General features: G+C 33.0%; 2 protein-coding genes, 1 long non-coding RNA gene and 1 other non-coding gene across 6 annotated transcripts in view; 1 reads left to right on the forward strand and 3 right to left on the reverse strand.

Moving 5' to 3' along the window:
- Positions 1–31,401: 31,401 nt before the first annotated feature.
- TRNAY-GUA (transfer RNA tyrosine (anticodon GUA)) lies at positions 31,402–31,485 on the reverse strand. The gene has a single exon. It is a non-coding gene; the product is annotated as a tRNA-Tyr (tRNA).
- A 6,494-nt stretch (positions 31,486–37,979) lies between these two features.
- On the reverse strand, positions 37,980–41,031 carry LOC130951877 (uncharacterized). 2 transcript variants are annotated; one of them, XM_057880626.1, is made up of 2 exons: positions 40,475–41,031; positions 37,980–38,233 (listed from the first exon to the last, which is right to left on the reverse strand). In XM_057880626.1, the coding sequence occupies exon 1, from the start codon at positions 40,944–40,946 to the stop codon at positions 40,476–40,478; it is 471 nt and encodes a 156-aa protein (XP_057736609.1). In that variant the 5' UTR covers positions 40,947–41,031; the 3' UTR covers positions 37,980–38,233; position 40,475. The 2 variants fall into 2 exon arrangements, with proteins under 2 accessions (XP_057736609.1, XP_057736608.1); XM_057880625.1 differs by having other exon boundaries at positions 40,470–41,025.
- A 14,387-nt stretch (positions 41,032–55,418) lies between these two features.
- Positions 55,419–57,298, reverse strand: LOC130951773 (protein SODIUM POTASSIUM ROOT DEFECTIVE 2-like). Its single transcript, XM_057880496.1, has 3 exons — positions 56,914–57,298; positions 56,725–56,800; positions 55,419–55,794 (listed from the first exon to the last, which is right to left on the reverse strand). The coding sequence occupies exons 1-3, from the start codon at positions 57,130–57,132 to the stop codon at positions 55,664–55,666; spliced, it is 426 nt and encodes a 141-aa protein (XP_057736479.1). The 5' UTR covers positions 57,133–57,298; the 3' UTR covers positions 55,419–55,663.
- A 5,422-nt stretch (positions 57,299–62,720) lies between these two features.
- Positions 62,721–72,089, forward strand: part of LOC130947873 (uncharacterized) — a 16,005-nt gene continuing 6,636 nt past the window's right edge. The window contains exon 1 of one of the 2 annotated variants that reach the window (XR_009072839.1): positions 62,721–63,311. This is a non-coding gene — a long non-coding RNA (uncharacterized LOC130947873). The remainder of the gene's footprint in view (positions 63,312–72,089) is intronic. The other variant, XR_009072840.1, reaches the window with a different exon arrangement.

Below are 72,089 nucleotides of genomic sequence, written 5' to 3' on the forward strand. Positions count from 1 at the left end.
ACAATCTCCTTTATGTATAACCGTGCTAGCTCCTCAAGGGTGTAAGTCATCCGAATGGGCAAAAAGTGAGCTGACTTCGTCAGTCGGTCCACAATCACCCAAATAGCATCAAAACCAGTCCTAGTCCTTGGCAATCCTGACACAAAGTCCATTGCAATACTTTCCCACTTCCATTGTGGAATCTCTAAAGGTTGCAACATACCGGCGGGCTTTTGATGTTCAATCTTTACCTTTTGACAAGTTAAGCACTTTGAAACATACTCCGCCACATCATTCTTCATACCCGGCCACCAAAACATCGCCTTTAAATCATGGTACATCTTAGTACTTCCCGGGTGAATGGAGAATCCGCTTTTGTGTGCCTCCTTTAAGATATCTTGCCTCAAAGTACCAACATCCGGCACAATGATTCTACCCTTGAATCTCCATAACCCCTCTTTTTCTTCCGACACTCTCCACTGTTTTCCTTGCTCAATAGCCGGTAACACTTTCCATAACGCTTCATCATTTTGATGAGCCTTTAGGAGTTCGGACTTAAAGTCACTTGAGATTTCTAATCGGCTCAAACACAAGGTTCCGGATACTTCTTGAGTACCAATTTTCAGACTCTCGAATCCCTTGAGCAACTTCTCCTCTTGGAGCATCATCCAAGCTGCATATAACGACTTCCGACTTAACGCATCCGCCACTACATTCGCCTTTCCCGGATGGTAATGCAACTCAAAGTCGTAGTCCTTCAACAATTCCATCCACCTTCTCTGCCTCATATTAAGCTCTTTCTGATCAAAGAGGTACTTCAAGCTCTTATGATCAGAGAAAACTTGGAACTTAACCCCATAGAGATAATGCCTCCACACCTTCAAGGCAAACACAACCGCAGCGAGTTCCAAATCGTGCGTAGGGTAACTAACTTCATGAGGTCTCAACTGTCGTGAGGCATACGCCACCACATTATGATGCTGCATTAGCACGCACCCTAGACCCTTCAATGAGGCATCACAATACACCTCAAATGGCTCATTCGGCTCGGGTAACACTAACACAGGTGCAGTAGTCAACTTTTTCTTCAATGTTTGAAAGCTCTCCTCGCACTCAGGAGTCCAAACAAACGGAGTGTCTTTGCGGGTTAACTTTGTCATTGGCAAAGCTATCTGTGAAAAGCCCTTGATAAACCTTCTGTAATAGCCAGCTAAACCCAGAAAACTCCTTATCTCTGTTATGGTGGTTGGTTGCTTCCAATCCATCACAGCCTCCACCTTAGTTGGATCTACTGCTATTCCCTTCTTACTCACCACATGGCCCAAAAACCTCACCTCACTCTTCCAAAACTCACACTTAGACAGTTTTGCATAGAGTTTCTTCTCCTTTAGAATCTGCAATACGGTCCTCAAGTGTTCCGCATGCTCTTCTTCAGTCTTGGAATAAATTAGTATGTCATCAATGAAGACAACAACGAATTTATCCAAAAACGGACGGAAAACTCTATTCATGTAATCCATGAATACCGCAGGAGCGTTCGTCAATCCAAAAGACATTACAGTGTACTCGTAATGACCATAACGAGTCCTGAAAGCGGTCTTAGGGATATCCTCGCCCCTCACCCTTATCTGGTGATAACCGGATCGCAAGTCAATCTTGGAGAAAACTCCAGCTCCTTGTAACTGATCCATGAGATCATCAATTCTCGGCAATGGGTACTTATTCTTTATTGTAACCTTGTTCAGTTGCCTGTAATCCACACAGAGCCGCATACTCCCATCCTTCTTCTTCATCAGTAACACTGGAGCACCCCATGGAGAAACACTTGGTCGTATGAAATTCTTTCCCAACAAATCCTCTAACTGAGACTTTAGCTCGTTCATCTCTAACGGTGACATCCTATAAGGAGCACTTGAGATTGGTCCCGCCCCGGGCACCAACTCAATAGCAAACTCAACCTCTCGGTTAGGTGGAAACTCATCAATATCATCGGGAAACACTTCCGGAAACTCACACACAACCGGAATCTGCTCCAACCTTTGATCATCACCCGAAACGCCCGCAGTTAACAACATGATACCCTGACATTCGATTCCAGAACAGTTCACCATCATCGAATTCAAGTAATAATTATTCACTACGACCGGTCCTTCAGTATCCTCCGGCATAAAGTACACCGATTTTGTAGAACAATCAAGCAGAACATGGTTCTTAGATAACCAGTCCAATCCCAAGATAAGATCAAGACCAATCATCGGCAAGCAGATTAAATCATGAACAAAATCACGCTGCTTGAATCTAAGGGAAACTTCCGGACATCCTAGCCTAGTTACCATGGCTTCATGGGTAGCATTATATACCTTTAGGTCATAACCTAAGGTTACAATCTTCAATCCTAACTCATGAGCTTTCTCAAATGCAATGAATGAATGTGATGCTCCCGAATCAAATAAAGCATTTAAAGTTTGACCAGCTATTTCACAGTTACCTCGAATGAGTGTCTCAGATCCCTCAGCTCCTACAGCTGAAGTGGTGAACACCCGACCAGTCTGTTGTGCTTTTCCAGCACCTTGTTTCTGCTTCTCAGGACAATTTACGGCTTTATGCCCCGCCTTTCCACAAGTGTAGCACAAACCCCATCCGGCCTTGCATGGTGCTCCCGGATGGTGACTCCCACACCTAGTGCAAGCTTGATCATTCTGAGGCTGCTTCCCAAACTTCTTTCCTTGGGAGTTGTTGTTGTTGGGCCTCCTGAAGGAGCCTCCCCTCTTGAAAGGCGGACCTCTAGGTGCAAAGCTCTTCCCTCGGTTCTGTGGGAAAGATCCTTTGTGACTCCCCTTCTCAGCGGTTGCCCTTTTTACACACTCTTCAGCAACCCTACACTTGTTCACCAACTCGGAGAAAGTCCTAATCTCCATTGGTCCCACTGAACTGAAGATATCGCTCCGGAGTCCTCCTTCATACTTAACACACTTCCATTCCTCATATTCCACCGGGGTCCCTTGGCACATACGAGAGAACCTGAACAGCTCCTCAAACTTATCAGTATACTCTGATATGGACATAGTACCCTGCTTCAACTGTAACAATTCAAGTTCCTTAGCCGTCCTAGCAGAAGTCGGAAAGTACTTCTTATAGAACTCTTCTTGAAAGACATTCCAAGTGATATAGTCATCACCCTGCTGCAGAAGACGTCGGATACCTTGCCACCAATGCGACGCTTCACCGACAAGCATATAGGTAGCAAACTCGACACGCTGTCCTTCAGGCACCACTTGCGCTTGCAATGCTCGCTCTATAGCCTGAAACCATGTATCAGCCTCAGTCGGACTAGTAGTTCCCTTGAACTTAGGTGGATTAACCTTCAAAAAGTTTGCCAGTGTCATCGGGCCTTGAACTCCACCTCCATCATTACCATGGTTGTTCATCTGTTGACCAAGAGCCTCAGCAGTGGCTTGCATAGCAGCAGCCATGTTCTCCAACGCAGTCATGAAGTTCACCGGGTCATTAGGGTTATTCTCCGGTGCACGAGCATTCGTACGACCTCTCGCACTACCTCTACCGCGTCCACGAGGTGCCATCTGGTTCCTATACATACCAAACAATCGATATTAAGTTGATCAGTCTCAATATCGGAAGTCTAGTACTTCAAAGTCCCAAATGCATGCTCATGAACGTTTATGCCAATTATATCAAGTAGATATACTAATAGCACATAACACACACACAGAGAATGCACAGAAGCATAGTCAGTCCATCCCTCAGGCTCTACAGGAACGAACTGCTCTGATACCATAATGTAACACCCTACCATACAGAGTCTTATGCTTAAGTCATAATTCAGAGATGGCAAGGTATTACGACCTCTAAAATAAAAATTTAGTACGTATAGTAGCATGAATGATTGATTATAACTAGGAGCCTTTGTAGAAAAAGGGGGTAAACAAAAACCGCAACTCAAAAGCGCATCACTCCGATCGATAACGTAACGAACAAGGATAAACCAACGCGAGATTATATATATACAAAGGAGTGTCAAAAACAGGAATATCAGGACTCAAGATCCGGCTGCGAAGATAACCGGTCCGAGCATAACAATATATACATATGATAAAATAAGGAAAACCCCAAAGGAAACCCAAAGGGACACAAATACATAAAGCCTATTCTCCAAAATCTCCCATAAGAGGAGTCATCACAGTTCGTATTATTTAATGGAGAGAAAAGTATCTAAGCAAAACATATAAACCAAAAACATAGCCCCGAGAACAAAGGATCTTCGCAACATAGAAGTCTCCAGCATGCATCAGCGGGACACCTCACGTCCTGCATCTGAAAACCACAAAATCCGCATGGGTGAGAACCAGAGGTCCCCAGCATGGTAACAGCTTCCACATATATAATACATAATAATAGAGGAAAGCCAAAGGCAATCCTATAACTCCCTCCAGATAATATCAAAGCTTATAAACAAGCTAAACCATATAAGGGCATCTGACTAAAGATTCTTCAGTCTAACTAATACTTCCCTTTCCAATTCCTTCAAACCTCCCAACCACCAGCAGGAGTATATTATAGCAAACACAGATATATCGAACAAAGAATATACAAATAGTAGCAGTTAAGACATTTAGACAATTAGCAAGTAATATGCAGTCAAATAGGCAATCTCAAACAATTCACATAGTATGCATATGATGAATGCCTGTCCCTAGTGGCCGATGATATCATCTTGTCGGTTATAGAGCCAACCCGACAAGTCCTGGTCGCTAACCATTGGACTGTCCCTCTGTCGTGCATCCCCAAACTCGAGTTATACTCGTTATAAACTTGATCATAAACATGATCCATATTCATCACCCTCACTGGTGAATATTTACGGGGGTTCGAGCTCATCCGGGCCTTTCACAGTGCCCGGCCACACTTACGACATAGGGTTAACAGAGCTTCGAGTCTCGACCTGGAGCACGTGGTGGCTAGCCACTGCTACTACCCAAGGAAACTCGTACCTCAGATAGTGGAAGTGCAAATCACAATTATCAATAATTCAGCATCAACATGCATGAATTCTCATCCATGGATCAACATCCATATCAGCCATTCCGGCTCACGGTTAAATCCATAACCAGCCAATATTCATAGCATACACAGCTATTCCGGCTCACGGTTAAATCCATACCCAGCCAATATTCATAGCATACACAGCTATTCCGGCTCACGGCTAAATCCATAACCAGCCATTTCATAAACAATTACAGCCTTTCGGCCCATGGCATAACAAACACTTCCACCACCATCCTCCACATCTCACATAATCATCTTGATCCTCATTGATCATACATTTTTCCCTTGCTTCACTCGCAAGTTATCACATTCACTAGCCCCTTTCTAATAGCTAGGCATATTATGATGATTTAAGACATGAATGGTGAGATCGGAGGCTTAGAAGTATGAGATTTGGCTTTTAAAACTCAAAAATCAACTTTGGGATGAAAACAGGGCCACGCGTACGCGCACTCCACGCGCACGCGTGGATGGCCTCAAAAACTCATCGGCGCGCAAGCGTCGTGCACGCTAACGCGTGGATTCCAAACTTGCCCATCGACGCGCACGCGTCAACCACGCGTACGCGCGGGTGTTCTCGTGCCCCAGGCACAACACCGGCACAGTTCTGGCATAACTCTCGGGAAAATGGCTGGGCATTGGGTGCAGCACAATCGGCGCGCCCGCGCACATCACGCGTACGCGTGGATTGCACTTCACGGAAGATCGGCGCGTACGCGCCAGGTGCGCCCACGCGCAAGGGTCATTCTGCTAAAGATTTTCTAAGTTAAAAGTTGCAGAATTTCACAGATTTAAACCCCAATCTTCCAACGGACATAACTTCCTCATTTTAAATCGTTTTTCACCCGTTCTTCGAACGGCATGGACATCCCGGATCCAATTTCATTTCTAAACAGATTTGGTACAAAACGGAGATCCGTAGTCCAAGTTATGTCCCGTCAAAGTATGCCCAAAAACCATATTTTCATACAAAACCACAATATGCCATTTTCAAAACAAACCATTTTCAACTCCTTTCAAAGTCAATCAAAACATGCCAATTTCATCCCTTTTCTTTGAAAACAATCAAAATGTATCAAACTCAACATCAAGCCTCCTCAACCCACACATTGACACATTACCACAATATACACAATCACTATCTCATCATTTTACCCCACTTCACCCAAGTGGCTCAAACTCAAACACATTGACATATCATATACTATTCCTCATGCCAATTTTCAACAACACCAATTCCAATTAACCATCATTATACATAATCAATACCATATTCACCATCAACATGGTTCAACCCACAATTCAACCATAACCAATCATCAAGCATATATCACAACATGCATACTTCTCATACATCATACCATTAAGGCATCAAAAATCATCATCACATATATGACCACATCATATATCTCAATCATTCAACAACATCAACCATTCAATTCCTATCTTAGGGCCTCTAGCCTAAGTATTTCCTACCACATTACATATTAGATACGGGAAACCGAAACCATACCTTAGCCGATTTTCCCAAGCTCCACCGGAGCACTTCCAAACCACTTATCCACAAGCTCTCAAGGCCTCAACACCTCCAAGAACAGATTTTTCACCACCAAACCCTTTCCAAGCTTTTCAAAGTCACCAATCAAGCTCCAATATTCACATACACACAACCTAAGCCACAATCATCATACCCATACACAACATCTCAAAACCCAAGCATCATAAAACAACAAAATACACTAGGGTTGAGAATCTTACCACCTCCAAGGTCCAAGGAGACAAGATTAACCTTCTCCTTCAAGAGAGTTGGGTCCTATAACATCAAAGAACCCAAAATCTCAACATTTAACCCATGAAACTCGAAAATAGGGGCTGAGATTTCGAACAGCAAGGCGTGGCTTATCTCAAGATTGATTATATGGGTTTTGTAGAGCTCTCCGCGGTGAACGCGTGGCCGCAAACGGAGCGGCAATCGGAGCTCTAGATCAAAAGTTATGGTGGTTTGAAGATCAACCAAAGGAGAGAACTTGAGAGAGTGTTCTTCCTCCCTTTCTTTCTATTTTCAGCTTGTGTGTGTAACAAATGAGGAGAGAGAGTGCTGAAAACTAGGGTTTTGGTTAAGTTATGTTGGGCCAAGGGCCCACTTTGGATCCGGTTGGCCCGATTTGGCCCGTTCGGTCCAATCTTGGTCCGAATTCTACAAAATTGGTACCAAAATTCTCGTCTCAGTCTCCTCTATCACATTTAGCCATAAAAATCACATTTTAGGCTTTCTAGAATAAATTCTCATTTATGGGTTAATTAGCCGTTAATTAACCGGGTTTTACATTAAGAAACATTGTAAATACATTTCACATATCAACTTAAAAAGCAAATTTATACGAACAAGTAACAATGCGTAATGCGTACCATGGGCCTTCAATATAAACAAAATCAATAACAGCAAGCGAATATTCATATATTCATCTAATGGAATCAGAGGATTGGAGTTCCTTCACAGAAAGCTTGCCATCTCTATCTCTATAATAAAACCCTAAATTATTTTGAGAAGATAGAAACTGCAAAGAAAAATTGATAAACCTAAAATTGGCACAGAAAAATTAAGCCCTAAGTAATAGAATCATAAAATCAGAGTATACCTCTTTATAGGCGTGGAGTGTTGCCCGGGGGAGCCTGGTGGTTGCTCTGAGTAGAATCTCACGGATGACGATGTTAGACATGGTGGTGAAGAGGTGGAAGAAAAACGCCGATGGTGGCCAAAGGAGGAGGAGAAGCGCGTGGGGACGAGGGGGAGGCTCCGGGAGCAAAATTGGCGGAGGTGTATGAAGCGAAGGGGTAGGAAAAGGAGCACAAGGAGGACGGCGTCTGGTTTCTAGAGGAAGGTGAAGCCATGGCGGCCATTGTTGAATTGATTCGAATTGGATATGACTGAAACTCGTGCGATGAGGAGACGCGACGCAAGCGGCGGCAGCAGCGGCGGCAGCAGCGGCGGCAGCAGCGGCGGAAGAAGAAGCTCGTGGAAGGAGAGAAGAAGAAGCTCGTTTTAGTTGAATGGAGCTCGAGAGAGTGGGGTAGAATTAGGTTTAATCTAATATTTTTTGACGGAATATTTTAAATTACAGACGGATTTTTCATCTGTAATAATTTAATAAAATGCAGCGTTTTTGTTCATTTAATTACAGACGGATTTTCTGTCTGTAACCATTTCCCATGAAAAAAAATTAATTTTTCCGATAGAATTATCGACGGATTCTCTTTTCCGTCTATAATTTATGATAATTCATTTTTTTCGTTTCCAACAAAAATTCCCTCGTAAAATCTGTCTGTATTTCCGTGGGGTAAAATCTGTCAAAAATATCCGTCTGTAATAACTAGTTTTCTAGTAGTGTCAACTTCCATGTCTCCACCATCTAATAAAATAGAAAGAAAACTCAATAAGAAATCAATATTAATGACATGTATCTTTATGGAAGGAAACAAAGTTTGCTATGTCACTCACCATTAGGATACAAAGGCATAGCATTATCAGTGTATATTAAACTTTCAATGCCTTCAACATATCCATTAGTAAATTCAGGATCATCCTCATCTGCCATTACCCAAAAATCTACCGTGTCAATATTTTGAATGTCAATTGGAACATAATTCCTCTTCTTTCGATGCAACCTATATTGAAGGCGTAGGTTATAGGTGACATAAACAATGTCACTTAGCCTTTGATGCTCTAACCGATTCCTCTTCTTTGAATGGATTTGTTAAAAAAGGCTCCATTTCCTCTCACATCCAGATGAAGAAGAGGTTTGATGAAGAAGACGGACTCTCATTTTTTGCAAATTAGGAGCACTCCCACCATGTAGCCTCCACCATTCACCTACGTAGATATAAAAATAAATACTTTTTAATGTTTATCACCCAACATATTAAACTTTGAAACTAAACTGAAATTGGATATGAAATAAGTCAAATAACTTACCAGGTTCGAGTCTTGATGCTGCTCTCTTAGCACTTTCCCTCCCAAAACTTTTTTTACAATCTCGATACAGCTATATTTCTTGCATTGCAGCAACTGAGTCATCACAAAGTGTTTCAACATCAAGCAAATTAAGTAAAGATCTCAAAACATTTTCCTTCTCAACAAAACCCTCACTACAGAAAATGCCTGGATTTAAAAAGTACACTGCCGCATGGAGATCACGCTTCAAATGCTTATCCCACCGCATTTTCAAGATACTCGTGTATGGCGTATAAGTAGCTTTTCGATTTCTGAACATTGTCTTCATAGTATTTTTTGCTCTTTGCATGCCTTCATACACGATTCCCAAAGAAGGTTCATTTTTCATCCGCATCAACAAGCCTCAACAACTTAATAAGAGGACCAACAATTTTCACAGTGGTAACACAGTCTTGCCAAAACTTACTGTCCAAGACAATTGAACTAACAATCTTTCCATTAGCACTTTTGGCTAACTTATGAGAAGTGAAATATTTGTCTACCATCAATGACTACAAATCTTCCTTGTGATCATATATACTTTTCAAAGTAATGAAAATAGTTGCAAAACGTGTGACTCCTGGTCGAACAATTTCTGTCCAACTTTTTCTTTTTCTAAGCCAAGACAATAAGATCATATGATTGTAAACAAACACAGTCACTTTTGAAGCACGGAAAGCATGGTCAGCTATGCGAGGAATACTTGCAATATCTTTCAAAATAAGATTGATACAATGGGCAGCACAAGGAGACCAAAATATATTTGGGTATTTTACATGAATAAGTTTTCCAACAGATACATAATTAGCAGCATTATCAGTGACCACATGCACAATGTTACTAGGCCCAACACACTCAATAACATCAGCAAACAAATTAAACAATGCATTGGCAGTTTTTATCACATCAGAAGCATCAACAATCTTAACAAATGACATACCAGCAGGACAATAAACTAGAAAGTTAATTAAAGTTCGTTGCCTTTGATCAGTCCACCCATTTGCCATCAGCATACAACCGGTGCTTTTCCATGAGCTCCTATAACTTTCAACCAGCAACTAACACTCTATCTTAAGATTAGCCAGCAAATGAACTTTCATTTCATCATATGACGGTCCCTTGAAACCAGGTCCAATTGCAACAACAAATGCAGGTTGAAAGTAAGGTGATTGAATTGCACTGAAAGGAATACGTGCATCAACAATCCATTTGGCAAGTCCCAACTTAGCCTTGTGCATAATTTCTTTACTAGCCAAAACACTTTTCAAAGTCGGTTGAGATCCTAGAGTAGTCCTTTCTTGAAAGTAACTTCCAATTTGTGTAGCTACTACAACTCTTCTCTTTCCTTTGTCTCCCGTTGTTGTAGGAACAACAGCTTGTACAATTAGAATAAATTATCAGAACAAATTATGAAAGATTATAACGCTGAAAAATTTGATCATAAAAGAATAAAAATTAATTTGTACCCATGAAAGATACGATTTTATAGACAAAATGACCCAAACTCTAAAAATCTATCAAAAATTATAAAATTGCCCCTCTATTCTAATCTATTCACTCTCGAATTCTAATCCCACCTCATCTCCATTCTCCAATCTTCTTCACCACTGCCAATCTCCCAATTCTTCTTATATTTTCTCTTCACCATCCCAATCTCCCAATCCTCTTCTACACCTGCTTCGCAATCTATGCTAAGTGATGCTGCATATATGAAACACCCAAAACCCAATCGAAAACAACATCCAAAATTCACAATGCATTCAAATCACTTTTCACCAAAATGGAAAAAATAAAAAAGGAAACCAGGACGTTCCATGGACGTAATTACCATGTTAGTGGGCGTGATTTGGGGTGGCTAACGATGAGGTGGTCGAGTTTGTTGCGTGAACAGTGCGGGGAACGCCCCTACGTGAATGGCGGTGGAAGGTAATGCCACGACGAACTGCTTCACGAGTAACGACCACGAGGATTCAGAATGTTGCAGCGGCAGTGTGATGGGCTGTTTGATCTTATGCGAACAATTCTGTGTGATAGCAATGGAGGTCGCATAATGGCGAGGCAGAGAAGCGGGGCGGGTTAGTTTAAGGGAGAGGGAAGGGAAGGTGGTGGTGGAGAGGGAGCGGTTGAGGATGGGTTTTGGATGGGTGAGGAGAGATCTTGAGGTTTGGATTTAAGTGACGCCATTGTCATTGGAGAGGAGGTAGGATTAGAGTTTGAGAGTAATTAAGTTGGAGTAGAGGGATAATTTAGAAATTTTTGATAGATTTTTAGAGTTTAGTTAGTTTTGTCTATGAAACCCCATCTTTCATAGTTACAAGTTAGTTTTAATTCTTTTATTATCAGATTTGTCAACGTTGTAATCTTTCATGGTCGGTTTTAGTAATTTATTCAACTCATCACCTAAAATTTAAAAATAGGTAGAGACTTAAGGCAAAGATGTTTGATCTCGTCCATTGAATAGATTGTTATGTATTAGATTTTTAGCACATAGTATAAATTAAAAGTGTGATCTTTATTAAAATTTGTCTTTGATACCAATTTTTTAATTTGTTTAAAATTTAAATTTTTAACAAAAATTTTATTAGAGGATTATTTTATTTTTTATTATTTTTTATAAATTTTATAATATTATTTTTTATTTTTATTTTATTATCATTTAATACTTTTTGCTATTTTGTGAAATTAATATTTTTTTACGAGTTGAGTTTTTATTTATAATTTTTATAATTTTTTAATAAATTTTTCTTTTTTTAGTTTTTGAAGATCTATATTTTAATCTACTAATTCTTATTACTAATTGTTCTATTTTTAGTCTAGTAATTCTTATTTATTTTTGAATTCTTTGAATAAAGCTTGTAACACCTTCACCACCAGAATGTTACGTTTTTTGCTGCGCCACTCCAATAGCAAGGATATTACCACTTCTATATATGACTATAATAAGTAAGAGCCTTTACCTGAAAATCGTATTGACTTTTCTTTGAAAAACCAAAAATACTTTTTTTTATACATACATATATATATATATATATATATATATATATATATATATATATCACAGCACTTTTACATTCTCAAAAATAATATATACAAATATTTATTAATAATTCACAACTCGTATCCCTTTTTACAAAATGTAAATAACAATAACAAAGATGATGTAAAAATATCTATGATAATATAATAAATAAAGCACGACCAAAAGCTCAAAAAACTCTTCATAGGCTTTCTTGTCTATTTTCTAAAAAATATATGACTGTAGAGGACGAGAACCTAACCTAAAAATCTCGGTAGAGGGGTTTCAAAATTGTTATTGAAAGACATATAAAAAAAGTTTGTTTTACAGCAATAATCATTACTTGTCTTATGAATGTTATTCTCTAAACATTTCCTTTCTCATAAATAACTAATTTAATTCTACTGTCATTTACTTTTCTTAATTTCTATCATAGCTCCATCTAGTTCTTTATTTATTAATTCACCAAACATTAGTCTTTATCTCAAAGTCAAATAATTTTTCAGTCAAGACCCAAAAATCAACAATTCTCATCATTAAACATTTCACTCTCATCAAGTTTGGGCTATAACTCTTATCAGTGTCATTCTCAACAATAGGCAACATACAACATACAATTCAACATACAAAACTCCACTACAAATTCAAACAATAAATTATAATCACAAGTAACCAAACAGTCCAGCCAACAATCACACATAAAGAACAATTACAACAAGTAGCACAATTAGCAGTTAATAGAATATAAATTAGGCAAACTAAGTAATTATGCACACCTAAGCAATTGCAAACAAATGCACATAATGCATGTCTATCTTACTGGCCATGAGCTCACGTGTCGATTAAATTGCCAGAATCCAACACATACGGTAGCTAATTCAGATATCGTCTCTCTGTTGCACATCCCCAGGAGGAATTATCATCGAGAAATAATATGAAATAAAGGAGAGTGCCTTCTCATCTTCTCCTGGAGGTATATACCATGCCATATAAAACAACACAGAGTGTCATCCCACTTAAAGGAGAATGCCTTCTCATCTTGCAACCAGAAAAAGACTGTGATGCAACAATAAAGAATCCTCAACCTAACTCGTTGATACCACAATCAAAAATTGAATCCAAGAGAATCATCAACTTTCTATCCAATCTCCCGATGTACCAAGAGAAGGAATCCTCAATCCCACTTGTCCATCGTAACATAAGAGAGGGAATCTTCAACCTCAATTTGTCTATCCGTGAGCGGGACAAAGCCACTATCCTCACCGTGGGCGAGGTGAACCACCATGCCCACAACCTCAATAACGCAAGTAGGGCAAAATCCACGTCCTTTCCAATTAATAATCATCATCAATCAAAACCATTATCATCATCAAATTCATCATTATCATAATTCTATCTAATCATATTTATAACAAGAATAACTATCCTCGAGTCATGACACTACAAGAAATTACCAGAATAACGACCGAAAAAAAGTGGTTGTTAATAGTGACTGATTTAGCTACCGATATAGGATTTCTAGGACTAGAAAAGAATAAATCACTAAAATTATATTCAGCGATCGATTTTAGTGACCAAAGAAATCAGCGACCGATTTAATTATCGATAAGTTTGTTATACGAGTAACATAAAATTGGTCGCTAAAATAGTCGCTATCTTTGAACTTAGCAAATTCGAATTGAGGAAGTAATGCTTCGGATTGTTAGTCACAAAATTGGTTGCTATTTTTTTATTTAGCGACCGATTTTGCAACCAATAGAAAAAGAATCTAAAAATGGTTGGTCGCTAACTCGGTCACTAAACTAATGGTTGCTAATCGGTTGCTAATAGTTAAGGTAGCGACCGATTTAGCAACCAATTATAAATACTTATTTCAAGCTATTTTTATTTAGCGATCGATTTTGCAACTGATAGAATAAAGAGGGTGGAAAATTTTGGTTGCTAATTCGGTCACTAAGTCGTGGTCACTATATTGGTTGAAAATTTAATTCTTAGCGACCGAATTAGTGACTAGTAAAAAATACAGTCAAAACTAATCAGTCGCAAAATCGGTCGCTAATTTAAATAAAATAAAATAATTACTAAATTATTCTACCCTCAGCGTCCCTAATTCACCCACAACACTCTCATCCTCTCACATAGTTACTGATGTAACCACTGCTGGAAGCACCTCTCCTCGCAGGGTCTTCGTCGTCGACTGAGTTAGCTGCGCCGCCGCCTTCATCTTTGAGATCTTGGTGCCGTCTGATGAGCGGATAATTTATACGCTTTTTGGCATTGTTTTTAGTATGTTTTTAGTATGTTTTAGTTAGTTTTTAGTATATTTTTATTAGTTTTTAGTTAAAATTAAATTTTCTGGACTTTACTATGAGTTTGTGTACTTTTCTATGATTTCAGGTATTTTCTGGCTGAAATTGAGGGACCTGAGCAAAAATCTGATTCAGAGACTGAAAAGGACTGCAGATGCTGTTGGATTCTGACCTCCCTGAACTCGAAGTAGATTTTCTGGAGCTACAGAAGCCCAATTGGCGCGCTCTCAATAGCGTTGGAAAGTAGACATCCTGGGCTTTCCAGCAATGTATAATAGTCCATACTTTGCCCAAGATTTGATGAACCAAATCGGCGTTCCAAATCAGCTCAAGAATGTCCGGCGTTAAACGCCGGAACTGGCACAAGAATGGGAGTTAAACGCCCAAACTGGTACAAAAGCTGGCGTTTAACTCCAACAGAAGTCTCTACACGAAAATACTTTAATGCTCAGCCCAAGCACACACCAAGTGGGTCCGGAAGTGAATTTTTATGTCATTTACTCATTTCTGTAAACCCTAGGCTACTAGTTCTCTACATATAGGACCTTTTGCTATTGTATTTTCATCTTTGGGATCATTTTCGATCTTAGGATCATCTTTGGACATCTAGTTCTTAGATCATTGGGAGGCTGGCCATTCGGCCATGCCTAGACCTTATTCTTATGTATTTTCAACGGTGGAGTTTCTACACACCATAGATTAAGGTGTGGAGCTCTGCTGTACCTCGAGTATTAATGCAATTACTATTGTTCTTCTATTCAATTCAGCTTGTTCTTATTCCAAGATATTCATTCGCACTCAAGAACTTGATGAATGTGATGATTATGTGACGCTCATCATCATTCTCACTTATGAACGCGTGCCTGACAACCACTCCCGTTCTACAAGCAAACAAGGCTTGAATGTTTATCTCTTGGATTCTTTAATCAGAATCTTCGTGGTATAAGCTAGAACTGATGGCGGCATTCAAGAGAATCCAGAAGGTCTAAACCTTATCTGTGGTATTCTGAGTAGGATTCAATGATTGAATGACTGTGACGAGCTTCAAACTCCTGAAGGCTGGGCGTTAGTGACAGACGCAAAAGAATCAATGGATTCTACTCCAACCTGATTGAGAACTGACAGATGATTAGCTGTGCTGTGACAGGGTGCGTTGAACATTTTCACTGAGAGGATGGGAGGTAGCCACTGACAACGGTGAAACCCTACATACAGCTTGCCATGGAAAGGAGTAAGAATGATTGGATGAAGACAGTAGGAAAGCAGAGAGACGGAAGGGACAAAGCATCTCCATTCGCTTATCTGAAGTTCTCACCAATGAATTACATAAGTATCTCTATCTTTATGCTTTATTCATATATCATTCATAACCATTTGAATCTGCCTGACTAAGATTTACAAGGTGACCATAGCTTGCTTCATACCAACAATCTCCGTGGGATCGACCCTTACTCGCGTAAGGTTTATTACTTGGACGACCCACTGCACTTGCTGGTTAGTTGTGCGAAGTTGTGTTTATACCATGGTATTGAGCACCAAGTTTTTGGACTCATTACTGGGGATTATTTGAGTTGTGAAAAGTAGTGATCACAATTTCGTGCACCAAGTTTTTGGCGCCGTTGCCGGGGATTGTTTCGAGTATGGACAACTGACGGTTCATCTTGTTACTTAGATTAGGTTTTTATCTTCAGAGTTCTTAAGAATGAATTCTAGTGTTTCAAGGTGATGTTCTTATCATCACCAAAGCTGATTGATTCTCATCAATTTAGCTCTTGAATGCAATGTCCTGCTGAAGCTTGGCTAGCCATGTCTAATTCCTTTAGACTAAAGCTTTAGACTAACATTGCATGATTCCTGGAATTCTCATTAAGAATTTTGATATCTTTATTTTCTTTTCCACTTAATTTTCGAAAAAACCAAAAAAAAATTACAAAGTCATAAAAAAAAACCAAAAATAATTCTTGTTTGAGTCTAATGTCTCATTTTAAGTTTGGTGTCAATTGCATGTTTCTGTTCTTCTTGCATTTTTCGAATTCATGCATGTGTCTTCATTAATCTTCAAGTTGTTTTTGATGATTTCCTTGCTCTGATCTTTGAATTCTCTTGACTTGAGTGTTTTGTTATATGCATTCTCATTTTGTTAGTGTCAGTAGTATACAAACTGCTAAGTTTGGTGTCTTGCATGCATTGTCTATTTGATTTTAGTTGCATTTTGATTATTCCTCAGTATTAAAAATCCAAAAATATCTTTAATTTGTGTCTTTTCAAGTCAATAATACAGAGAATTGAAGATTCAGAACATACAGCAGAGGAATTACACAGAAAAAGATGGGCGTTCAAAACGCCCAGTGAGGAAGGAAAACTGGCGTTTAAACACCAGCCAGGGTGCCTGGCTGGGTGTTTAACGCCCAAAAGGGTAGAGTTTTGGGCGTTAAACGCCAGAATGTACACCATTCTAGCCAGGGTGCCTGGCTGGGTGTTTAACGCCCAAAAGGGTAGAGTTTTGGGCGTTAAACGCCAGAATGTACACCATTCTGGGCGTTTAACGCCAGGATGGCACAAGAGGGAAGATTTTGTTTTTAGTGCAGATTTTTTTCAAGTCTTCAAAATTTTTCAAAATCAAATCTTTTTCAAAACATATCTTTTCAATCAAATCTTTTTCAAAATCAATTTATTTCCATTTTCAAAAATACTTGCTATCAATTAATGATTTGATTCAACATTTCAAGTATGTTGCCTTTTCTGTTGAGAAATGTTTAATGTTTGAATCATATCTTTTCTTGTTAGCGAAGTCATTATTTTTTTTAAAAATCAAATCTTTTTAAATTGTTTTTCAAATCATATCTTTTCAATCACATCTTTTTAAAACCATAACTTTTCAATCATATCTTCTTAATCATATCTTTTTCAAAATAGTTTTCAATCATATCTTTTTGATTTCTAATTTCAAAATCTTTTTCAAAAATCACTTGATTTCTTTTCCACTCTTGGTTTTCGAAAATCAATTAGTGTTTTTTCAAAATGTTTTTAAAATCTTTTACTTAATTTTCGAAAATTTCTTCCCCTCTTCTCACATCCTTCTATTTATGGACTAACACTATTCCTTAATGCACAATTCGAACTCCATCTTTCTTGATAAGTTCGAATTCTCTACTTCTTCCTTCTATTTTTCTTTTCCTCTGACACCTCAAGAAATCTCTATACTGTGACATAGAGGATTCCATACTTTCTTGTTCTCTTCTCTTTCATATGAGCAGGAGCAAAGACAAAAGTATTCTTGTTGAGGCTGACCCTGAACCTGAAAGGACCTTGAAGCGAAAGCTAAGAAAAGCTAAGGCACAACTCTCTGTAGAGGACCTAACAAAAATCTTCAAAGAAGAAGAACCTATGGCAGCCAAAAACAACAACAATGCCAACAATGCAAGGAAGGTGCTGGGTGACTTTACTGCACCTACTCCCGACTTCTATGGGAGAAGCATCTCTATCCCTACCATTGGAGCAAACAACTTTGAGCTTAAGCCTCAATTAGTTTCTCTAATGCTACAGAATTGCAAGTTCCATGGACTTCCATTGGAAGATCCTCATCAGTTTTTAGCTAAATTCTTGCAAATCTGTGACACTGTCAAGACTAATGGGGTTGACCCTGAGGTCTACAGATTAATGCTATTTCCTTTTGCTGTAAGAGACAGAGCTAGGATTTGGTTGGACTCACAACCTAAAGAAAGCCTGAACTCTTGGGAAAAGCTAGTCAATGCCTTCTTGGCAAAGTTCTTTCCACCTCAAAAATTGAGTAAGCTTAGAGTGGAAGTCCAAACCTTCAGACAGAAGGAAGGAGAATCCCTCTATGAAGCTTAGGAAAGATACAAACAATTGATCAGAAAGTGTCCCTCTGACATGCTTTCTGAATGGAGCATCATAGGTATTTTCTATGATGGTCTCTTTGAACTATCCAAGATATCATTGGATAGCTCTGCTGGAGGATCTCTTCATCTGAAGAAGACGCCTGCAGAAGCTCAAGAGCTCATTGAAATGGTTGCAAATAACCAATTCATGTACACTTCTGAAAGGAATCCTGTGAACAATGGGAAAAATCAGAAGAAATGAGTTCTTGAGATTGATACTCTAAATGCCATATTGGCTCAGAACAAAATATTGACTCAGCAAGTTAATTTGATTTCTCAAAGTCTGTCTGGACTGTAAAATGCACCAGGCAGTACTAAGAATGCTTCATCTGAAGAAGAAGCTTATGATCCTGAGAACCCTTCAATGGAAGAGGTGAATTACATGGGAGACCCCTATGGAAACACCTATAATTCTTCATGGAGAAATCATCCAAATTTCTCATGGAAGGATCAACAGAGACCTCAACAAGGTTTCAACAACAATAATGGTGGAAGAAACAGGTTTAGCAATGGCAAGCCTTTTCCATCATCTTCTCAGCAACAGACAGAGAATTCTAAGCAGAATAACTCTGACTTAGCAACCATGGTCTCTGATCTAATCAAAACCACTCAAAGTTTCATGACTGAAACAAAGTCCTCCATTAGGAATTTGGAGGCACAAGTGGGACAGCTGAGCAAGAAAATTACTGAACTCCCTCCTAGTACTCTTCCAAGCAATACAGAAGAAAATCCAAAAGGAGAGTGCAAGGCCATCAACATGGCCGAATTTGGAGAGGAGGAAGAGGCAGTGAACGCCACTGAGGAAGACCTCAATGGGCGCCCACTGGCCTCCAATGAGTTCCCTAATGAGGAACCATAGGAATCTGAGGCTCACACTAAGACCATAGAGATTCTATTGGATTTACTTCTGCCATTCATGAACTCTGATGAGTATTCTTCCTCTGAAGAGGATGAGTATGTCACTGAAGAGCAAGTTGCCAAGTACCTTGGAGCAATCATGAAGCTAAATGACAAGTTATTTGGTAATGAGACTTGGGAGGATGAACCCCCTTTGCTCACCAAAGAACTGGATGACTTGACTAGGCAGAGATTACCTCAAAAGAGACAAGATCCTGGGAAGTTTTCAATACCTTGTACCATAGGCACCATGACCTTTAAGAAGGCTCTGTGTGACTTAGGGTCAAGTGTAAACCTCATGCCTCTCTCTGTAATAGCTAGGGATCTTAGAGGTACAAGCTGCAAGAATCTCACTAGAGATGGCAGATAACTCAAGAAAACAAGCTTATGGGCTAGTAGAGGATGTTCTGGTGAAGATTGAAGACCATTACATCCCTGCTGATTTCATAGTCCTAGAGACTGGGAAGTGCATGGATGAATCCATCATCCTTGGCAGACCCTTCCTAGCCACAGCAAAGGCTGTGATTGATGTGGACAGAGGAGAATTGGTCATTCAAGTGAATGAAGAATCCTTTGTGTTTAAGACTCAAGGATACCCCTCTGTCACCATGGAAAGGAAGCATGAAGAGCTTCTCTCAAAACAGAGTCAAACAGAGCCCCCACAGTCAAACTCTAACTTTGGTATTGGGAGGCCACAACCAACTTCTAAGTTTGGTGTTGAACCCCCACATTCAAACTCTAAGTTTGGTGTTGGGAGGTTCCAACATTGCTCTGAGTATCTGTGAGGCTCCATGAGAGCCCACTGTCAAGCTACTGACATTAAAGAAGCGCTTGTTGGGAGGCAACCCAATGTTATGTTTAATCCATTTTCCTTTGTTATTTTATGTTTTCTGTAGGTTGATGATCATGAGAAGTCACAAAATTAATTGAAAAATCAAAGACAGAATGAAAAACAGAAAGAAAAACAGCACACCCTGGAGGAAGGCCTTGCTGGCGTTTAAACGCCAGTAAGGGCAGCAAATGGGCGTTTAACGCCCAGTCTGGCACCATTATGGGCGTTTAACGCCAGGAAAGGGCAAGAAGTTGGCGTTAAACGCCAGAAATGGGCACCAGCCCGGCGTTTAACGCCAGAAATGGCACAGAGAGCAATTTTGCTCGCCACTTGGTGCAGGGATGACTTTTCCTTGACACCTCAGGATCTGTGGACCCCACAGAATCCCCATATACCCCACCACCCTCCCATAGCCGAACCCTATCCCTCTCTTCACCCCTATATAAACCCATCTTCACTCCTTCATTTTCACACAACCTAAACACTACTTCTCCCCCTTTGGCCGAACCACAAAGCCACCTCCATCTCCTCTATTTCTTCTTCTTCTACTCTCTTCTTTCTTCTTTTGCTCGAGGACGAGCAAACCTTTTAAGTTTGGTGTAGTAAAAGCATTGCTTTTTGTTTTTCCATAACTTTTTATGGCATCCAAGGCCGGAGAAACCTCTAGAAAGAGGAAAGGGAAGGCAAAAGCTTTCACCTCCGAGTCATGGGAGATGGAGAGATTCATCTCAAGGGTGCATCAAGACCACTTCTATGAAGTTGTGGCCTTGAAGAAGGTGATCCCCGAGGTCCCTTTCAAACTCAAAAAGAGTGAATATCCGGAGATCCGACATGAGATTCGAAGAAGAGGTTGGGAAGTTCTTACCAACCCTATTCAACAAGTCAGAATCTTAATGGTTCAAGAGTTCTATGCTAATGCATGGATCACCAAGAACCATGATCAAAGTGTGAACCCGGACCCAAAGAATTGGCTTACAATGGTTCGGGGGAAATACTTAGATTTTAGTCCGAAAAATGTAAGGTTGGCATTCAACTTGCCCATGATGCAAGGAGATGAACACCCTTACACTAGAAGGGTCAACTTTGATCAAAGGTTGGACCAAGTCCTCATAGACATCTGTGAAGAGGGCGCCCAATGGAAGAGAGATTCAAGAGGGAAGCCAGTTCAATTAAGAAGGCATGACCTCAAGCCCGTAGCTAGGGGATGGTTGGAGTTTATCCAACGCTCAATCATTCCCACTAGCAACCGGTCTGAAGTTACTCTAGACCGGGCCATCATGATTCATGGCATCATGATTGGAGAAGAAGTAGAAGTTCATGAGGTTATAGCCCAAGAACTTTATAAGGTGGCGGACAAGTCCTCTACCTTGGCAAGGTTAGCCTTTCCTCATCTCATTTGTCACCTTTGTTATTCAGTTGGAGTGACATAAAGGGAGACATCCCCATTGATGAGGACAAGCCCATCACTAAGAAAAGGATGGAGCAAACAAGAGATCCCACTTATCATGAAATCCCTGAGATGCCTCAAGGGATGCACTTTCCTCCACAAAACTATTGGGAGCAAATCAACACCTCCCTAGGAGAATTGAGTTCCAACATGGGACAACTAAGGGTGGAGCACCAAGAACATTCCATCCTCCTCCATGAAATTAGAGAAGATCAAAGAATCATGAGAGAGGAACAACAAAGGCAAGGAAGAGACATTGAGGAGCTCAAGCACTCCATAAGATCTTCAAGAGGAAGAACAAGCCGCCATCACTAAGGTGGACCCGTTCTTTAATCTCCTTGTTCTTTATTTTCCTGTTTTTCGAATTTCATGCTTATGTTTATCTATGTTTGTGTCTTGTGATCATTAGTGTCTTAGTGTCTATGCTTTAAAGTTATGAATGTCCTATGAATCCATCACCTTTCTTAAATGAAAAATGTTCTTAATTGGAAAAGAGAAGAATTGCATGAATTTTGAATTTTATAACAGATTAATTATTTTGATGTGGTGGCAATACTTTTGTTTTCTGAATGTATGCTTGAACAGTGCATATGTCTTTTGAATTTGTGGTTCATGAATGTTGGCTCTTGAAAGAATGATGGAAAAGGAGAAATGTTATTGAGGATTTGAAAAATCATAAAAATGATTCTTGAAGCAAGAAAAAGCAGTGAATACAAAAAAAAGAGAAAAAAAAGAAGCGAAAAAAAAAGGAGAAAAAGAAAAAGAAAGAAAAAGAAAGAAATAAAGTTGTGATCCAAGGCAAAAAGAGTGTGCTTAAGAACCCTGGACACCTCTAATTGGGGACTCTAGCAAAGCTGAGTCACAATCTGAAAAGGTTCACCCAATTATGTGTCTGTGGCATGTATGTATCCGGTGGTAATACTGGAAGACAGAGTGCTTTGGGCCACGGCCAAGACTCATAAAGTAGCTGTGTTCAAGAATCATCATACTTAACTAGGAGAATCAATAACACTATCTGGATTCTGAGTTCCTATAGAAGCCAATCATTCTGAATTTCAAAGGATAGAGTGAGATGCCAAAACTGTTCAGAGGCAAAAAGCTAAAAGCCCCGCTCATCTAATTAATCTGATCTTCATAGATGTTTTTGGAATTCATTGCATATTCTCTTCTTTTTTTATCTTATTTGGTTTTCAGTTGCTTGGGGACAAGCAACAATTTAAGTTTGGTGTTGTGATGAGCGGATAATTTATACGCTTTTTGGCATTATTTTTAGTATGTTTTAGTTAGTTTTTAGTATATTTTTATTAGTTTTTAGTTAAAATTCACTTTTCTGGACTTTACTATGAGTTTGTGTGTTTTTCTATGATTTCAGGTATTTTCTGGCTGAAATTAAGGGACCTGAGCAAAAATCTGATTCAGAGACTGAAAAGGACTGCAGATGTTGTTGGATTCTGACCTCCCTGCACTCGAAGTGGATTTTCTGGAGTTACAGAAGCCCAATTGGCGCGTTCTCAACGGCGTTGGAAAGTAGACATCCTGGGCTTTCCAACAATGTATAATAGTTCATACTTTGCTCAAGATTTGATGGCCCAAACCGGTGTTCCAAATCAGCTCAAGAATGCCCGGCGTTAAACGCCGGAACTGGCACAAGAATGGGAGTTAAACGTCCAAACTGGCACAAAAGCTGGCGTTTAACTCCAAGAGAAGTCTCTACACGAAAATACTTCAATGCTCAGTCCAAGCACACACCAAGTGGGCCCGGAAGTGGATTTTTATGTCATTTACTCATTTCTGTAAACCCTAGGCTACTAGTTCTCTACATATAGGACCTTTTGCTATTGTATTTTTATCTTTGGGATCATTTTCGATCTTAGGATCATCTTTGGACATCTAGTTCTTAGATCATTGGGAGGCTGGCCATTCGGCCATGCCTAGACCTTATTCTTATGTATTTTCAACGGTGGAGTTTCTACACACCATAGATTAAGGTGTGGAGCTCTGCTGTACCTCGAGTATTAATGCAATTACTATTGTTCTTCTATTCAATTCAGCTTGTTCTTATTCCAAGATATTCATTCGCACTCAAGAACTTGATGAATGTGATGATTATATGACGCTCATCATCATTCTCACTTATGAACGCGTGCCTGACAACCACTCCCGTTCTACAAGCAAACAAGGCTTGAATGTTTATCTCTTGGATTCTTTAATCGGAATCTTCGTGGTATAAGCTAGAACTGATGGTGGCATTCAAGAGAATCTGGAAGGTCTAAACCTTGTCTGTGGTATTCTGAGTAGGATTCAATGATTGAATGACTGTGACGAGCTTCAAACTCCTGAAGGCTGGGCGTTAGTGACAAACGCAAAAGAATCAATGGATTCTACTCCAACCTGATTGAGAACTGACAGATGATTAGCCGTGCCATGACAGGGTGCGTTGAACATTTTCACTGAGAGGATGGGAGGTAGCCACTGACAACGGTGAAACCCTACATACAGCTTGCCATGGAAATGAGTAAGAATGATTGGATGAAGACAGTAGGAAAGCAGAGAGACGGAAGGGACAAAGCATCTCCATTCGCTTATCTGAAGTTCTCACCAATGAATTACATAAGTATCTCTATCTTTATGCTTTATTCATATATCATTCATAACCATTTGAATCTGCTTGACTAAGATTTACAAGGTGACCATAGCTTGCTTCATACCAACAATCTCCGTGGGATCGACCCTTACTCACGTAAGGTTTATTACTTGGACGACCCAGTGCACTTGCTGGTTAGTTGTGCGAAGTTGTGTTTATACCATGGTATTGAGCACCAAGTTTTTGGACTCATTACTGGGGATTATTTGAGTTGTAAAAAGTAGTGATCACAATTTCGTGCACCACCGTCGTCATTGTCTTCTGCGCCATCGCCGTCGTCGTCGTCTTTAGCTCGCAGCACCATCGCCTTCGTGTTCTGGTTTCTCGACGCCGTCGCGGTCGTCTTCATCAATTTCTCAAGCAGGTACTCTTCCCTAATCCAGATTCCGATCAATTTCATCTATTCTAAACAAATTGAACAATTGGAGGTAATAGCTATAATATTATTTTACTCTCTTGTTCCTTGTGGCCGTTGCTTCTTTGCTCTGCTATCTCTTGTTTGTGGTTCTGCTTTCTCAGTCGTCATTGTGCCTCTTATCTGCTCTCTCTCTCTCTCTCCGCCATCGCTGTTCTAGGAAGGTACGTTCTAAAAATCTCCTTAAAATTTATATTTGTTAAAGGTTAATTGTTAATTTGATATATTTGTTAATTGATTATTCAGATGTTAAAAAACTTAATAATAAATGATACTTTAATATATCTATTTAAAGCTATTTAGAAAATTTGTCATTGAACGTGCACGTATTTTGCTCCAACCAAATAACCTTATTTTGTGCATATGAACATAAGCATTCATAATTATTTTGGTAGTTAGAGCTAACAAAATGTCCTTGGTTCTTTTGATTTTGAATCAAAAGAAAGATGTGTAATTTTAGTTGCATTAGTTAATCAGTTAGTTATTCTTCAATTATGCATTTCCATGCATTTTGGAGTTGTAACTTCTTTTCTTATGTTGGGGGAAAGAGTTGGTGTTATTCAAATCTTGGCTTAAAGAGCATGTATTTTTATTAAACACAGTAATGAGGTTGATGAGTCCTTCAAGGTCGAAGAAGCTGAAACGGTAAACATACCTCAGCCCCCAACAGACAAGATATTCATTCTATTCTATTACCGGCATTTATTTCACTCTATTTTACTTAATTTTGTGTGTGTAAGTGTAACCTAATGTGTACTCAATGCAATTCAAGTTGTTTGTGTTAGGAGGCAATGTATTTGTTGGCTCACATATTTGTAGAGAAGCCTTAGATCACGGTTTGTCCGTTGCCAGTCTTAGAAGGTTCCAAATCCCACTTTCATTCCCATTAGCATTGTTTGTTTGGTGCAATTTCAGGCCACTCACTTTGTGTTTTACTTGTTGCAGGTCTGGCAGGTCATCCTTGCAGGGACGACAGCGAGTTGTATCCAGAGATTACATAATTGGGCATGGAAAAGAAGAAAATTTAGGTACCTTGCTGTTGTTATTATCTTCTTCATGTATTCATACTTTGTTGTATTTTTGAGCATTCCAATCACCCCGTTCATTTAGAAAACTTGGGTTTATTGATTTTATACTTAAGTGCTCCCACAGATTATTAGAAACAAAGATATTTTCATATAATATATGATTTAAGCACAAATTGGAAAAATGAAAATGGGTACTTTAAAATGGATAATATTTACTATTCAGAAATTTCAGTAAACTATCTTCATGACATCATATTATGTCTATATATATGTACTCATGACATCCTTGATGGAACATTACTCCTTTTTTTTAGTATATATAGTGATGATTATTTATGTCTACATATGTCTATTTTTTGAGTATCATGTGTATAAAAATTGTGCTCGCATTTTGATGATTCATTCCATTTACAAGCTTGCAAATTTTTAATTTGAGACGGAAAGATTATTGTGCATATACATACAGTAATTAACATCTGAAGATATTATAATCATGGCTTATGTACTTAATAAAGTTAAAAGGTCAGAAAACAATTAGCTTCTATCTCATTTTCTTCATGTATTTTCCATTTGAAATTATTATAGCTCTTATGGAGAAATTGGCTTCTAATGATATCACTAACATAAAATGTTTTATTTCAAGCTTTAGTGCGTTTACCGAATGCAAAACCTTGGCGACGATCTTTGCGGCATGTTGTAGTGGCTTCTCTATCTTCATTCTTATATGGTTACCACATTGGGTATGCTCTTCTATATTGAAGCTTGAATAAACTTTATTTTTCTGATGTCTGAGAAATTATTTAATTACCTTGTTGCTATATTGGTTATGCAGAGTAGTCACTGAAACCTTAGAGAGCATTTCTAAAAAGCTTGATTTTAATGGGAATACAATAGCTGAAGGTACTTCCTTGTATTTGTCTGATTAATATCAATGCTCACTCTCATGTTCTGAATCTAAATATTTCTCTATTTTCTTTGCTTTTTATGTTGATGAAGGTCTTGTAGTAAATACCTATTTAGGAGGTGCTTTTTTAGGTCTCTGTTTAGTGGTTGGATTGCAGATGGGGTTGGGCGTAAACAGTCAGGTCGTTTCTGTGTGACGTTAAGATCACGGGTTCAAGTCCTAGAAACTAGTCACACTGCACTGATATAATTATCAGTTATTAGGATACCTATATTACAATTATGAAAATATGGAATGAGAGTTTCAAATGAGGGAGTGTTAATTTCCCATGTATGTTGGATTTCGTTGGAGTCTCCATTCTTTCTCCTTAAGGTACTCCAGCAGAATATGTGGCTCATTTCTCAGTTGTTCTGTCACAGCACCACAACAACCATAAGGGATTGGTCTTTAAAAATTGTTGAAAAGATTGATAGTACCGTATTCTGTTGCACCAAAAGTATGCAATGGTGGGGAACCTACTGCTGGTTCTTTGTATGTATAATGGTAAGGAATAGGATTACCCCATTGATCATGATGGAAACTGTTTTCATAGTTTGTTATTTCTATTTTAGTCTTAATTATAATCTATCTTCAATATGTGATTTGTTCTTATTCATTATTTGCTCTTATTATTTCAGAGGATTTATGGTGAGAAGCAGAAGAAGTACATCAACAAAATAGACCTGACATTGAAGCGGTCACCTTGTGATGATGAGAATGAAGAAAAGAGAAAGAGGAAGCTGAAGAAGTCATTATCATTGATAAAAGATGGCAACATCACATATATGTAGTATACATACATAAATATAAATTTATTGCATTAGTGTGAATTTGTTTCTGCCTTCATTTTTTTTCAATACATATATATAGTATATATAAATATAAATTTAGTTGTATTAGAATCCATTTTTTATTTCATCTTTAAACAATTTCGCTTTTGTTTTTATTTTGATTTTCAATAATTGTTGGCATTTGATCCTAATAAATAGTTATCTATCTTTGATTATTTATATATTTTGTTGAATAAGAATTATATATAAAAATTAAGTTTTAATAGTAATATATGCGAAATTTAGTTAAAATTGATAATTAGGAAGCAACAGTAGTGACTGATTTAGCGGCCGATTTTGAAATTTTGAAGTTAGCCATTAGCGACCAATTTAGTGACCAAAAAATTAGCAACCGATTTAACAACCAAAATATTGGTCGCCATTTAGTATGATTGATTTAGCGACCGAAATATTGTTTGCTATTTAGCGACCGATCATGTTAGCGACCGAAATTATTTAGTATGAGTTAGGTGGCCTTGGTTGAAAATCGGTCGGTAAATATTAGCGACCAACATCGGTCGCTATTTTGAATTTAGCGACCAAGGTTTTAACGGCCACCAAAATCGGTCGCTGAATTGGTCGCTATTCCGGTAATTTTGTTAGGATTTGGTTGAATTAGTCCCACATTGTTTAGGATAGCAAATGGAGTGGGTGGCCTAGGCTATAAATATGAGGCTAAGTTCTCCATTTGTTTTTGCACCAGTCAGAAACACTTTAAGCTTGTATCTGATTTTTCTTTTTCTCTGTACTCTTTTATTAGAGAGTGCTGTGAGGTGTAGTTAGATATTTGCTTTGAGAGAGTGTGGGTGTACTGGGGTGCCGGTGAGAGAAAGAAGTCTATGTGTTGTAACAATTTTCACATAGTGATATTCTCTGGTTGTCATTTGACAACGGCCGTGGTTTTTTCTCCGGTAATTGGAGTTTCCACGTTAAATTCTTGTGTTGTGATTGTGTCTATTTTATTTCTCTGTCAAAGGTGTTTTCTCAAGGGGGAATGGTGTCTTATTCCCAACAAGTGGTATCAGAGCTTCGGTTTGGTGGGATTTATTCTTAGTATGCTCTGTGGTTGCAGCCTAGTCTGACCTTCCACATCAGAAAAGAATTTTGTCCTGTGGCTTGAGGTTGATCTTTGGTTGCTGTTGTTGTTGCTGAAAGGCAGTGTGACTCTGTGAGAGTGCAGTTTGGAAAGGTTCTGGCTAAGGAAAGACCTGGTATTTAAGTGTGTCCATTGTGACCCACCTCTCTTTCCTGGGGACCCTTCCTAGTGCACGGTCTACAGTTGAGTTATACTATTCCAGTATACGGTTGCAACAATGTCAGGATATTCAAGTGCTGTGAAGCTTGAAATAGAGAAATTTGATGGAAGAATCAATTTTGGCTTGTGGCAAATACAAGTCATGGATGTGTTGATACAATCAGGTTTGCACAAGGCGTTGAAGGAGAAGATCTCTGGTTGCTCTCTCTATGAGAGAAGATGATGTTCTCTAGAAGACAAAAAGTATCCTCATGGTATTACCGCACTGCCATGGATAAGGATAAGTTGTGGCAATCGGGTCCACAATTGCACACGGGCATTGGTTGGCGTTGAGATGCAAGGTGTGTGGCGGAGTTAGGTCGATGGCTGAAGAACTTCCAGGAAAAGCCAATTTGGAAGTTGCACCATGAATTTTCAGCAAGGTTTCGATCTGTACCAAGGCGAAATGCTTGGAGTGGTCTAATTCCAAGTGAGTATACTTTCATGGTGGAGTATGATAGTTCTCTGAACTATGATTGTCGGTATAGACAATGGCAACAAAGAATAGTCGGTGTTGACTATGGAAGCTGAAGATGTGTGACTATTTCAATCAAGGTGGAGATTGTTAGGATTTGGTTGAATTAGTCCCACATTGTTTAGGATAGCAAATGGAGTGGGTGGCCTAGGCTATAAATATGAGGCTAAGTTCTCCATTTGTTTTTGCACCAGTCGGAAACACTTTAAGCTTGTATCTGATTTTTCTTTTTCTCTGTACTCTTTTATTAGAGAGTGTTGTTAGGTGTAGTTAGATATTTACTTTGAGAGAGTGTGGGTGTACTGGGGTGCCGGTGAGAGAAAGAAGTCTATGTGTTGTAACAATTTTCACATAGTGATATTCTCTGGTTGTCATTTGACAACGGCCGTGGTTTTTTCTCTGGTAATTGGAGTTTCCACGTTAAATTCTTGTGTTGTGATTGTGTCTATTTTATTTCTCTGTCAAAGGTGTTTTCTCAAGGGGGAATGGTGTCTTATTCCCAACAAATTTCTTGTAGTGTGAGCGGGATAAAACCACCATCCTCACCGTATGCGGAATGAACCACCATCCCCACAACATTTATATCTCAAAACCAATTTCCAAAACTAATTTCAACTTCATTTTTAAGTTTAAGACTTTCTCAAAAAGATTCGAAAATCATTCAATTTCACCAATCAAATTCAAATACTTTAAATTCACTAAAACTTCTCAAAACATAATTCTTTAATAAAAATTAACCAAATAAAACTTCAAAACAAAGTCTCTAGTTTTTTTGAAAATAGCACCACTTTCCATCCTTCTTATTATTTAATTTCACCTTAACTCCTATAAAATTTTGGCAAAATATCCCCTAAAGCTCGGACTTTTTCATGTTTCAAGGGTTCCATCCAAATCAAATAATTTCTCAACATGTACCAATCAAACATAATCAAAAATTCCAACAACCAATCATTTTCCAATAATCAGCAAACCAATCATAGTCCATAACCACAAACAATCTAAAACAGTTCAATTTAATCCATAAGGCTCACATAATTACAAAAATATATTTTTTATATCAATATCGATTTATAATAATTTTTTAAAATAAAAGTAAATTTTAAGAAAAGTTCCTACCTCAATTGCAACTCAACTATGCGACAAACTCTCTTTATTCTTTTTCTTCCGTTCTCTCTTCTTTCCGTTCTACATGTGTGTGTTGCGTGAAAGAGGTCGAGGCGTGTGAGGGTAAAGGTAGGGTGGCAGCTAGAGGTCTGAGTGTATGTGGGTTAGGGTAAAATTAGGATTAGGTTAGAGTATGATAAAATTAGGAAATTTAGAGTTTGGGTAGTGTAGTAATTGAAAACCAAATATAGTTCAATATAATTACTTTTGAGACACTGTTTATTTATCAACTTACAAATTATTTTTAAATAAATACTCTAATTTAAAATTTGAGATAAATTAATTATTCATAAAATAAAATTCAAAAACTCACCATTCAAATTAAATCATATGAAATTCTCATTATTTTTCAATTACTCAAACTTTAAATTCTAAATAAAAAAATACCGAATTATTATAAAAAATATATAAATTCTAATTAATTTTAAACTCAAAAACTCATAATTTTGATTTAATTACTTTTGGTAAAAATAACTTTTTAAAAATAAAACCATAAATAAACATAATAAATTACAAATAATTCATTATGTAAATTTTAAAAATTTAGAGTCTTACATTGATATCAATATTCAAACTAAACCATATGAAATTCTCGTTATTTTTCAATTACTCAAACTTTAAATTCTAAATAAGAAAATATCCAATTATTATGAAAAGTATATAAATCCTAATTAATTTTAAATTTAAAGTCTCATAACTTTAATTTAATTACTTTTAGTAAAAATAAATTTTTTAAAATAAAATTATAAATAAACATAATAAATTACAAATAATTCATTATTTAATTTCTAAAAATTTAAAATCTTATAAAATTTATTGTGAAATTGAAATTTAAAAAAAATAATTTTATATTAATTTAAAAAATTCAGTGTCAGTTTAAACTTATTGCCAAATCAATTGAAAAATGAATCCATCAATACAAAAGAAATTAAATAAAGAAAGAGTCTTTTTTTTTATCTTTTTTTTATTTAATCGTTTTTTATATTATACTTAGAGATCCTAATAAGGATCTAGATCATTAACAAGATTTGAATTTTATATGTATATATGGTCCGTAAAAAAAGATCCCTAAAGATTTATCACATTTTATTTTCTCCCATATCTGAGCATATCGGCCATTTTCGGAGAACAACAAATGGTTATATCTTTTTATGGTGGATCGGCAAATTATTGGGCCGAGCTGGATTTGAACCAGCGTAGACACATTGCCAACGAATTTACAGTCCGTCCCCATTAACCACTCGGGCATCGACCCAGGAAAAATCAATTTGATTCTTTTTAGATATATTAGTTAAAATTATTAATATAATTATTTTTTCTCTTAGATTTTTAATTTTATTCATAATTTATACTTTAATTTTATTATTAATATATGTTTTTAAAGTATGTGTTTTAACTGTGATCAATTAAATAACTTTAAAAAGTTATTTTTGTCATCTTTATAATATTTTGTCAATTTTTTTAAAAAGTATTCTTTTATTTATTTATTTATTTATTTATTTTCCTTCTTCCCAACATTACAAGTTCACCGTACCCCTCACCATCTGCTACCAATCTTTACCAACTACCGCCAATAACCACTACCACCAGCTAAATACTACTAGCTGGCCACTACTGTTGGCCATTCTAAACCTAAATTTTAAATTTTAAATCTTTAAAAAGCCAGAATTAAAAATTAAATTTTTAATAAAAAAATAACTAATATTAATTAATTAAAATTTTATTTTTTATACTTATTTTAAAAAAAAATAAAAAATATTTGGAAGAAAACTTTTTTAAGTTTAACCCATTATATTTTACAATCTATTAAAATTCATCTAATGTAAAATTAAATTTCTAAATCAGAAAATCCATTTTTATTATGAAAATTACTAATAATATAGGGAACCGAATCTACTGGGGCTAAAAATTAACTAATATAGAAAAAGTATTATTGTGTTTGTCTCGTCTGACCTTTGATTATTATTAATTATTTGGCTCGAGACACTTTTAACACATATTTTACCCTAGGGTTTGATCTTGAATCTATTTAAAGAGAAAGAAGTTTGTCTAATATTATTTGACCAAGCCAGCATTAGCTAAGTCTAAGTCTATCTATATTATATTATGGAATAATTACTAAGAATACATTGTTGTTAGGAGTAGTGAAGCACAAGCAACCCATTCTTTTAGATCTAGCTAGCTAGGTATACGATGTAGGCTTTTTTGTTAATGGCTGATAAGTTTGAAATAATAATATTCGTTAAACAAATTTCATATCTAGAATTTAATTAACTTGCAGCCACTAGTAGTTAAGGAAAATGAGAGTATAGTTTTTTATTATTGATCATGCGTTGCATCGGTTTTGTAGAGAAAATTAAAGATGTGTAATATTATGATTTATTTCATAACACATGAATTAGTTCTTATATATATATATATAAAGAGGTGTAATTATTTTCATTAATTATTGATTAGGAAAAGGCTATTTTTTTTACCTGTGTTTTTTGTACATTTGTCGTGTGAATTCTATTATTTATTATTATAACATTTTGCATTATCGTTCAACACAATATATTTTCAGAGATGAGTTGGTAAGTTAAATTCAAATATTTTTATGGACTATATTTCACCTTTTTTTTATTTTACTATTTATTATCGTAAGAAATTGCAAATATTCATTGTTTAAAATAGAGATGCTATACTATCACAGTATCACTTCCAGAATTACTCCTATTTTGTTTGATTTTTTTAAATTATCCTCTATTTTTACTATCTTGTTTTTGATATTGATAACAGAATTATTAGAGAAAGTTTAACATTATTAATTAGAGAGTAGTAATATCAACTTTCTATAAAATATAAGCTGTTACGTATTTTCATGAATATTTATTATTAGAATGTGTTTGTGGCTTGAACTGAAAGCAAAGTGGTGGTTAGAGGTCTGATTCAAGAAGCACATCATGTGCCTCTCAAACAACTTCATTAAGAATTCGAACCTTGCTCTGCCATAAGTGGAAAAAGTACCCACCTATGACCTATGAGTGATTTCTATATTAATTTTAAAATATAAATATTAATAAAAATATATTTTTTATTTGGATTTAAATAAAATATTTAAAAAATAAAATGAATAAGAATAGAAATTTAACCTTTTTTTAATTCAAATTTCAGAAAATTTATATTTTTATAAATGTGTAAATTTAAAATAGAACAATGAACAATTTCTAAAAATTTATTAAAAATTATTATTTGATTTATTAGTATTTAAAAAATTATTATCGAAACTTTTGATGTTAAAAAAATTAATATAAAATATAGCCTTCCAAGATGACATAGGAATTAAAACTTGAATTTTTTCAGAATCAGAAGTAACGGATAGTTATATAATATAAAATGACCAATATGTAATTTGATAAATAATTAAAATACTATATCAATTAAATTATCATTTAATTTGTGAAATTAAGTATTATTTAATTATCAAAGCATAAAGTCATCAAAACATAAGTTTTAGACTTAATTTTATAAATTAAATAATAATTTAATAGATATAATATTTTAATTATTTCTCAAATTACATATTGTATAAATATAGTTAGTTACTTTATATTGTATAACTATCCATTACTTACTCTGAAAAAATTCAAATTTTAACTCTTATCCTATTTTGGAAGGCTATACTTTATATTAATTTTTTTAATATCAAAAGTCTCAATAATAATTTGTTAGATACTAATAAATCAAAGAATGATTTTTAATGAATTTTTAAAAATTATTTATTGTTCTATTTTAAATTCACAGGTTTATAAAAATGTAGATTTTTTTTTAGAATTTGAACTAAAATACAAAAGTTAAATTTCTATTCTTACTCATTTTAATTTTTTTTAATCTTTTATTTGAATCTAAATAAAGAGTATTTTTTTATTAACATTTATGTTTTAGAATTAATATAAATTAAATTAAAGTAAAAAATATCAATAAGTTGCATAAGTAATAAATCGAATTAAACTTATTTGATTGTTTAATTTAATTTATTACTTTATAGCATATATATAGTAAATCAAATCTAGAATTTAATTAATTTAATTTACTACTAATATAACTAAATCAAATCTAATTAATTCTATTTATATAAAAATATTCTAGAACAGAAATATAATAAAAATTAATTTAAAACATTTGCATAACTTTATACTATACTTTATTCAATGGAAAAGTATAAGGAATCAAAAGCTTATTAGCTAAAAACTAAACAAAATTATATTAATTTATATCAATAATTAATTAATTTTAAATTTTTAAATTCAAAATTTAAAAAATTTTAAATTGATTAAGTAAACCTAATTAAAACCTATAAAAACCTTCCTCTTTTTTCTCACATTAATCTATCCACTTCTAACAATCACAAATTCAAAAAATATATAAAAGAACATCCATTTAATATGAAAAAGAAACATTCTAATACTTAGTAGAAGAAACATCCATATATATTAACTCGTAAAAATTTTGAATTCATCCAAAATTATTTAGCTGGATTTTGGCTGATATGCTTTTGGTTCCCTAACTTTACTCTTATTCAATTTATTAGTGTGAATTACCCTCACAATAATAAAGGGGGGAAAAAGAAACTGAAAGCAAAGTACTTTCCCAGTGTAAAAATTAAAGTGCTTTTTTCACGTATAGACTACGTGTCACATGCATGATACGACAATCATGTTTGATGGTGTGAGTAGGGATGACAATATCACCCGAATCTGCTGATATTTATCCCGTTTTTTACCCGTTTGAAGAGGGGTTTTAGCGAGACGAAATTTTAAAAGGAGCGGATGAGATCGGATTTAGGTAATACCAGTCCCACTATATATATAATATATATAATTTTAATATATAATATGTATAATATATATAAAATAATTAGTAAATTATTAATAATATTGTATCATATTTAAATTTTTACTTTAATTTATGTTATGTATGTAATGATAATTGTATAAATTTTAAAATTTGATTTTATTTATTGGATTTTAATAATTATAGGGGCGGAGCGGATATCCGCAGAGGTGGGTTAGGATTCAATGTTTTACTACTCGCGAGTAAAAAGGGGACAGATTCTGTGCGAATTGTTGTACAGCGAAAGAGGGGTCGAGTAGAACAAAAACCCGCCCCTATCCATCCCTAGGTGCGAGTCTGTGAAAAATAAAAATAATATCGAATTGGCATAAAACTACACGTTTAAAATGGGTTAAGTATCATTTTTGTTCTTAAGATTTAGGTTAAAAATTTTATTTATTTTTAATTTTTTTATATTTAAATCCATTCCTAAAATTTAACTTAATTTTAAAATCGTTTTTCGAACTAAAATACTCTTCTCTAACAACCCTTCTTCATTAACATTCTTCACCAAAATATTTAATTTTTCTTTTTTTTTTCTTCATCCAGAATTTTTGTTTTCGCTTCTACAGATGAAATAAATTTAAATCATTTTTTCATTAGGAAAACAAAACATCATCAACAACAAGGATTTTGCAGCATTAACAACAACAATGGAAATTTCAAAACAAAAACCACACAACTAAAAAACACCAGCAGCAACAACAAACAACAAAAAATAAACAAGAAACAAAAGTAGAATCCCAGAAACCAATGCCAGAACAAAACCGACGACAGAAGGCGGCAAACAAGGAAACAACAAATTGGAGGAGCCGAGGAGGAGCAAAAACAGTGACGGCGGTGCGCGATGTCCTCCCTCGCCGATCTGCGGCCGTCGACGTCGGACATTGGCGCTGGAGCAAAAACGGCAACGCGGCGACGCGGCGCTCCTTCCTCGACGATCCGCTGGCGTCTACGTCGGACACTGGCACAGGAACAAAAACGGCGATGTGGCGCGCGACACCCTCCCTCACCGATCTGCTAGCATCTCCCCCCGCTCATGGAAACAGTGGCACTGGAGCAGAAATGGCGACAATAGCGCGTGACGTCCTCTTTTGCCGGCGTCATCGCCACCTTTTTCTTCCCCCTTCTTCTTTTCCGTGGTTTCCTCTCTTTCTATCTCTCTCAACTTCAAACACTCTCTTTTTCATATCTTTTTTTTCTTTTATTTTATAATTTTTTATTAAAAATAATTTGTTCAAGAATTTTAAAATTTAAATAAAAAAAACGATTTTAAAATTAAGTTAAACTTGAGTAATGAATTTAAATAAAAAAAATTTAAAGACGAATAAATTTTTTTACTTAAACCTAGAGACCAAAATCCTACTTAATTCTTTTGTATACAATGAAAATAATATATATATATATATATATATATATATATATAAATATATATATATATATCTTTTTTTTAAAACAAATAACTACAGTACGACATTGTTTGTTTAAGATTTTTTAATTCAAAAGTGATTTTTTGCCAAAATAATTTAAAAATAAAATAAAATAAAAACAGATCATCCGTTTAATTCATCAAACTGGCCATAAATAATCCCAATTAAAAAAATTATAGTTCATAAACAAAGCGAATTTAAATGAATGAATTTAAATAAATTGGTCCAAATAACCTACGGGTTTAACGAGTTATACTTTGGTTTGGATGTCAATCCTACTTGACAACATAAGAAATAGATGGTACCAATTACAAAAAAATAAACAGTGACAACACTAAAAAGACATATATATAACCATGTTAACTAACTTGAGTTCGTCTTAGTTGTTAAGCTCACAAGTCTTAGTAAGTATGCGAAATTCAAATTTCACATTATGTATATAACAACTCATTAATCAACGATAAACCTTTAAATAGAGATTAAATCCGCTATGAATTAATCGTTAACCAGCCAAGTTTGAGGGCTACCATAAGAAACTAAAATAAACAAATAAAAAAATATATATTAAAATACAAAATATAAAAATTAACCACGTGTATAAAGGATTTTTTATTTATATAAATTAAATAATTATATTATTTACCGATTTTCATTATTTCCAAAGTTTTTACCAAAATTAATTTTTAAGCATATTTTATTTACAGTGTAAACGAAATATAGTAGATATCATGAGACATGTATATTTGGTTTATAGTATAAACGAAATACGTATAAAATACACTATAAACAAAATACGAATACTTATAATTATAAAAAATTTAATATTTATAGGTATAAAAATATCATTTTTAAAATGATAAAATAATATTAAAAATATAATTTTGATCAATTTAAAAAATAATATTCAATATATACACGATAAACATAGATATATTTCGTTTACACTGTAAACGAAATATGCTTGAAAATAGATTTTGGTAAAAACGCTGAAAATGATGGAAATTGGTAAATAATATAATTTTTAATTTATATAAATAAAAAAACTCTATATAAAATATATATTAAAATACAAAATACACAATAAAATAAATTAAACTATATATTTATATAAAAATATATAATGACTGATTTTAGTGACTAATTTTAGATGTGCACGTAGTAATTTGATATATACAATTATGGGCACCTTATAGAACTGAAGATGAACACGAATCAAATATGACCAAACTCTCGATCTGATCCGCACTAAAAACATTAGATCAGATGAGATCCAAATCCACGATTTTTAAGCTTAAATCCAATCCGATCCGCACATTTATAGATCGAATCAGATTTCAAATATATCTGCAAAACATAAATATTTTAAAAAGCTTATTTTTATCAAAAAAAAATCAATAAATTCTCTTTTTTTCGCTCTTTTGGTCGTGAATGCAGAGCATAGATAGCATATGAGAATATCAAAGAAACTATGTTCAAAATGGCCTTATTAAATAGTCCAACGAGCAACGTGACCAAGAAGGGATTCGTCGTGGCATAATAATTAACAAATACGATATTAAGATTACATAAAAGCACAAGCACTAAAAACACATTATACGATTATTACACAAGCGACTTTTAAAACGTATTTGCAATTTCAGTGGAGACAGTCACTATCCCATTTACTAAAAACACAGAGGCTGCGAATAAGTACCTAGAAACCTGCATCAGCAAAAGGAACAAAAAAGTGTCAAGAATAATGTGAAGTCTATGTTGCAAAATTTGACACCAACAAGAAAAAGGTGCTTACTGGTAATGAAAAAGAGAAAGGAAGGAAAGAATGCTGTGAACCTTGCTACTACTCTTGCATGTGTAATAAATATAATATTATTATGGGTAAACTAGCAGATTCTAGGAAAACAAATTTATTTTATTTTTCTGAAAAAAAAGGTCTCCATAGAACTATTGACATCCATATTCCCGCTAAGGAGCCAAGGCATATGAATTCAAGGCATAACCCGGTTAAGGAACCAAGTTGATGCATGCACCTTGAAAAGAAAAATACCATAGGCTGTAGACATATTTTAATACAAGACAAGTTGGAGATTAAAACAGAAATTGAATATGAATTCAATCACCGTTTGCTTCAGTGCAAAGTCTATGGTAATGATGAGCATGGGTCATACACACAACTGAATGAAAACTCTAGGTAAGAGTTTTGGAAGAAAAAGGATGAAAAAAGGGTTTGAAAAGTTAAAAAGATTGTTACAGTTCAGTCCTTCACTTCACAACCTTGCTTTCTCCAAAATCAAAACTCACAAATACCCATAAGAGTTTAACAAACAAAGATCCAAATTTATGAAGGGCCAAATGCAGTTGGTATTAATTGCAACGGATTACCATTGTGAGAATAGCTAAATAAACCAGCAGCATCATCAAATCTAAATACCTCAGCTTCTAAATTGTTACATGTAAAAACAGAATAATGGATCACCCAATGTAGAAAAACATCCAATCACTTCAGACATGTTAAAAAACGAGCGAGTAATTTGGAGAACTGATGACACAAGAGGTGATGATGGTAACAATGCATGGTGGAGAACACAAGAGCTAACACGTTTGTAAAGGTGGTGTAAACATAATGTGGGCAAAAGATGTTGTTATACTGGCATGTCAAAAGATGTTGTATTGGCATGTGAAAAGGAATATCTATCTCCATGGTGTTATATTGGCATGTCAAAAGATGTTGTAGATAGTTATAGTAAAGAGAATACTAACTGAAACCAGGCGCAAAAACAACCACCTCAAAAGCTAAAATTACTTGCGCAATTTTCGTAATTGCTAGTTAGAACTTAAAACAGAACAGGAACCGTCCAACCAAGGGTGGGTCCAAGTCCAAAAGGAAATAAATACTCATTTAGTGCCTAACGCAAATGAATCATTTAAAGTAAACCGATAGGGTGGGCTAAATAAGAAGACAAAAAGACAAAATTAAAAATAATTAAGGAAGCAACATCACTGTTGCCTAGTTGAGACCTATTTACCAAAACATAACCATGTGGTTAGCAAATAGTAACTTCCATTAGAAACAAACTTCATTGACTCTTCAAAAACCACTTTGTTTCTTTGAAAAGGACGGAAATACAGCTCATTCTCCAAAACAGTTAAATGAAGAGTAAACAATGGGACTATCCCAAAAAAACCATGCTCTAGTACATTCAACAATACAGTGCCCCCAAAAAAATAGAAATCTTCAACAAAAAATCATAGATGAGACCTTGAAGATGACTGTGGCATGATGAAAACAAACAAAAGCTCGACCTTTTCGAAGTCTCATATAAACTAAGAGAAAGGAAGCAAAAGCATAATTAGCAATCAATATCACTCACAATCAGAAGCTCACTCTAATGATAACATCTCTGAAAGCAAAGAAGATAATGTTAACCAACAAATTAGATATTTTCTTTTTAATTTCTTTTTCAGGGTCCCATGTCATCATTTTGCAACGAAAAAACAAACAAGGCATGGTGGAACAATTCAAGGCATCAACGGAAATGAAAGCACTGTCTAAAACTGTAGAAGAACCCTCAGTTAATTATCTTTCCAATAAAGTTTTATTCTCATTCACAACACAAAAACAACAATACAAAGGTTATGACCAGTTAAAAATAAAAAAATAAAATAAAATAAAAACAGAGTACGGTTCTCCAAATTCAAATTCGCATAAACCCAATTATAGATACGATTCCACATAAAATAGATTAGATTCCTGAGCAACTAAAATCAAAAGTTTCCAATTAAGTTTTTCATTATCTTACTTCAATTATTACGTTCCGAAGAAGCTTATAATTAACGTTCCAATCAAATCTTCACGAGAAAGATTTTTCCACTAAAAATTAAGCATTCACATGCAAAAGATAGAGATACAAATCAACAAAAAAAAATTGAAAAACCTAACCTTACTTCAGGAAGAGGAGTGTTGTCCCTCGCAAGGGGGGCTCTGGTCGAAGTTCTTTGACGGGTACTTGGCGGTGACCATTCCGACTTCGAAAACAATGTCGTCACCGGAGGACCTTATTCCCGTGATGGACCACCACTTGAAGAACGCGCGAACCCTAATCCCATCAAGCTCCGCAATTTTCCCCTTCACGATCTTCCCCTTGATGGTTTTGGAGTACGTGGCGATGTAGTTGTCCGGCGGGAGCGTGATCTTGCACGCGCCGCCGAGCCTGACGGAGAAATCGCCGGAAGTGTCGTTCACGGCGTAGCCCAACACGGTTGTCGCCGGCAATAACCCCACTGGAAAGCCATAGTTCGTGAGCTCAACATGAGCCTTTGATATCTTCGAATTTGGGGTTTTAGGGTTAGGGTTTTGGAACGAATTGGAAACGAGATTTAGGAGAAGTCCGAAGAGGAAGAGAACTTTGGGATTCATGGCTTTCTCTTTCTTTTTTTTTTTTTTCCTTAGAATTTTCGTTTCGGTTCAATTCAATTGGAATTTTGATGTGAAAATGAAAATGAAATTGATATATTATTTTAATTTAATTTTTAATTATTTTTTAGGTGTCAATTTCTGCGTATCTGTCATGACTCATGAGACATACTCGTGAGAAATGGAAGATGACGAGAACGGATAAGGAATCTAAGAATATATTTTTCAGAATCTCTCAACGTGTAACGGAAAAAACTACTTTCTCTTTTGACTCTTTTTGGATTAAACTTATTGGGCCTGAGCTTTGTTATCTTATACTTGAAGCCTATCTTCTTAACCAGCCCAGCCTATTGTTTCCCAAATGCATTTGCTTGGTTTCTTGTGCTTTTCTTTTATATATATATAGAATTACTTGTTATTTGTTATTTTAGTTATATTGACAAAATTAATCAACCTAAATTAATATATGTTACGAAAAAATGATTTTATTTGATTTTGAATTCAAATTAATGTATTCCGTTAATTTTATACTATGTTTTTCAGTTTGTATTAGAAATGACAATGAATATTTTATGTATGCGAAAATTCTCTCTCGTTCTTTATCACCATTTAAAAGATTGTCCCTCATTTCTACCTCATCTCCATTATGAATTCTTATTTATTTTCCCTTGCTGGGGAGGCAGATACTCGTGGGTATCCGTGAATATTAAATTCTAAAAATAAAAAAATAAAATCATGACAAAATTTTATACAATTAAATTAAAATATATCAAATTGAAGACAATTCAAACACATTCAATATAATAACATAAACTCAAACTCTCCCACATACAAATTAAAATAAAATAAAATAAAAAAAATTTCAACATATAGTAACAAAAAAAATCTTGATTGACGATTATAGTTCGATGATAGTATTCCTTTCTTATAATAATACGAATATGAATAATTAGTTAAGTGCAAATTTAGAAATTTGCACATCTTTAATAAATAGTTACCAACCGTTTATATATTGTCAATTATAATAATAGTATATAGTATTATTTGATTAAAGAGACACCACTCTTTAAGAATTGTGTAGTTTGAAATATTATACCTTTGACTAAAGGGTATAATTCTTTAAAAATAGTGTATGTTTGAAACATTGAATCTATTAACAATAAAAGAGTCACAACAATTTATGTATGTGAAAAATTATAATTGTTGTGTGCAATATATATAAATATACCCTTGTCCACTATTTAAAGTAAACTAGTCAAGTGTGTATTTTAACTATTGAGAGATTTTTTTGTTTGAGAGAGTTGAAATTTTTTTATTATTGCTAATTTAGAAATCCATAGATTTCATTGTATTTTGGGAGAGTATTGTCATCTTCTTAATTATAATTACCCAACAATTTTTTAGAGATATTTTGAAGATAATTCAAGATCAAAATACTACATTCAAGGTCATGGATCAAGAGTTTGTCAAGTTAGATCACTTTGATGGAACGAATTTCAACCGTTGGAAGTACAAGATGATGTTTCTTCTTTCGGTTCTCAATCTCGCATATGTGATTGACCCAAAGACTACACCAATTGCCAATGCCACTGAAAATGCCATATTGAAAGAAAAAGAAAATGTTACTCAATTAAAGAAGAAACATGAAGAAGATACTTTTGCATGTCGATGTCATATTCTCAACACTTTATCCGACTGACTCTATGATCTTTACATGTCAATCCAATCACCATTAGAGATTTGAAAGTCTTTGAAAGAAAAGTACAATAATGAACGACAAGGAATAGATAAGTTTATTATGATAAAATATTTTAAATTTATTATGAATGATACTATGTCTGTTATGGATCAAATTCATGAATTACAAATTCTTGTAAATAGACTTCGTGATTTACAAGTGGTGATCACTAAATCATTACAAGTTGGAGCAATTATTTCAAAATTGCCATCATCTTGTAATAGTTATAAGAAGAAACTTTACATCCTGTGTGAGGACTTCACAATTGATAAATTACTAAGGCATATACGTATAGAGGAGGAAACTCGAAAACATGTGTATCTCTCTCAAAGTTCTAAAGTGAATCATATTGGTGAAGACAAAACCAATAAGAAGAAAATAAAGTTCTCAAAAGATTCAAAGCAAGACAAGAAGAGACAAAGAGAGTGTTATCATTGTCACAAGAAAAGACATTACATCAAATAATGTAGACTTCTAAAAAAGAAAACACCAAAGACCAACTTAGTAGAAGAGAAAGATCTAATTGCTATGGTTGCAGAAAAAATACAAAATATGCATATTATTGACATGGTTACAAAACTCAACATGGCAACACAAGGAAAATTACTTGAATGGTGGTTAAATTCTGGGCTACTGTTATTATTTGCAATGATCACAAACAATTCAAAATATATGAAAAAGTAAACAATAGAGAAGTCTTGATGGGTAATAACAACTCAGTCAAAATTTGTAGTCAAGTAACTATGGAATTAAATCTTCTATCTGAAAAGAAGTTAAGTTTAATAAATGTACTTCATGTTCCGGATTTGAGAAAAAAAATTAGTTTCTTGTTAGTCTCTTGTGTAAGAAAGAATTTAAAGTTGTAATGAAATCCGATAAAGTGATCTTGCTTAAGAATGATATATTCATAGGAAAATGATATTGTACTGAAGGCATGTTCAAATTTACTATTAATAATAAAATGAATGTTTCTTTGTATATTGTTGATTCTTGTGATTTATGGTATAGTAAATTAGCACACTTAAATTACAAATCAATTGAATATATGCATAAAAATGACTATATAAATCTTAATAACAAGGATTTTAATAAGAAATATGATATTTGTATACAATCCAAAATTATTAAGAAACCTTTTTCTAAAGTTGAAAGAAAGAAATATTTATTAGAATTGATTCATAGTGATATTTGTGAATGAAATGACAATATTACTAGAGGAGGAAAAAGATATTTTATAACTTTTATTGATGATTGTTTTAGATTTACTTATGTGTATTTACTTAGAAATAAAGATAAAACTTTTGAAATGTTTAAAAAATATAAAATAGAAGTAGAAAACATGCATGATAAGAAAATAAAAGTTCTTCATAGTGATCGAAGTGGAGAATATTTTTCTAATGAATTTGATAACTTTTGTAAATTACATGATATTGTGCATGAATCTTCCGCTTCATATACTTTGTAACAAAATGGTTTGGCAAAAAGAAAAAACTGCACTTTAGTGAATATGGTTAATTCAATGTTACTAAATATAAAATTGTCTTATAATTTGTGGGATGAATCATTATTGACATCATGTCATATCCATAATAGGATACCATCAATACATAGAAAAGGTTTCTACTTAGGAAATTTGAAAAGAAAGAAAACCTAATTTGAATTATCTGAAAGTGTGGGGATGTTTAACCTTTTATCGAGTTCCAGATAAAAAAGAAAACTAAATTAGAGCCAAGAGCCATAAAAGGCACTTTTATAGGATATGCTCAAAATTCAAAAGCATATAGAATATTAGACTTAGTGTCTAATGTAAATTTATCAATGATTTAACTTCTAGTTCAGAATATCTCCAAAATAATACTAATATTTCACAAGAAATGAAGAATCAAAATAATAAACGTTTAAGCAACAAAGAATTGATTGAACCAAGGAAGAACATGAGAGTGAGAAAAAAAAAAGGACTTAGGTCCATATTTTATTTCTTTTCAAGCTATCACCTTTTAAATTAGAAGGAACTAGGAATTATGTGACAAATAAGATTCTTATTGTGATGAATATAGATGGTGATCCTCCAACGTTCAAAGAGACTATGGCTTCAAGAGATTTTGCATTTTGGAAAGAAGCAACAAATGATGAAATTGACTCAATATTATCAAACAATACTTATGTCTTAGTTGATTTGTCTCCAGGATCAAAGTCTATAGGATATAAGTGGGTATTTAAAAGAAAGTATAACACGATGGTTCATTACAAACCTTTAAAGTAATGTTAGTGGCTAAAGGATTTAGACAACAAGAAGGTCTAGACTATTTTGATACCTGTGCACCTGTGGCAAGAATGAATTTTATTAGGACTCTTATAGCATTAGCATTCATTCACAAGCTTCATATACATCAAATGGATGTTAAAACAACTTTTCTAAATAGAGATCTTAATGAAGAAATTTATATGAAGCAACTGAAAAGCTACGTGTTACCTAGAAATGAAAAGAAAGTTTGTAAATTAATGAAGTTTTTGTATGGCCTAAAACAATCACCTAAACAATGGCATGAGAAGTTTGATTCAGTGGTGTTATCAAATGGTTTCTTACATAATAGTATAAATAAATGTATTTACTCAAAATTTGCTAAAGATTATCGAGTAATCATTTGTTTATATGTTGATGATAAGTTAATTATTTGAACAAATTTAAAAAAAATTCGTGTAACGAAGGAGTATCTAACCTCTAAATTCAAGATTAAGGATTTGAATAAAGTTGATACAATATTAGGCATAAAGGTGCATAAGAATGAAGTTGGCTATACTTTAAGTCAATCTCATTATATCAAAAAGGTATTAAAAAAGTTTGATCATCTCACAGTTAAAGAATCTAATACACCCTATAATCTTAAGTTTAAATTAGAAGGAAACATGGAAAGATCTACAGCACAATTAGAATATGCTAGTGTTATAGGAAATTTAATGTATGTAATGCAATGTACCAAACCTGATATAGTATTTATTGTGTGTAAATGATCAAGGTTTACAAAAAAGCCTAGCAATCAATATTGCACTACTAGAAAATTACTTATTACAGATGGATATTTCTGACAGATTTTATCCCACGAAAATATAGACAGATTTTGTGAGAGAGTTTTTGTCGGAAACAAAGTAAAATGAATTAGGATAAATTACAGACAAAAAAGAGAATCTGTTGATAATTCTGTCAGAAAAATTAATTTTTTTCGTAGAAAATAATTACCGACGAAAAATCCATCTCTATTTAAATAAACAAAATATTGTGTTTTATTAAACTATTAAAGACAGAAAATCTGTCTGTAATTTAAAATATTTCGTCAGAAAATATTAACTTAAACCTAATCTACACCCCCTTTCTCTCTTGAGCTCCATTCAGAAATAAACACAGCTGCCAACTCCTACTTTTATGTGCTTCTTCCTCTCTCCGTCGCACAGCTACTGCTTCTCTTTGTCGCACGAGCTGTTTCTGCCGCCGCCGCTTGCATTGCACGATATCTCTGTCATCCCTTGCGTCGCATGAGCTCCCTTTGCCGCCGCTCTCGTCGCGTCTACTCCCATCGTCGTAGAGCTCTCTCCGTCGCCGCTCTCATCGCATCTCACTCTCTTAGTTCTTCTCGTAACCATCTCGAATTTCAAGTATATATATATATATATATATATATCCTGATTTTGTGATTCTGTTCTTCGTGATAAATCTTAGGACTCAATTTTTTTGCCCCAGTTTTAGCTGGGTTTATCATACTTTGCTTTTGTGCTTCGTGAATCTGTAGGTTTACTCTAATTTTGATGAATTTTTTTTGCAATCGGAAGCTTTTTTGACCTAAAATTCATGGTTTTTAGGTAGAACACTTAGTGGTAGGCTATTGCTTTCGACTGAAGGCTCTTTCACTTATTATCATTCTATGACTTGTTAATTTTCTAAGTGGTTATGATTTGCTTAGACGAACAAAAGATCATATTAGGACAATAGAACAAGTTAATGTTGCACTTGTTGCATGCAACAGTTTGAAGCTTAATGGCCTTGTTATCAGTGGAGGTATACTTACTTTTTTTGGAACTTCATATGTTGCTTAACACGTTGAGCTTCAAAATAGGTTTCTAACCATTGAGATGTATGATGTTTAAGGTGTTACATGAAACATAGATGCTATGCAACTTGCAGAAACTTGATTATATTGATTCTCTTGCAATTGTAATATTATCCTCCAAAGTTAATAGAAGTGGTTCTAGGTCTCACATGCCTAACGAGCTACAAATCATTGAAATTTTATTGGCATTTTGCATTAGGGTAATGGATCTAGGTAGTAGGTCGTTTTGTGTGATTCATGTGATACTATTGTGTAACTTTATGATATAATTGTTGATTGGCAGAGTTGTTGAATATCAAATCAAATCTACAGCATAACATCTGATTGAGGAACCATTGTCTATTGATCATGTCGAGCGAGTTCTGGATAATATTTATAAGGTTTCTGAAGAACACCCCACTAGCAGATATGTTATCAGGAATGCTAGCATTGTGGTATTGATAGTGACTGTTCTTAGCAAGAACTCTAAAACTATTGGATCGCGTTTGAGAAGCAAAGTTCTAATGACTTTACTTAGCATAGCCAAGGATGAAGAAAGCAGGGTCAGTTTTATTTATCTCATGCTTAAAGAACTAGAGTGTATGGATTGGTTATAAATCAACATAAACTAATAATTCTATCCTCGCAAGATTAAACTGCTAACAATTTATATTATATTTCTCATGCGGTATCTAAATGATCACTGCAGTGACAACTTGGTCTTTTAAGTATCTAGATATTTATCTTTTTTTACTAACTGGTAGATGCTTAAAATTAAATATCTCAAATTGGAATGTGGATGAATTTTGAAGCAGGTTCTGATGGCGTTAAGATAGAGATGGCCTCTTTGGTGGGAAGGATGACATTGACAAATAGCTATAAAGAACAAATTGCTAGGGACGGCGCTAGAACAAATTGCACCTCGAAATTCCCTTTCTTCTTTGCTTCTTTCTCACTTCTTCTTCTGTTTTCAGATCAAGCTAACTTCAGGTGATTCATTCCTTCCCTTCCCTTCTGTTCCCTTCCCTTTTCTTTCTCTATTTTCTTGCTAATTCTAATTTGTTTGGTCCAATTCCTTAAATCCAATCTTCCCCTTCCATGCAAATGGATTGTACTATGATAGTGCTTTTTGCCACCTAGGGAATCGGAATGCTTCCCACGCTTCCCTTTCTCCTAGCGTTTCGTCTAATTTTGATTCCAGCTAATCGTTATTTACTCTTCTTATCGGGTGCAATAAGGGTTGATCATCTTGTCTAATAATCACAACAATAGCAAAAATGGTATGCTTTTTAGTGTAATATTGCCACAAAGGATAATTTATATTGTTTAGTTCTCATTTATGATTTATCTCAGCTCCTTTTTTGCTGTTCTAATTGCGTGCAATTAAATATGAAATTTCAATTCTAAGGATCACCAATCAAATTGGCTTAACCTATAACAGCTAATGCATAGAGTTTATAGGTATCTTAAAACAATTATTTCTTAACGTAATCTTACTTTTTTTTTGTTCTTTCTCTTTTTCTCCTATTAAACTCGCAGCCCCAAATCGAAAGTGGTGATAAAAGTAAGTTTCTGTACCCATGCTTGATCTGATTGGAATATTATTTGTTGTTTGTTCACTTTCTGATATAAAAATTAAATTCTTTTCTTTTCTTTTTTGCTTCAGTTACAATACCTCCATCAGCACTTGATCGTCTAAGTAAGTTATGTTACCTCTTTCACTTCAGTTTGGTAGTGGAATCTTCTTCTTCTTCTTAAATGTTATTCCTTGAAAGTGGTGTGTTGCTTTAACTTAGATCTTGTTTTGGATCCCTATTTAGGTTTAAAGTGGTTGTGCTCTCTGTTATGCTATGCTTATTGATGCTTCCTAGTCTATATTGTTGCTTGATTTGTTTTCCACCTTAATGAGTGGAAGACAGAGCAATTGGTACATATTTTAGAATTTTTGAATTTATTCTGATAGTGATCTTAGGATATTTTTTTACTATTTTGTTTTATTATCGTTTAGTAACTTTGGAGCTTACTTAGATTATGTATCATGCTGTGGTCTTTTAAGATCAAAGTTTAAATGTTTTTACCCCTTTGATTTTGTGTCTTGTAGGATTCATTTGCTGGTGAAGATAATCATGGTCAGCCTTCTAGACAAGGTGATATTGAAGGTGTTTTGATGGTGTTTTTAACTTGCCCTTGTAGTTTTTTCCCTCTTCCCATCATGAATATTTTGCTTGATTCTCTTTTGTAATAGTATGAAGCTAGTGTTAGTTTAAGAGTGTAATGAAATTAGTTAGTTTCTCCATTTATATAATATTCGTTTTGTTCAAACTGTTTGTTCAATATTTCAATTGAATAATTTGAAGGTACTAATATTATTTATTGTGTTATTAGATCCATGAGGTCGACAAATAAATCGATAAACTCTCTGGGCTACTTCAAAAGCTAAAGGTACTTATTATCACCATCAGTTATCACTTTTTGTTGTTAGCTAGGTTTCATCTACAGCTGTTACTAAATAGAAATGTTGCGGGAAGCTAATGAAGAATCAAAAGCCGTTACAAAAGCATCTGCTATGAAAGGTATATTGCATCAGAGTCGAATTGGGTCATAATGTGTGAGATTTTTTTGGCATCAATATTGGCTATGTAAATATTCATGGTTCATATTGTATCAAATCAATAATTTTTAAATATATTGCCTTTTCCATTAGGACATTATGCGTGCCTAAAACTTAATGCTCTATGATCACTAGCGGAAATGCAACATCATTTTCAATTATCAAGGAGAGGATGGAGAAGGATATTGATAAAGTTGGAAAGATTGCACATGGTGTCAAAACAAAAATAGAAGCTATAAACAGAGATGTAATGAGACGAAGATAATGACTTGATATTTTAGTAGATTTTCGTCTTGAAATTTCAAACATATGAAGAATTTTTTATATGGCCTTGTTATTTGCATAACTTAGTATAGTTGAACAATACATTGAGTTTATGTTTTGAATTATAGTAGATGTATCAACACATTTAGATGTATGGTTGTTACTTATTATTATAGTTGATGTATCAATACACTTTATTTATGTTTTGAATTATATTGACTTGCTTGTTTATAGTACTTTTCTTTTAGTTTGATAATACAATGAATTTTTTATTTTTTATAATATTATAAATATTCGAATACAAATTAGATAAAAAATTGTATTTATTAAATTTATATTTATTTTGTATGAAAACAGGTTTATTTTGCAATGAAAAAATCTAAAAAAATTCTATTTTACCTTACTGATAGATTTACAGACGGATTTTCTGTCTGTATTCAGAGTTTCTAATGGTTTTCCAAGGCTCCAATTACCGACGAAAAGTTTGTCGAAAAATCTGTTGCTAATTACTGACGGAAAATCCGTCAGAAAATCTGTCTCTAATTACCGACGAAAAATCCGTTGAAAAATCTGTCTCTAATTACTGACGAAAAATCCGTCGGAAAGTTTGACGTTCCAAGGAAATGGAGGGGAGAATTTATCGAAGGAAAATCTGTTGGTAAATAATTTTCGACGAGGCTTTTACAGAGGGACAAAATCTGTCGGTAACAAAAAATTCGTCGATAATAAAGACCAAATCTGTTTGGAAATCTTTCTGTATTAAGCAATTTTCTAGTTGTGTTGAAAAGCTATTACAAGTTCTTGGTTATCTCAAAAAAAATCATAAACTTGGGATTACACTATATTGATTATCCCGAAGTTTTAGAAGGTTATTTCGACGCAAGTTGAGTTACAAATCTTAGTGATAACAAATCTACTTTAAGATGGATTTTCACCCTAGGTGGTGGAATAATAAGTTGGGCCTCAAAGAAACAAACATGTATTACATATTCTACTATGGAGACTGAGTTTGTAGCTTTATCAGCTATAGGTAAAGAAGTGGAATGGTTAAGAGATTCGTTATATGATATAAAGTTGTGGTCACAACAAAAGATAACTATTTTAATCTTTTGTGATAGTGAATCAACAATGTCTCAAGCATATAATAAGGTTTATAATAGAAAGTCTAGACATATAAGTTTGAGACATGAGTTTGTGAGGCAACTAATAGATGATGGTGTAGTTACCATCACTTATGTAAGATCTCAAGAAAATTTAGCAGATCCTTTGACTAAAAATTTGTTAAGAGATAAAATCAAAGAAACTTCTATTAAAATGGGATTAAAATATATTATTGTTACATGATGAAAACTCAACCTTATTCTAGTAGATCACTAGTTTCAAGGTTTAATGTGTAATAATAAGCTATTAGCAATTGGAGCACTAAGGTATAGGATTTAGTGCTATGTAAAATAAATAGGAAGGTGAGTTAAAACTCTTAATAAAATGATAATATTATTTATCAAAGAATTCCACTTATATGAATATAGGAGTGATGCCGCTCTAATCGAGAATTTTAGAGGTTTTATTCTTGTAAATATTTATAAAACCAAGACGAACACAAGGTCATACAAGTGCTTAAAATTTATAAACTCTTGAACTTAGAGGATATAAGTGATGTGTATAATTTTCGGTACTAATATATGGAGTATGTGTTTAATTAATTAGATATCTATTATTTCATTAGAACTTTAAAATTTATATTAAAAAAATGTTTAATCTAGTGACATATTCTTTATGCATATACTTGTATGATATTTAAATTTAATAAATAGTGGGAGATTGAAAGGTATTTACAAATTTGATTAATTAATTAATTAATTAATTAATTAATTAATAATAATAATAATAATAATATTATTATTATTATTATTAATATTATTATTATTATTATTATTATTATTATTATTATTATTATTATTAAATTAATAAACGGTTACCAGCCGTTCATATATTGTTTATTATAATAATGGTGCATAGTATCATTTGGCTAAAAGGATACAAATCTTTAAGAATAATGTATGTTTGAAACATTGTACCTATTAACAATAAAAGAGTCACAACAATTTATGCATATGATAAATTATAATTGTTATGTGCAGTATAAATATACCCTTGTCCACTATTTATAGTACACTAATCAATATGTATTTTAACTATTGAGAGATTTTCTTATTATATTCAACAGAGTTGAGAATTTTTTATTATTGTTAATTAAGAAATCCATAGGGTTTATTATATTTTAGGAGAGTATTGTCATCAATCTTATAGCAACTAAGTGTGTGAACAAATATTTATCTAAAGAAAGCGATTTAACCGTATCTTGAAACCAAAACACAATTAAAGTTTTGTCATCTTCTTGATCATAATTATTACCCAATAATATATATAAAGGATATTTTAATAATTTTACATTACTGGGAATTTAGCGGATTCCCATGAGATAGGTACCTCAATCTCTGTCTCCTTCTCATTTATTTGTTTTGCGGGTCTCTATTTTACTCCTCGTCGCGAATTATTTTCTGCGAATTCTCGCGAATTTAAATTTTTTTTGTCCTTCCTAATTTGCATCATGTATAAAATTGTTTGAAGAGTAAAATTCTAAAATTGATACTACTAATATTTTATTTAATAGAATTTAATTTTAATGCATTTTAATGTAAAATTAAACTCAAATAAATCCAGGTGACATGTTGGCACTAAAGTTATTTGGTTTATAAATTTTTATTTTGTTATATGAATAATTGAAATTTTTGTTCTGAATTTTAAGTTTATTATACTATTTTATCTTCTTCATAACGGTTTAACTAATTGAGTGAAAATATAGACAAAATAAGGTGGATTTCATAAAATAACTCCACAAATTAAAGAAAGGAATTTGTAGTCTTTAAAATATCACAAATCAAGTTTGTGACAAAATATACCAATTAGTGTATTTGACTTAATTGATACTACTGTACATTTTGTAACAAATTTGTAATATTTTGGGATTTTTTTTAATTCAAAAACTATTTTGTCAAATTAAAATTTGTTGAGATTAAAATGCTCATTTACTCTGTAATATGTATGTTACACTTAGACTATTAGACATGCCAAACAACATTGGCAATTATGCTATACAAATAAATTAGTTTAGTTCGTATTCTTAGTACCCAGTTTAACAGAGAGAGGGGGGGGGGGGGGGGAGCCAAATCTCGTTTTACTCTATTCTTTGTGATTCCTTTGTTCCCTTTTTCTTTTCTTAAATATTTAATATCTTAGACAATTATGATGTAAAATTAGTAAAATTATATATTGGCTATGTTTTTTATGTGATCAAGTTGAGTTGATTGAGTAGTTATTTTTTTCGTTCGTTTAAGGAAGTGTAAAAAATTTAAATCTTATCTATATATACAATAACTTATTAGTTAGTATCAAATCTTTAAATAAAATTCAAATATGTTGATTAGTCCTTGTAAAAAAGCTATGTTTTTTATATCCATAGGATATATAATTATTTATTATTTATTGGTAAGATGTGGTACCTGAATGACAGATGACGTGAGAAAAGAAGGAAAAAAAAAACAATGAGAGCTAGAAGAGTAAGTGAGGTACCAAATTTACGCTTATTTTAGTGGTGAAGGCCATATTGGCATGTCAGCAAAAGCCATTACAGAAGCTGCTCTATGATCTATGCTTGCCAGATTTGCTAGTGATTCAGTTCAGCTTCTTATACTCAGTATCAATTTCCGAAAAAGAATATGAGAATATTTGGTAGCCAAATGATTTGAACATCTACATGTACAATAGTCATCACATATTTGGTAACATTAAAGATAAAAATATGGAGTAAGAGAATATTTATTTTTTTATATTAAATTATGGGTGGTGAAATCTTTAAAGATGATCTAAATTATGTATTATATATTATTGTGGGCATTTATAAAACATCAGTGACGTTTTTTTTATATAACTAAAATAATATTTTTTTTACAAAAATGTATGTGATGTTTTCTCATTTTATAATTAAAAAAAATATTTTTTTACAAAACGTAGTGACATTTTGTCTTTTTATAATTAAAAAATATTTTTTTTTTATAAAATGTCACTTACGTTTTGGTATTACTATCATAACAATGTAAAATATTAAAATTATCAAATATTATTATATTTTACAATAAAAATAATCATATCTAAAAATTTTTGCTAGAATAAGACGATTGTATTAAATAGATTTAGAATTGGTTTGATAAAATATTTATCTTTTACACGTAGTTTATTAAAGTTATTTTTCTAAAAGATAAACTTTAAAAATTATAATATATATATATATATATTAGTAAATTAAATTAAAAGTGGCATTTAATAAACACAAACCATTACATTTGTATTTAGTAAAATAATTTTTAAAATTTAAAATAATTATAATAGATATAAATAAAAAAAATTTGTCATAAATAAAATTTGACATTAACAATTAATTAAGGATAAATCTAAATATTTACTAATATATAGAGTTATATTAGATTTTTAATTTTAGTAAATAAAAGTTAATTTTAAAATATAAATTTTTAGATATTTTTAAAAGTATTTTAACTTTTAAAAACTAGAATCATAAATACATTACCTTTATAATTTATTAAACACAATAAAATTTTTGTTACTTTTGAAAAAATAAATAATTTTTTAAAAGATTTTATCAATCTAAATATGAATATTGTCATGGAATATTATAATGTACTTGATTAAAATACCAAAATTATTATGTACCTACAAAAAATTAATTGTCATATATTTGTATATAAATATATATAGAATAAATATCTTTTCTAATTTCTAATCATTTATCCGATGAATTTTTCACTCCTTAAAAAATTTAAAAACCCAAATCAGTCCCTATCTACTTTGATATATGTATGTTCCAGTCCTTGGTTAGGGACCGGAAAGGACATTACCAAGGACCGAAAAGACATTTACTCAAAGTTGATAGGGACTGGAATGTACATATTTCAAAGTAGATAGAGACCGATTTAGGTTTTTAAATTTCTCAAGGGGTGGGAAGTCCATCGGACAAATAGTTTGGGACTAGAAAGGGCATTTACTCATATATATATATATATATATATATATATATATATATATATATATTTATTTAACTGTATTTTAATATGTATTAAAAAACTATTAAGTTAATAGCTTGGACACATTTTTTGATGCATCATGGATTGTGTTTATTGAATAATTTTTTTTTCTGCATTACTCCTTGATTTTCTACATTATTGAATTATTGGTTCTTATCTTACCTTTTATAGTATATAGAATAATTGAAGATCACTGGGTGTCTGGGCCAGCAAGGAGGAATTTGATTTTGATGTGACGGACCAGTTATTATATAAGATATTTGGATATATTATCTACTATTTCATGAGATATGCGACTTATTTTTTATGTAAATCAGTTTAATTGTTTAAATATACAAAACATTTCACTTCGCATAATGACTTTAAAATTTATGGCTACTCTTATTACTAGTTCTAATTTTCAGTTGCATAATTGTGGCCACTCTTTATATGAAGCTCCTATACGAAGGGTAAAAAAATATGGTCCAAAAGAAAAAAGATCTTGCTGCTACATTTTAAGAAAACTGGAAATGTAAAGGAATATTCAAATTTCAACTTGGTCATAAGTCATAACAGAGGTGAACATATTAAATAATAATCAGTGCTAATTCCTAACATCTGAACATTAACCAAAATATATTAAAATATTAATTAAATATCTAAGTCTCAGGTGATAGATGATGAGAGACATTAACCAGCAGAATTTCTGGAGATTCCACTTAATAAGGGTTAATATTAGTATTATTATATTAATTAATATTATACACTTTATATGTCACAAGAACATGAGCTACAGAAAATAAGAGAATTCCTAGATTACTTCATAAACTACTTTTGTGTTTGTTGAATCTGCTGAAGATGGATGTAGTGTCCAAAAAAAAACTTCCTTATTCATTCATTTCATTCCAAAGCTCAGCATTTTTCACCTTAGAGACACTTTGCAACACTTCAAAGGGAAGAATGTCTCCCATAACAACTACCATTTTTGTTTCTAGATCCACCTTGTATGAGCTCACTCCTGTCTCAATAATAGTTACAAATTAAAGTAAATAAAATAGAGAACTTTAAGAAATTAACATTCAAATATGCATGGACAATGGTTTCAAAATCAACTTCAACTTGGTGAATCCTAAAATAAGATAATCCAATAATGCGATAAAAATACATAGCTGTTAATTATATATTCTCAAAAACACTTTAGAAAATAGATTTTGATATTATTTTTTGTAAATAAATTATTAGAAAAGTAAGTAAATTTTATTTCTAAAATTTAATAATTTTATACCAAGTGAATTTTTTTTGTAATTTTTCGTCGATGGTAAAAATAATTTTAAAAAAGAATCTGAAGATAGATCTCTAGTTCGATTTTTTATAAATATTTTTAATCAATTATCTAAATATTTTTATAGAATTTTAAATCAAGCACACAGATAGCCTCATAGCTTGTTAAATATAAAAAGTCAATTGTCATTTACAAAAAAAATGGTATTTTTTGTTATATTTTTCACATTTCAAAAAGTTTTTAAAATATTTTTATCGTTAATAAATTTTAAAAATAATTGGGTAATTTAATAATTAAAGGATACTTTTAGTAGTCTAGTCTAACTACAGAAAAAGGAATGGCTAACATAGAGACAGAGTAAGCTATACCTAGCTATCTCCTCTGCTTAACATTTGACCTACAGAAACACAAGTTGGTTGAACTTCATATGAAACTTTGAAAAAAAAAGTTTAAAAAGAAGCCTAACAGTTTTATTAATTTTTTATTTTTTATTTTTTACTTTTGAATGTGCTATGTTGTTTAGTTTAATCTTAAAATTTTCATGTTCATGTAGTTATTTATTGGCTAATGATAAAATCTTAAAAAGAACTTCCATCTGCCACGAATAATTAGTCATTGTGCTACTGAACTGAAAATACCATGAAAATCAATAAAAAAACTACTCACCTTCCAACTTTGAGATATGTTTCTCAACTTTTTTGGCGCATCCATAGCAATGCATGGATACCCTCAACATCACTATCTGAATATATATTATTTGGTCAAGAAAACAGAAATATATCACATTAATTAATAATTATAATATTAAGAATAAGGGCATAATAAAAATGAAGGGACTTTAATTTAATTTACCACCTTTGGTTTCAATTGAAAAGCCAATGTCTGTTTTCCAGCGACAACATCCTTCAATCTTAGCTTATTATGATGACTATCATCAGTTGCAATCAATGGCTTTGCCTCAAACTCATCATCTTCATCATAATCCATGGAGCTTATGCAGAAGCAAGAAGTGCTTGATGAAGCAGAAGAAGAAGAAAAACAAAAAGTGTCTAGCATCTTACCTAGTTTCCCCATTATTATTTGAGAGGCAAATTTAGTTGCAAGAGGAGGGTAGTGATGAGAGTGTGTTTATAGATACGTCAAGAGGCGAGTGGACAGTGGAGAAGACATGGAAGCTCTAAGGTCAAAGTTTTATTGGGGGAATAGATAAAAAGGTAGCACACTACCCAATAAATTTCTACTAGGAATAACAATTGAAAATGAGATATATGAGAACACTTCGTCGCATTTAAAAGAAAAATGGAGGTTAAATTAAATTTTTGTAGTGATTTGTATTTAAGTATCATATTTAATTTAAAATAAATATAAAGATTGAAGAGTTGATTTAAAATTTAAAAAGTTAAATAAGAGTATTTTAAAAAAAAATATATTATTAAAATTTTAGTCTTTAATTTTAAAAATTTTAATTTTTAAAAATACTAAAGAGACTGAATTTTTGTGTTTTAAAAATAAAATTTTAGCTTTAGTCTTTGACTATCAAATATAATATTTCATTTCTAAAAATAAACACTACCTTAATTCTGGTAGAATAATGAGAATAGAAACAATTTTTAATATTATAATTAATAGAAAATTTAAGAACACATACATGTTAGTTAGTCTTTTTTATTATTATGTTTTGGTAAGATGTGATACCTAATCATTTTTTTAATTTCTTATCTGTTTATAATTTTTTATATCAGTCATTATAAATGTTTTTAGAGTATATGAATTAGATATATTTTTTAAAATATATACATTTTTTTCATTTTTATTTCAAATTGTGTTAGACCGTATTTAATTACAGAGATAAGACAAAAATACATATATATATATATATATATATATATATATATATATATATATATATATATATATATTATATATGCCATTTTTGTCTTATTTTTTGTTACCATTTTTCTTTAGTAATAACAAAGAAAATAAAACAAGAAATAAGAAAAAATTTATGCCATCTATATATATTATTTATATTTAAGACATAATGTTAGATGATTAACACATCTTTTTTAAAAATTTGTCTTAAATTTAAATCAACTAACCGATTTTCTACCTTTTTTTTCCCTTCCTAAAAGCCCTCCTTTGACAATTCCTTTGTATATTATCTCTGAAATCAATTACTACCTTATAATAGGAGACAAAATGAATATATATAAATTTCCAGCCATGTAATATATAAATTTTCAACCATGTAAATAAAAAATTAGTCATTAAATTAATTATTCGTATAAAATATATGTTAAAATATAAAGTACAATATTAAAAATAATTTAATATATATATAGTAATTAATTTAGTAACTTATTTTGTAGGTACATATCATACTTTTTATAAATGTTTTAGTAACAATGTACACATAGAGATTGTCATGTGACGAGCCACCAAACAACTGAACAAACCAAAACAAGGATTTAGGTGTATTAGGATGACATCAAAAAAATCAAATACTGTTCACTCAACAAAATTACAGAATATTGTATTATATTAATATTGTATCACTCACAACTCGCAAATTTAATTATTGTGAAAAATTTAATTATATTAAAATTAAAATGTGATTCTTGTGACTAAAAAATACGGGTGTATTTCGTTTGTATTTGTATATTTTATTTTTTAAATATTTTTAAATATTTTATTATTTTTAATTTTTTCAAAATTTTAAAAATAAAAAAAAAACGCAAATCAAGCAGACAATGAACTGGTGAATGGGCTTGAAATGAACAAATTTTGGTAGAACAACAATCCCACAAAAGGCAGAACAAGTTATAATTACAAGGGTTCATAAAAAGGGTGAAACATGGTTTGAGAATTGTGTCTAGGTGACTATATAAATAAATATATTTTAGCAAATGGAAGAAACAGGATGGTGTATGAAAAGAGGAGAAACATGAAACATGGACTCACATGATGAAAAGAAGGGATAAGCAGAAGAAGAAACAAAAACATGCACCACAGATCAAGAACTAATAATGACAAACTTTATCTTTAAATGTGATGAAGCTTAGCCAAACTTGGAGGAAAGGAATATATATAAGGATACTCTTATGTAAAATCAATATACGATGATAATGACATTTTCGTATTTTAACTATTTATTTTACCACAAACAAAAAAATGAGATGAGGTTTAAACAAATGAATAATTAGTGGCGAAAATGAGTAGAACGTATAATTATAGGAAAAAGTTTGGTAACAAAAAATTTTCAGTCATAATTAGCCAAAAGTTTTTATAATTTACTTTATTTATATCACTTAATAACAATTTTATTTTTTATCTTACTCTCTTATCATTCCACTTATCATATTCTTATCAACTCTACTTATTAATGATATTAATTATAATATCATATTCCTTAGTATTATGCATTTTTATAATCAATACTTAATATTTTTTTATAATTTAATTTTTATATTTAAGAATAATAATAATAATAATAATAATAATAATAATAATAGTAATAATAATAATGGACGGTCATTATATTAATTGAATTAATTACACTTGATTCTTTGTTTTTCTTAAAGCATTTAATATCAATTAATGGAAATACGAAAAAATTATTAATTCTTTGTTTCCGTTAAGGCATTTACTTGCACATGATTCTTTGTAATATATACCTTCCATTAATTTAATTATGATCATTCAAAAATCATGACTATAATATCATTGCAAGCAGAATAGTGTATAAGTCAAGAAATTTTATAAGAAGTCACGTTTATTGTTATAAATAGTATGTCATTTGAATGCGACCTTAATACGGTACCTATGATAGAAGGTGCTGATGAAAAATTTGAACAACAGACGGACTCATCCGACAAGGTTGTTGTCAGTTAACCAATTCTCGAGAACATGAAAAACCACACTAGTTTTGATGAAGTATGGTAATAAACTGATTTAATTTTTTTGTGCTTTTATGTACATTTATAATTATATTGTATACTAACTAAGTTCATACACATAACATTCATACGTACATATACATAACATCTATAATTACATACAACTAACATCTAAAAATTAAATTTATGTTTATTAGATATTACATCGATACACATATTATTTTTTAGTTATTGCATATGTAAATATAAAGTTAACACAGATGTTTTTTAAATTTTATGATAATTGAATTTAAAAAAGTCAAATTTTTAAATTAATTTATTCAATTGATAAATTTAATTTACACATAACATCTATAAATTCATACACATAACATTCATAATTTTATGTTAATAATATCTATAATTTGTATTCATAATATTTATAATTTCATACCTATAATGTTTATAAGTAATAAATTTTTATAATTAATATTATCAAATTTTAAACTATACGTCTTATTGTATTTTTCAAATTATCTTGTATGTGCACTAATAGGCCATGATTTTAATTATTTTAATATTTTTATTTAATATTCATATGTATGTTTACTTATTGATTTTAATATGACGAGTTAATAATTTTTTTAAAAAAATTATTTTTTAATTTTTGTTTATATTTTATATTTTATTTTTTAATAGTCTATATGTAAAATATAAGTTATATAGTAGAAGTTGTTAAAATTTTTTAATTTAATTTTCATATTTTTTGCAGAGAATTATTGTATTTTAATAGATAATAATGTGATTGAGAGATGTTAGGAATTTGATTTGGAAGAAACATAAATTAATTTTGGAAATAACATTAATGACTCTAAACATGTAGCAAAATAGTAAGTGATAAGGAGGATAAGTGATAAGAAAGTGTATGTCACTTGCTTATTAAGAAAGTAGAAATTTTTATGTAATATTTCTATATTGTAATTATTTTTTGGCTACCTAACATTACCCATAATTATAAACCTATCTTGAAAGAATCCAAATCCCTTGTTACATTATACCCAAACTAATTAATTACATAACAATGGCAAAATAATCCAAATATAAAGGATATATATATATATATATATATATATATATATATATATATATATATATATATATATATATATATCCTTTATATAAAGCCTGATTTTTTTTTTGTTGGTCTAAATTACAATTTTTTAAAAATTCGTTGAACTTTTACTAATTCAGTACTTAAATCCGAGACATTTAAATGAAGATGAAAAGACTGTCATTTGAGTTATAAGTTATAACTCATTGACAATAATTTATACAGTTTCACAGTTTAATTATTATTAAATGAAATATATAGACCTAATTTAAATGAAGCCTAGCTACTCTATGAATCATAACTTTTTTTTCATAGAAAACAAGGAGTGCTACAACATGTACAATACTTTAAAACAAGAGTTCAATTAGAAAGTTAATTTATTTCAGCTATATATTAACAAATCTTTTGAAATTATTTTTTTATTCTAAATTTTAAACACTAAATTTTAAATTTTAAATTCTAAATTCTAACTCTAAACCTTAAATCTTCCAAAAAATAAGAATTAAAAAAATATTTATAAAAAAATTAATTATTAATAACTAACTAATAGTCAGTTCTTTATATTTATCCGTAAGTTAACATTTTTTTGTAATTTTAGTTTTTCTTAATCCAGCAAATATGCATGATATATAAAGACAAATAAACATATATTTTAAAAAATTTAACAAAAACCAAGAAGAAGAAAATAAAATAAAAAGATAAAATAAAAAAGAGAGGATTGAATGTACTTAACGGTTGTATAAAAGAATTTCCGAGAAAAAATAACGAGTATGGTATCAGTTACATCAAATAAGCCAAAGACAAAAAAATAAGCCAAAAGACATAATAAGGTAATACGACTCTAATGCAAAGATTGAAAAGTAAATACATGTGAAAAATCAATGGCATATTCAGGACTTTTGATAGGCAAAGCTAAGCATGCCACAAATTTCTTAAAGTGTTAATATATTATACTATATTAGCTACCTAAAGATAATGCTGGTGATACAATGTAAATTATCGCCATATACCAACAATAGCACGGTTGAGTAGTTGAATAATAATTAATAAGTGACCCATTATTATTCAGCTAAACACTTGGTGTATAAATACTTTTGGACCTAAGATTCATTAGAAAATTTAGTTGATTGACAAGAGAAAAAAATATGCATTATTATTGGCTCTTTCCTGAGATCTAATATTGTTATATAGATAAACATGAAAATTTTTTAGATAAGTGTAAACACTAATTAATTTCTTTCATAGTTTTATTTATGTGAGTTTTTTTTTACCAATATTAATTAGTAAAATTCTTAGTACCAGAATGTAAATACTGATTGTTCATTAGAACAAAAAAAAAAAATTTAGAACTGATATGGTTAAAAATATTATAATGCATAAAAAAATACTATATAATTATCAGAATTTATTATTATTATTTTTTATTATTATTCATCTATTAACTCAATTTTTTTAATTTATTTTTTTTAATTTAGTAATGAAAAAACAACTATTTATATCCATAAATTTTGTAAACACTGACAAAAATATCTGTAAAAAAAAAACTAAGATTGTGCTGATGAAAAATAGATTTCATACCACAAAAATATTAAAATCCTAATTTTTTATTAATTTTTTAATAAAATATCTAAATTACCCCTATCATTTATCTTCAACCTCAACTCCACACTATCTCTTCCTCTCTAAATTCCAATGTCTCTAGCTCTTTCGCCTTCTAGAAACAACCACTCTATTACCACCCCTGCCACTTCATCGCCGCCGCCCTCACCAACCCACCCTCAGCCCGCCGCCAATGAAATCACTACAATTCCCTCTTCCTCTGTCCCCAATGCCATCGAAGATTCGTTGTTGTCAGCGTCTCCGCTATGTTCTCGGATCTCGAGTCTCACCTCTTTAGCTCTCTCGTAAGCTCTCAGAGAGACTTGGTGTTAAGGTTTGGCTCAAAAGGAAGGACTTGCAAGATGATGATTTGGATGACGATGACTTCGACGCCGTTGTTTCCATGGTTCGTTCCATAAACATTAACGATCGCACCTATATATGATCCCAAACCTCATCTTCCACTTCCTTAGCGATTACTGTTGCTCCTCAGCCCTTGTCCTTGCTGGAGGAGCTCTCCTTCCATGACAAAAATTGCCACAGCTCCATTGAACGGCGTTTGCCATCTCCAACGAGACACGCTAGCAAGAACTCTTTCTTCTCCTCCTCTTACAAAGGCTTTGACAAACGCAAACTTCGAGCCGAGGCCCTAATCATCGCATGCAAAGGTAATTTACATTCTTATTCCAATATTCATACAATAGATTTAAATTAATTTTGGTTTATATTTAAGTCTTGTATTATTTTTTTGGAGTCTTTAGAGACGTTGAAATTTGGAAAAGAAGATATGGCGTGGAGTTGAGGTCCAAAATAAAGAGTAGGAGTAATTTATGTATTTTATTAAAAAGTTAACACATTTAAAATTTTGATATTTTTATCATACGAAATTTATTTTTTATGGATAAATTAATTTTTTTATGGGTATTCAACATTTTTAAAATTTATGGATATAAATAATTAATTTTTTAATAATATATTTTATTTTATATATTTAAATATTGATGACTAACTAATAATAAATAATAAATTTTGATACTTCTTGTGCGTAAATGCAAAAGGACAAATAATCAAATATATAGAATATAAGTAACTGAGACACACATAGATGAGGATTGAATTAAGCTGTTAAGTTCTTTGTCTTCACTTCAAACATATCACACTCCCAAATGGGACATTTTGCATTATTGGGCACCATGGAAAAAAAAAAAAAAGTGGTTCGGGTTCCTCAAATTATTGAATCATTGAATATAATTTTGTTAAATATAATAATGAAAGGGTCTATTTTATTACCATCAACACATAGTGGTTGGTCCATGTGACAGTGGTGGTGGGAACCTTTTCAAAGGAAGAAGAATGGGGAATTTTGAATAACAAAAGCTAAGAGCTAATAAGGGATAAGGCTCATGTCAGGATTTTGTTTTAATTTGTCAGTCACATGAGTTTTGCTTATGAAAAAGGTTAAAAAAACAAAAGCATAGGTTATATGTATTGTGAAGTTTATTATGTTATGTGATTATGCAACAAACAAAGGAAAAAGTGCATGGTTTCACGGTTACATCACAAGGAATGGTAGGAGCATAGCACTTTTGTGTCCGCATTTTAATTAGTTAGACCAAACATTTTGCAATACCATATATTATAACGTGATTCTAGTATGAACATGTTCCAATAATATTTTATTTTTTAAATTAAAAAATATTATTAAATAATAAAAAAGCTACTTATTTTAATTTTTAATAATATTTTTTAAAATATACTATAATCATTATAGTTATCATAACGTGATCATTCTAGAATACACCATTTTTTGTATATATTGCATTGCAATAAGGGCATTTTCCATGAAACTGTTAAGTACCAAACAAATGACACAACAAAAAATAGAGATGAAAAAATTAGAAATTTGTATAAAATATAGAAACAATTGAATAACTTTTTTTTAGAATTATAACTTTTTTCTATCACAAGAAGATTATAATAACACTCTTTCTTGACAAAAGGAGAACACATTTCTCTCCCTCTCTCTATATATATAGAAAAAAACTACTCAAAGAAATATTATGTTATTCTATCTGAATGACTTGATTCAAATGAATTAAAGAAAAGCTCAATTTATAAGTGAGCCTCTTCAATATGAACCATCCGTTAATTAGAGGTATATAATTCTTCTCTTTTTCAACCATTAAAATCCTAAGGTTATAAACTAGGATTGTTTATTACCTTTCATTTTATTTAGTTTTTATTTATTTATTTATTTTCTAAAATTAGCTTTACTAATTTTCACAATCTCCCACTTAAAGCTAACTTTGATAAATTTTTAAAATTCATGTTGCTCATATATTCCATAGGCCGTATGAGGATCTACACCATTCAAACTTTTCTGTGTTGATTGGTTTTGTCATGGCATCTGCTAGGTTATCTTTAGTGTGAATCTTCTGCATATCAACACTTCCTTCTTCTACTACTTCCCGAACAAAGTGATATTGTACTCCAATATGTTTTGTTCTTGAATGAAAAGCACGATTCCTTGTAATGTGCAAAGCACTCTGACTGTCACAATACACAGAAATCTTCTGTTGTTTGTGCCAGAGTTCTTCTATCAACCTTTGGATTCAAATAGCTTCCTTGCATGCTTGTGTAGCTGTCATATATTCAGCTTCTGTTGTAGATAAAGCTACAACATTCTGTAATTTAGATAGCCAGCTCACAACTCCTCTTGCAAGTGTAAACACATAGCCTGTAGTAGATTTTTGTTTATCAAGATCACCTGCAAAATCTGAGTCGACATATCTATTGACAATGAATTCCGATCGTCCAAAACATAATGCAACATTCGAGGTCCCTTTGATGTATCTCAAGATCCTCTTAACAACATTCCAATGCTCTTTACCTGAGTCTGCCATAAATCAACTTACCACCGCAAGTGCTTGAGCAATATCTGACCTTGTACAAATCATGGCATACATAAGGCTTCCCACTGTTGATGCATATAGCACTCGAGACATTTTCATCCTCTCTACTTCATTATTAGGGCACATACTTGAGGATAATTTAAAATTCATAGGAAGTGGGATTGAAATTGGCTTACATTCTTGCATATTGAAGCGTTGCAAGATCTTCTTCAAATAATTCTTTTGCATAGCCAAATCTTCCTATCTTTTTTGTCTCGATGAATTTGCATCCGTAAAATCTTGTTTGCTAGTCCCAAGTCTTTCATATCAAACTCCCTAGCCAACTGTGCCTTCAATTCTTGGATTTGATCTTTGTTAGGACCTACCACCAACATGTCATCCACATACAATAGCAGAATGATGAAATCATTATCACCAAACCTCTTGTAATAGGTACAATGATCTGAACTAAGTCTGTTGTATCCAAAGCTAATAATGAAAGAATCAAATCTCTTGTACCAATACCTTGGCGACTGCTTTAGACCGTACAAAGATTTAGTTAACCTACAAATCAAGTTTTCTTTTTCTGTTCTTCAAAACCTTCTGGTTGGAGCATATATATCTCTTCTTCAAGTTCTCCATGAAGAAATGCAGTCTTTACATCTAATTGCTCTATATGTAAATCAAATACATCACACATAGCCAAAACTACTTTAATAGTAGTTAGTCTCACCACTGGAGAAAATATTTCATTGAAGTGAACACCTTCTTTCTGAGCATATCCCTTGACAACCAATCTAGCACGATATCATTCCACCTAATCATTACTATCTCGTTTGATCTTGTAAACCCATTTACTACCAATGGCTTTCCAACCTGCTGGAAGTTCAACAAGTTTCCAGGTATGGTTCCTATGTAATGCCTCAATTTCTTCTTGCATTACTATCATCCACATAGAAGCGTCTGGATTGCGCACAGCCTCCATAAAAGTTGTTAGCTCTCCATCTTCTATCAAAAGACAATGTGCATCATGGTTTGTCAAAACATAATTTGAGTGTGACGTTAGGATTTTTGCTAGTAAAGAATTTTATAAAAATAATCGCATTGTAGATATAGATCCTAAACCAACGGAAATCCCTTCGTGCAAACGTTTTAGTTGTCACAAGTTACAAACCCCTAAATAAATTGATAATCGAAGTATTCAAACCTCGGTTCGTCTTCTCAAGGAATTGCAAGGAGGTATGTTCTTATTATTGGTTATGAGTCTTGTAAATTGGGGGTTTTGAAAGTAAGAAATAAGTATGTTGAATGACAAGTAAAATAAATAAATAACTGTAAAATAAACTCTTGGCAAGGTATGAAAACTGGAAGTCCTATCTTAGTTATCTTTATCAGGTGTGATGAGAATTGGGTTTTAATCCCACTTAGTTAACCATTACTAAAGCAAAGGAAAGTCAAGTGGACTAATTAGTTTGATTCTCAAGTCCTAGTCAATCCCTGTAGGAAGACTAGCCTTAGAGCGATCTAGATCAATTAGAATCTGCCAATTTCAACCACTGCTGAGTTTGACAACTCAAGAGTTACCAATTAATCAACCAAAGTCAAAAGGGAATAAAATCTACCTGAATGAAAATAATTTGGATAGAGCCCAAGCATCAATAACATATAAGTCTAAAATACCTCAATTTATATTAAACAAAGATGTCAAATCCAACATGGACAATATTCATAAGCCAATTGGGCAACATAAATCAAACACAAACAAAAGTATTGGAGTAAATAAAAATAGAAGAGAAACGTAAATTATTGAACCTGATACGATGAAGTAATCCTAATGACTAAAGAAATCCTAATCCTAAAACCTAAGAAAGAGGAGAGAACCTCTCTCACTAAAAGCTACATCTAAACTATGAAAAGTGAATTATGATCTGATCTGAAGTGTCTCCTTCATTTCTCCACTTTGCAGCCTTTAATCTGTGTTTTCTGGACTTGAAACTGGGTCAGAAACAGCCCAGAAATCGCTGATTGTGAAATCTGGTCTGTACAAGTCGCGGCAAAGTGACACGGAGGCGTCATCCACGCGTTTGCGTAGAACGAGATTCGCAGATGCGACGCGTCCGCGTGGAGCGCGTGTTCGCGTCGCCTATCTGTACGACCACTATGCCAAATTATATATCAAATCGAAGTCCCGAACGTTAACTTTCCAACGCAAGTGGAACCGCATCATTTAAATATTTGTAGCTCAAGTTATGATTGTTTTAGTGTGAGAGGGTCAGGCTGACAGCTTTGCAGTTCCTTCAACTTCTTGTATTCCTTCCACTTTTGCGTGCTTCCTTTCCATCCTCTAAGCCATTCTGCCCTGTAATCCCTGAAATCACTTAACACACATATCAAGGCATCTAATGGTAATAAGAGATGATTAAATAAAAGAAAATAAAAGCCAAAGAAGCATGTTTTCAATCATAGAACAAATTCTGAGAAGGAATTGTAAAACATGCAAATCATATGAATAAGTGGGCAAGGACTTGATAAAAACTACTCAATTGTGCACAAGATAAACCATGAAATAGGGATTTATCAGAGTGCCATGATGGTGTTCTTCTTTGTCGAGTGGATCGACGAACTTCTATGTCATTGGCCTCTGCTTTTTGTTCTTCGTGTTGTGATTCTGCTTTAGAAAGATCACCTTCTCTGCATTTTTCATCTATTTGAACAGTGGTTATCTCTTTAATAGTGCTGTCATTTTCTTGTTCTTTTTGCAATTCATCTTCTGTAAATATCACATCTCTACTGACAATTACCTTGCGGGTAATGGGATCCCACATACGATACCCCTTAACTCCGTCAGCATAACCCAAGAATATACATTTTCTAGACTTTGGGTCTAGCTTTGTTCTTACCTTGCCACATCTCCATTGGTGTCTTTAACCCAATTGTAGTTGATGGTGATCGATTTATTACATAACAGGCGGTTTTAACAGCTTCTACCCAAAAAGACTTAGCTAAACCTACAGTTTGCAACATAGCTCGTGCTCTTTCTAGGAGAGTCCTATTCATTCGCTCTGCTACACCATTTTGCTGAGGTGTATATGCAACTGTGAATTATCGTTGAATACATGCTTGCTTGCAAAATGTTAGAAAATCACCATCGACATATTCGCCTCCATTATCTGTCGTTAAACACTTGATCTTCTTTCCAGATTCAAGTTCTAACTTTTCTTTGAACTCTTTGAATATTGCAAACACGTCTGACTTCTTCTTGATCGGGTACACCCGTAGCCTCCTAGAGTAATCATCAATGAATGATACAAGATATTTTGCTCCTCCTAGGGACATCTCCGGCGATTCCCACACACCAGAATAAATCAACTCCAATATGTGCTTGCTCCGAGCAGTTGTCTACCAAACATCGATCTATGTTGTTTGCTTGTAACGCAGTACTTACAAAACGGTAAGTTTACCGATTTGAGCCTGAAAATGAGATTACATTTTACAAGAATCTTCAAGCCTCATTCTGACATGTGGCCTAGTTTACAATGCCATATCATTGTCATTTCTTCTTGGCTTATTGAAGCAACTGATGCCTCTGCCTCTTGCAAAGTATCTCCCACAAGCATGTATAGATTTGCTGCAATTTTTTCTGCTTTTATTGCCACAAAAGCTCCTTTAACAACTTTCAAGATCCCACCATCAATATGGGTCTTACAACCAAGTTCATCCAATTGCCCGATCGACAACAAATTCTTTTTCAAGCCTTTCACGTGTCTTACCTCTTGAAGTGAACGAATAGAACCATCAAACATTTTTATTTTGATAGTACCCATTCTAACAATTTCTAAGGCATGATCGTTTCCCATAAACACCGATTCTTCCAAGACAGATTCATATGTACAAAACCAATCGCAATTAGGAGTCATGCGCCAGGTTGCTCCTGAATCAACAATATAAACATCAGTGAGCTGTTTACTGCCTTTAGAACCAATTGTTGCTTCGCCATACAAGATTTCTCCATCATCAGAGGTGTTCGCAACACATCCTTGAGAACTTGATCCTTCTGGAACCTTCTCTATACTCTTCTTATTCCAATAATCTTTGAAGTGCCCTCTCTTACTACAATTGTAGCATTTGACCTGCTTCTTACTTTGTGACTTTGGTCTACTTTGACTCCCACTGGAACCACGCTCCATTGATCTTCCTCTTGTCATCAACAAAGCCTCTGCTTGTTTTGAGTTCTCTAATCTATCTTCCTTATTCTTGCGCCTAGATTCTTCTTCAAGAACCGCAGCAGCCATGTCATCAAAAGAAAGATAATCAGTCAAAATATTATTAGTTAAGTTAATGATAAGCTGATCGTATGAATCTGGCAGACTTTGAAGTAAGAACTCTGCACGTTCATTTTCTGCTATGGTATATTCCAACGATGAGAGTTGGGAAAATAGCGTATTTAGATTGTTGATGTGATCCGTTGCCAACGTGGACTCACTCATTCGAAGAGTATAAAGTCTTCTCTTCAAGAATATCTTGTTGTAAAGTGACTTAACTTCATATAATTTGGTGAGAGCATCCCAAATTTCCTTTGCTACCTTTTTCTCTGCTACACTTGATAAAATTGAGTCAGCTAGTGCCAAGTGTAAGTTTGCAACAACATTGTTGTCCATCTCCTTCCATTTTCATCTGTAATTCTAGTGTGACTACCTTTAATTGCTGTAAAGCAATTGTCTTTTCTCATAATGGCTTTTATCTTCAATTTTCATATGGAAAATTACTCCCACTGAATTTTAGAATTTCATACTTTGCTGCCATTTTTTTAGACGGTAACTCGCAATGAAAAAAATATTAATTAGTAACCTTTGGCTCTGATACCACTGTTAGGTACCAGACAAATGACACAGCAAAATATAGAGATAAAAAAATTATAAATTTGTATAAAATATGAAAATAATTGAATAACTTTCTTTGAGAATTACAACTTCTCTCTATCATAAGGAGATTACAATAACACTCTCTCTTAACAAAAGGAGAACACACTTCTCTTTTTATATATAGGAGAAAACTACTCAAAAAAATATTGTGTTATTCTATCTGAATGACTTGATTGAAATGAATTAAAGAAAAGCTCAATTTATAAGTGAGTATCTTCAATATGAACCATCCGTCAATTTGAGGTATATAATTCTTCTCTTTTTCAACCATTAAAATCCTAAGGTTATAAATTAGGGTTGTTTATTACTTTTCATTTTATTTAGTTATTATTTATTTATTTATTTTCTAAAATTAGCTTTACCAATTTTCACAGAAACACCCATGTTAAATTTAACATTAGAATGTGTTCGGTTGCTCACTGGCATGAGATGTCGGTCGGGCGGTTTGTCGAGAGCAACTAGGAGTGTGAGGTATCTAGATCTGGGCACGAGCTTTGCGAGGAGAAGTGTGGCCACGATCGTCGGTAGGTCAGTGGGTGGGGCCACCTATAAGAATACTCTGATGCCAAAGTAAGTGTTCGTACGATGAGGCGGCTAATTAGGGTAAAAGATGACGTACCATGGGAGGGGTAAGTCCCTCCCTTTTTATACATTGTACTCAGGTGGATCCTTTTGCATGCTTGGACCCATTTGTTTGGAAGCTGCTGCCAACTGTCCAGGCCTTTTCCATGGGTTGATGTGATGCATGGGTCACTTTGTCTCGTACAGGTCGAGGACCCGTCGAGTCAGTAGTTCACAGAATGGACCCCCGGCCCTTATTGGGTTGGGCCAGAACAGTGCTCCCAATGCGGCAAGTCATGAGAATCGTGGTTGGTGCGTTCGTCTTACTCGTGTCTTCTCATGCACCTGTCTTTCCTACTCGTGACTTCGTTTGCGGGGTTCCCGCCTCTAGTACGTGTGAGTTGTCCTCAACTGTTACTTGGGGCGTCGTTTTGCTTTTCGTGCCTGGGTCATATAATGCCTTTTATGATTGATTTGAAAGCAGAAAAAAAGTCTATTTTACCCTTGCCTTTTCGTGCTCCTCCCTCGACAGTTACCATACCTTTAATCATATCCCTTTGCATTTCCCATTCTCCTCATAACTGATACCCCTACCACTGCCATTTCTCCTTCGTCCTCATCCGTGATTTTCTACTTCTATTCTTGGGTCACTCATGGATCTTAGGGCTGCTACAATCTTTCATTTCACCCTTTTTCTTCCTTGAATACTAGTAACTAGATCTTTTTATGCTTATTTTTCTCTTTTTGATGCTTCCTTTGTTGTTATTTATTGCATTTTTTGACTGCTTGCTTGAACTGAACCTGTGATTATTAGCTAGCTCTTAGGCGGTATCGTAGGTGTTTCTTTCCTGAATTTAGACCTGTAATAACGTGATATAGCATAGGATAGTGATAACATGGAATATAGTTTACTTTTAACTTTCACCGAGCTTTTGACTACCCATTTTGAGTTAGGTGGTGTCTCCACTGTAGGTATGGCACAACAACTTCCTATAAATTATTACGCTTGGGTTACTTCTGATGTGACAAGCACATCCTCTAGGATGACCCAGGAAGATTTACAAGAGTTCCG

Source organism: Arachis stenosperma, chromosome 9 (assembly GCF_014773155.1).
Source record: "Arachis stenosperma cultivar V10309 chromosome 9, arast.V10309.gnm1.PFL2, whole genome shotgun sequence".
Taxonomy (NCBI): domain Eukaryota; kingdom Viridiplantae; phylum Streptophyta; class Magnoliopsida; order Fabales; family Fabaceae; genus Arachis; species Arachis stenosperma.

Excerpts from the sequence above, each read along its gene's own strand:
- LOC130951877 (XM_057880626.1), bottom strand. The coding sequence starts at position 40,946 with ATGAATCCCAAAGTTCTCTTCCTCTTCGGACTTCTCCTAAATCTCGTT.
- LOC130951773 (XM_057880496.1), bottom strand. The coding sequence starts at position 57,132 with ATGGGGAAACTAGGTAAGATGCTAGACACTTTTTGTTTTTCTTCTTCT. Across the intron at positions 56,801-56,913 it reads CTTTTCAATTGAAACCAAAG|ATAGTGATGTTGAGGGTATC; the intron begins GTGGTAAATTAA and ends ATATATATTCAG. Across the intron at positions 55,795-56,724 it reads ACATATCTCAAAGTTGGAAG|GAGTGAGCTCATACAAGGTG; the intron begins GTGAGTAGTTTT and ends TTATTGAGACAG.